This window comes from Bacillus rossius, chromosome 7 (genome assembly GCF_032445375.1).
Source record: "Bacillus rossius redtenbacheri isolate Brsri chromosome 7, Brsri_v3, whole genome shotgun sequence".
Lineage (NCBI taxonomy): Eukaryota > Metazoa > Arthropoda > Insecta > Phasmatodea > Bacillidae > Bacillus > Bacillus rossius.
Genome location: NC_086335.1, coordinates 67,027,035 through 67,077,992, shown reverse-complemented (window position 1 = coordinate 67,077,992; position 50,958 = coordinate 67,027,035). Strand labels below are relative to the sequence as shown.

Here is a 50,958-nt window from a genome sequence, read left to right as displayed (position 1 = left end):
TTAGCACACCAGAAACATTAAAATCACAAAGTATTACGATATCATCTCGAAAGCAGGTAAGTTTATCTTTAAGAACCTCAAAGTACAATTGATGTGTATTTGTAGTTGTATGTAGAAGTAAACATATATTTATGAGAAAAACAAATTTATTTGACATAGTTTTTATTTAACCCACACAGCTTCAATTCCGAGGTAATCAAAGGTATTAATGAGTTGAACTGAAGAAAAATTTAGTTTGTTGCACCGGTGCCATGTTATTTTGTCATCAGTAGAGTATCTCTATCATTAATAGTCTGCTAAAACTCCTTTCATTTGAGGTGACTGAGATTGGTATTGTGAGGAAAATTTTTCATGAGTGCAGTTTAAAAAATTTGAAATAGTACCACATTTGTTTACTCAACTATTTTCTACCAAAAATATGTAAAATTTTGAGATATCATAGATCTTGGTGTTGTAAGCCACTAAAAAGAACAAATGGTAGGCAAGTTTAAGATTAAAAGTGAAATTTACCCAAAAGTGAATGTAGTGTCTTGTGCTTCTGAGGTACAGATTAATTTTTCAGTGTGGCCTATGTGAGTGGTTTTGTTAAACGACTGTGGCCGAGTGGTTAGACCACTCACCTACACCTAAGACAGTCTGGGTCTGCTTCGTGGCAAGGTTACACCCCTTGGATTTGTTTCATGTGAGAAACGTGGTGAACTTCGTATTCCTGTTTCCCCCGCCCATTCATTATAATCTCATTACCACTCGTCTCGAATGACCTCAATGTCAGTGAGATTTGAAGCCCAATTCATTCATTCACTCATAATGGAACGATTTACTATTTAATCTTAGTATGTATATTGTGTCACTTATCCAATGTCTTTGTAGGACCGAAAATAAAATAAAACTTATATTTTATGTTAACTTTGTGCTAACAAGCCTTCTAAAATAATATTATTTTGCATGCTAAGTATGTGAGCAAGGCTGGCATACTATAAGAGAGTGTAGCTGGCTAAAAATGGGATAAACTGTGACTTTCAAGCCAACCTAAGGCGATTAGTGAAGATAGTTGCAATCAGGGCCGTTGAGAGGGACTGCAGTTAGGGAGGGGGGAGGGAGATCTAGGGGCATCAAGGGAGCCCGGTTGAGTTTAGTAATTGTTGTTTTGATAGGATGAAAATTACAAGTCTACTGATAAAAGAATTCACAATCCAAGTTATGTGATATATGTAGATCATGTATACAGTAATGACCATGGTAACCCTTGGGTTGTTTCGACTTTCCTGGTTACAATACGGGATGTTTAAAAGTCAAAGAAGTCATGAAAAAGTAATGATACTGAAGGGCTGGTCACAAAAAAAAATAGGAACAGTGCCAGAAGATAATGTACTTTTTCTTTGTCCCTCACTTTATAGTCTCACATTAAATATAAATGGCAACTGTCCAGTTATGTCTGAAAACATTTTAGCTTAAAATGATATTTGCTACATTCTTATGAATGGTACCTAGGTATATTTTGCATTATGATTAGTTTTGTTTATTATATATAAAAAAATACCTTGTGATATATTTAAAAGTTGAAATAAAATGTTATTTAAAGGTCCTAAATAATCCCTGCAATTTGTACTTAAGTTATTTGTAGTCACCCTTATGATCATATATTTAAATATTTATTTTACAACTTTGAATCAAAATAATTAATTCTAAATAAAAATTGTCAAAATACATTTGTATTCTAAGTCGCCACCACAGATTCAAACAATTTCTTGTAATCGCATTCCGACTATCTTCCTTCATGTTTCCGCATAGTTACCAGTGCTCTTCAAAGATTACGTATGGACATAGACCATACAGCTGCAGAGTGGAATTTTTCAAGCCCATAGTAGAGTGGCTTATTTTACTTGTCAATAGAACTACCAAAAATCAAAGTAGTGCCGGAAGTTTGATATGGAACGTTGGACTCCATACTGTGAAAGAAAAATTGCAAAAACAACCACCTCGGTAAGAGATTGTTTTATAAACGCTTTTTTTCAAGGTTAATTTTTTTTTTTTTAAGTGAAGACTATTCCCTTTGCTCAGAGTAAGGAGTAGTAGAAACTTGAGAAAGAAATTTTTAAAGTTATCAAGGCATTAGGATGGGTTTATAATATAGTAAAATATTTTTAAACGACTATCGTATAGTACAATTGACAACTTCTGATAGTTCTGACATTACTTTATTTTTCCTATCTTTGTCATGTAGAAGCTTTGGTGTACTGTCGATAATTAAAAAAAAAAATTATTTTGCCAATTATTTAGATTTTATGCCAAAACATGGATGTCCTGCTTTATTTCCTTGGTGCTTACGTTGGTTCTGAATTTTTTTTTCTCCCCACAAATACGATTGCTCTGTAAACGTGAGAATACATAGACGTAGCTGATGTGTATCTTAATATTAATCACTTTTTAGTGTTTTCTATGTACCATTTTTTTGTGGGTATTAGCGCGAGATGATGCTGTCTTCCTCTCTTATGCCACCCCCTTCCAGCAGTCATCCTCAGATCACGGCATAGGGTGCACATACCGTTCCATGGGGAGCCTACAACTTTACTTCACCTGATCTCGTTAATACTCTTAAGTATAAAGCTACATACTTAAACCTATTCTTTAGCTCCCCACAGATCCCCTGGTCATTTTACAGTTTGTTGGCTTTAAAATCAAATAAATATAAATTTCCTATACAGTGTATAGACCATTGGCAAAGTAAAACTTACCCATAAATTTTGGAGTACTGAATCATAATTAGTAATTTTTGAATGGTTGTCACTTTGGTTACAGAATGGCTTCAGCCCAAGCAAAATGAAAAATATGCTAAGGAAGATTATCTTCCTTCACAAGAGTGAAAGCACTGTTGTCCTCATCACCATACTTCTGTTTCGAAGGTTGTCGGCTGATTCACCCTTAAAATAAAGGGTGCTAAGGTGGAATAGCCATCTTAAGGTCGTCACCAAGTCGTACAGGGGCTGTAAATAATATATCTTATGATTGCCATAATTCAATACGTGATATTTGACTTGCACAAACAATTACTGTGGCTTTTCCTTAAAAACTAGAGACAATATTTCATGGTTTTGTATTTAGGGCTATTAAATTTTTAAGAAACTATAGTAAAACCCTGTAAAGATGTTTTTCAAGGGACTAGATGATAAAAACGTATTTACAGGGAAAACGTCTTAAAAACGAAATAGTACAGATCAGTTGCTACATAAAAAATTAAAATGACTTACCTAGGCTATGCGTTATTTGTAGGGATGTGCGAATCCTTGATTTTCAGTTCGGTTCGAATCCGATTTGAATCCCTGGCAATATTTGAGATATGAATCCGATTCCGAATATTAAGCACAGAATAATTAAAAATAACTTATTAATTTAAAAATAATTTGCGTTCTTTGTCTAACTGTAACTACTGGCAATTATTTATTACACTGAGATTGAAACATTTATAATTATGTAAACTTAATTAATAAACACTTTAAAATATGAGAACCAAAACATATTCGATTCTCCAACTCAATCGTAATGAATTGCACGCCACAGGGAAATCATAGTTTTATAAACGTTTCAGCAAACGAAACCATTTTTTCTCCAATATATAGCCAAGATGTTTTTTTCTTGTAGGTATGTAATTGTTTTTAGTTTATAGTTTGCTATACAAGAAAATTCGTAATTATAGTTTAAGCTCTCAAAATCTCGAAATTCTTTTAATGTCACTGTGTTAATTATTTAATTTACATGTCTTTCTTGGATACATTATATTATAAATACTTACATAATAGTAGCCTAATTTTATTTTTCACTGCTAGTATTTTTGAGCCGTATTAAATTAATTTATAACTTTTGTGAATATTCGTAATACTGTTCGAATCCATGTACGTACAACGATTCCGGGTTCAGGTAATTGTGTATACAAACCTTACCCGAAAATATCGGGTACTCGCACATCCCTAGTTATTTGTTCAGCTTTCTCTTATAAAAGTGAGCCATTTCTGGGGATTACATTACCACAAATATTTGTTGTTGGTTAATAGCCTCACATTAAACATTTAAATTTTTATTATGGAATAAATAATTATTTAAAATACTGAATCACCTCTTAAGTTATTATGAAAAACCAGACCTCAGAGGCACTGGTGCAATCTATAAGGTTTGCCTCTCCAATTTTATTTTTTATTGGTAGTAGACACCTGTAGAAAGGTCCTTAGGTCTATCAGCATCATTGCACATTTTGATGTAAAAATAATAATAAAAACAGTGATGGAATTTGACTTAGTTGTGTGGAATCGGTAGGCTGTTGTCCAAAGCTCTCTGTGCAATGACACACCCGGGCAGCCAAAGTGATCCAGCGGATAGAGCAAACTTCAGCACAGTTAGCAATTTTGGTACCGGTGTTAACCTCTGCAGATTTTTGCAGCATTCTTTTATTTTGCTTCAAGGGTATTACAAAATTTATTAATATCTTCACTAAAATTCTTTGTCGTTAATATATGTATCTTAATATAACAGGTAATAAATATTTTATTTATGGATTAACTCTGAATGATAACAATTTTACCATGATGGTTCAGAAAATAAAACATCATGAAAGTACTGGCTACAGATTTCAGCTGTTTTGTTTACAGCAGTGAAGCACCATAAACATCTCGTTCAGGAATGACCAAAATCAATGCCATGTTAGAAAGATTATACCTAAACAAAATACATTGGAATTTGCTGAGGAAGCCCACCACATGCTACAAATTCTCAACTTTTAAATAAGCTTTTTACTGCAATAACACCATCTCTCAAAACCAATTCCCCCTCCTCCCCACCCACCAAATTACATATACAATCTTCCATGACATTTTTTCTACCCATGGCACAAGTTTCATATTCTGAGCTTTTTAAAATCATTTTAGGTTTTTTTTTCCAGCAGGCGTAGATGATCGCTACCGCAAACCTTCGTCAATCATTGCAACGTCTTCTCGCAGAAAAACAAAATCACAAAGCACAATCCATTGATTTCCACTCAACTATCTAGGTGAAGGTAAGATAAATACATGTAATAACAGCCTAGGAAATATTAATAAATAACAATAGAAAAAACTTTATTATATAATATTTACACATTTTATAAAATATTTCCTTTACATAACTGCATAAAATTTTAGAAACATAACACAAAATTGTGTGGGCATGACACCCAGGTTTCTTCTATCTACACTAATTTTTCTTTGCATCACTTTTATCACACCTTATTACAAGTAGGGTTATTTTTTATTACCTTAATGTGTACTGTCTATACAAACCACACAATGTTGTAAAATTTGTGATATTATTTAACCAAAATAAGTTGTGGTCTTGTTGGTCAGACACTCAGGATTGGTTAATTTAGTGATTTAACAGATGTAGGATATGCTAATCATTGGAAAATGAAGAGATTAGCACAGGTCTAATGGATGTGTGAAATCAGTCAGAAAATAAAGATTTCATAATTAAAAATGGATTGCACTCAACAGTATACAGATAAAAATGTACACTTACTCACAACTAAGAAGTAATTAAATCTAAGACGCATCATTCTGAATCCTCAAGTTTCTATACAAGAAAACATATAGCTATGCAAATACAATTCAACTCAAGCAAATGATTTATTTGTAACATGTGAATGTTGACTTTGGTGCACTAGTTGTAAGTATCTGCTAACCTCCCGACAATGCCCAGCAAGTTTTGTGCACAGACTGTTTTAGTCAATCTTTTCATTTATGTAGCTTCTTCGAGTTTAATTAAGGTGACTCTGAGAGGTGGTTCTATAACGTGTAAAGTGTTCTCTGTGTCTTTCAGAAATAATAATAATAATAATAAAAGTGGGCAACATGAAAGGTCGCTCGGACCCAAACAGCTTTCTGACACGGTACCAGGTTGGTTAAAAATATACAATGGCCAAGCGAAGAAGTGTGCCGCCAGAGCGATGCCATCTTTATTTTTACAGCTTCAGAATATAGCACTCTAATAATTAAAATATCCAAGCACAAATAATCCAATAAAGGATAATCCGAGTACAGATAATTTAGAGTTGACTGTATGTAATTTCAGGTCCCAACAAGATGTTTTACGTTAAGTAACAATTCAATATAATGTACTTTCATTATTAAGAACTAAAAAGGTGGGTTTTTAAGGTATGTACGTTCACTGTACATACACTTGTGTAAACTGCCCAACTCTAGGAGCAGACCTGCCGTAGAGGTTCAGGGTTGCAGTCTGTGTCTGTCTGCCTGGCCCGGGGCATCTGCCAGTGCAGAGCTACAGGTATCTAAGTGTCATTTTCTAACTGCTCAAATTTTTTGAGTGGTGTCCGAACTTCTGATTAACAAACTTATAAATGTTGAAATGTTAAGTGTTCTCGTACAATGTTTATAAATACTATATTTCTGAGAGTAAAAGCAACCTATTTGAGTATGAAAACTGTGGTGCAGCAGACGAAAAGCCTTTTAACGTTTTAACCAATACTGTTATTACTAAGGAACACAATGAAGGATCACTGAAAGAATACTACAGAGGAAGAAAAAAAAAATACTAGTTCAGTGCCTCATACGTAGAGGCATGTCACATCTAATGTGTTAGTCATAATCGTCCTTGGTGCTCCCGCACTGAACAAGTGAACATGCAAAATAAAAAATAGCACCAGCTCAACACAACTCTTTACGTTCACAGGTGGAATAAACAGATTACATTACGACTCAAGAGTTGGCGTTTATAGACTGCGCTAGTTTCCTGAGTTGCAGCCTGTGAAAGTTCCGCCTGAAATCTAGCTCCTCCTGCCTGATTTCGAACTCGACCTGAAGTATCCGCTTCGTCATCTCGAGTTCTGCCTGCAGCACGTTTCTCCTCATCCTGTGTTCCATCTGCAGCGTCGCCATCATCTGCCTGTGCTGCTCCCTGCCGAACACAGTCTTCCTTGCAGCGAGGGGAGCGCTTTCTCGGGCAAGGCCGGCAATGCCCTCGCACGCTTCCGAGATCCTCGGCCTCTTCGCGGGGGTCGGAGGGAAAACCGAGCCTCTGAACTCCAGATGCGGGACCTTCCGCGTCGTCGCGGCGCAGGCGGGTTCTGTGATCTCGATTTCCACCGGCACCTGTGGACAGACGTACGAGGCCTAACTTCTTCAAAACCCTACTTACTTAAGATGATATCAAACTCTACCCAATACACCAGTTATACATGCAAAGAAAAAACTGTGTATTCTCAAGTTTGACAATTTTTTAATACCAAAATTTGAGCTCTGGTAATCATAACTTGTCTGATGTTAATCCCACCAACTATTTTGTTGTAGTATTACATACATATTAGTATGGACACGATGTGATGATGAAGTGTGATAACACCGAAATAACATTGAAAAGGAGTCAGTACACCATGTAACTACAAAATGCAGATGAGTACACCATATAGAACACCACAAAGCAACTAAAATCATGAAATTAATCAGTATGTTAACTTAACTTATGGAAATTTAATATTAAAGACATGAAAGTCAATGAATGTTAAATCATCAAAAGATGTTATCAAGCGAGATGAATGAATTTGACAGGAAAAGTTTAGTTTTAATTTGATCTTGTATTTCTTATTAACTCATTTTTACAATGCTGACATGGTATATTTTTTGAACATACAAATGCTTGCACTTATTTTTATTGTTTAGAGTAATCCTATATTGAATTTGCTTAGAACAAAATACAAGTTAAGTATTTGTAAGAATTACTCAATCTGGTACAAGTAAAAATAACACTATTTGGTAAAATAAGAATTAAGAAACAATATGGTATCATTTTTTTGAATAGTACGTACACTATTTTAATAAATATGAAATTTATAAAAATAAAAATAGTAACACATAAATCTCCAATATTTGTTTTTAAAAATTAAATAGATATAAAAATTAAAATCACAAAATACTGTCTACATATTAGGTATCTATCAGAGTGGACAAAATCTTTTGCAAACATTGTTTTTCAAGTTCCCATTCATAGATAAGATTTTATGGCTTTTTTTTTTTTTTTTTTTTTTCAATTTAATTTATTTTTATATATTTTCTTCAGACATTAAGATTATACTTAATGTTTTGTAGCAGTTATTCACCGAAATAGTGTCATTATACATTTTTACAACAAAATAACTAATTTTATGCATTTCTAAGATAAAAATACACTGAATGATAAAAATAAATTGGCAATAGTATCAGTAGCCTAATGTGAAAATGAGTTAATAAGCTGAAGTTAATTTTTGACTATCCATTTTGTCCCACATCAAATTACTCTTACTTTACTAACACATATTTTTTAGTTGATAAATAACACAATTTTTTTTGTGCTTTACTACTTTTTCAAAAGACTCTTAGCTGTCTGCAAAAAATTTAATGTTTATTAAAATTCTATTTCACATCAAGAATAAAACACATGTTAATGCACAGTATGTACCTGCTCAGCTTCTTGGATGTTGTGAGCACTGTCATCGTCCAGTTCAGAGTCGTAGTCAACCTCATCACATTCGAAGTTGGAGATATCATCTGCAATTGGAAGTTGAAACAACTCACTGTAATACTGTAATTACTGAATTTTCTTTTTATTAATGAACTGTAATCTTCCTCTGAGTTTTAAAAGAAATAGTTGCATACAATTTTTTTTTTTATATATTTTCGTGAAACTTACACACTTGTGCATTGACCAATATTAACATCCAATCATATATGCATTAGTGTATGTATGTGTGACAAGAATACCTACATCAGAAGGCAACTTGAGAAGCCATTAAATACAGCACTCTTTTTTAATTAATTATTTTAAGAGGATGTTCACCTTAAACCAGAAGTAACAAATTTTTGTATATTCAGTAACATATCCTCAATATGTCCCCAGTTCGATCTTAAAAAAGTTATCGAAAAATACAGCTAAAATACCCTTTACAGTTACGCATATATTTTTTAACATGTAGATAGTGCCTACAATATATGTAATTTTTTATGTAAACATTACATATGATAATAAGGGGGATTAGACATTGACATCTTGAGATTTCAAATATGATGATACTGCTTGCAAAATAGCTTCGTTATAAATTTTTTTTGGGTTTACATGGCATAGGACTTAACTTTGGCTACTTGTTGAAGTGAACACTTGTTAACTGGTGTGTTTACCATGATAGCTGTAGTCACCCCGGTGAAGTAATAAGTTATTTCCTCACAGTGTATACAGACTAGAGCCTGTTCGTAAATATGTGGTTGCAACAATGTATAGAAGGTCTGGATATATAATTTTTTTTTTATGCCTTGACATGCCAACAAATTGGGATAAAGACCACAAAATTAGAATAAAAGTAAAAAAGAGAGGAAAATCCAAGATGGCAGGACCTAATCCCCTTTAACATAAAATTTAAACAAACATTTTTTTTTCTCTCTCTCCTGAAAACATTTATAAGTGCACCTTAAATCATGATGTAACTTCAACAAAACTAGAATCAGATGATAGGATCATGTTGACATCATGTCAAAAAATGGGTAGGTATGTTCAAAACTGCTGCAGACATAAGAACTCAGTACCAACTGGTTATGGACTGGGAACTATAAAACGAGCCAAACCAGGAGTTAGGCTCGGAACAACCAACCCTCACCACATGAGTGTGCTGCCTGCTCATATCCTGCCTCATAAGACCTAACCACAGGGGGAAAAAAATAATTTTCGGCACAGCCTACAGATGCAGATAGACTTCAAAGTACCTATTTCTTCTGGAATGTTCTGGAAACTTCCGGAACATCTCGAGAACATAATTTACATAACATCCAATATGTTCTCCAACATTCCGAATTTTGATTAAATGTTCTCTCATATTCCATGCAGCAAAAATGTTGTGAATGTTTTTAATTCAATGCATCACACATTGAATAACTTATGATGAACTTCATACTATGCCTATTAAGGAAATTATGAATTTTTTTGACCTACTATATTTCATTACTAGCACCAATAGGTCTAAGTGGTTGAATAAAAATTTTTTTTGGACAAAGGTTAGGATAATGTTTATATGGTTTACAATAAGTTTGAACAAATTTGATAATAAGTGTAGTAAAGAAGTTTTATTTTATTTTTTCCCCCCCAATTTCAACCCTTGTTTCTTCAAACCCTTGCAGTAATAGTTTGTCTCATTAAAAAACTGTTCCAGCCAAAAGTTTTAGACAATGTTAAGGATTTTAAAAATAAATTATAACAGTTTTTATTGTTAACTTACTAAAAGGAGTTACAATTTTATTTTTTCCCTTAAACCCTTGCTATTCACATCCCTAGCAGTAATGGTTGGTTGTATTAAAATTTATTTCAGACAAAAGTTTTAAATAGTATTCATAAGGTTTACAAACAATCGTAATGAATTTGATGGTGTTCTTACTCAGGCAGTTGTGAATTTTTTTTTTTTTGTCTTCCAACCCCTGTTTTTTCCATCCCTTGCAGTTATGGTTAGCCATATCAAAACACTATTTACAAAAGTTTTTGTTATTACTCCAATGATATATAATAACTTCATAAGGTTGCGATAGTTGTCATACTAAGGAAGTTAAAGCAATTTTTCTGGTTTTAAAAAAACCTTCCCTATTTTTAACCCTTTAAGCAAATTTTGCCTATTAACTAACTCACCATAATTTTCATTACTACTTCACTGCAGAGCCCCTTTACATTTTCCCACAAGTTAACAATGAATATGTTTGTGTGAAAGTCGACACTGCTTTTATTGATACAAGTGGCTTCAAACTTAAAAATACTTCAAATAAAAATTAGATGATCAGGAATTGACTTTGTATGTACATTCCAAAAATTACAAATTAGATTTACATCATTTGACAGTCAATTCAGAAAAAAATGTTCAAATGGTACAATCATAATTATTTCGACAGATTATTTAAAAAAATGAAATGGCCTATCGGAACCACAAGAAAAACACTTAAAAAATTATAATCAAAACAAATCATGTATTCTAGTACTTACATTAATACCACAAGAAAATTTTTATCAATAACTGACTTCAATTAAATTTTTAACATAATTAATAATTAAATATTCAGAGAATATTTTTTTTATTTACAGTTTATTTTTAAATAGAAGAAAATTGTTGTCTCGTACTTGGCTCCAGCTTGCATCTGGTGGGCGCGGGGGTCGCGGGGCAGTTGGGCCCCAGCGGGTCTTCTTCCTCCGCGTCGAGCGGCAGAGGCACGCCTCGGAACAGCAGGCGGGGCGTGTGGGGCTTCCCCCCGGGGTGCTCCGACTTGCACGCCGGTGGCAGGTTGGCGTGCTGGTGCGTCCACAGGAACGGGTGCAGGTCCTCGAAGAACCGCCACCTGACGTCGTCCAGGGGCTCGTCCTTCGCCAGGGTCGCCACGACGTCGCGGTACTTCTGCAGCAGGTTCTCCCACTTCTTCTTGCACTGCTGGTACGTGGCGCCGTTGTCAAGGAGCTCCGCGATGCGCTGCCAGCCCGCCAGCGCGCTGCCCCGCTTGCCCGTGAACAAGTCGTGGCACTCTATCCGCCTCCGGATCATCGTCTTCACGTCGCCGTCCTTCCCTGCAATGGCAGCATCCCTACTGCCCGCCTCTCATCCTTCGCAACCAAAAACTCACTATAGAACCTTTAACACAACAACTGTTACCTAATATTTTACATTTTTTGGTCCAAATCTAAAAAATTACGATCTTTCAAGAAAACACCATAGTTTTTACTCCCTTTTTACAACACAGCCAGCAAAGACAATATAACCAAACAAAAGACGTGAATACACTATTATAAATGTGTTACATTAGCATGCTAAACCACCACAAAAATTAATTATTTATATAATACTCATTTCAAGTGAGAGAGCATAACTGGAAATTTGTAGGGCACTCTGTCCTCTACTAGTGCATAAAGCTGATGAGGTGAGTGCAGAGGAGGGCAGCTTGGGGGGTGAAAGGAAAGTGGAGTAGACTGTAAAACAATGAAAGCAGAGAGCATATAGTTAGACCGACAGAGCTAATGAAGGAACTGGGGTGGGACAGTCTTCAGGAAAGAAGGCTGACAGCGAGGTAGGTCACGATACTGTCTAGATACTGAGTAGGGTGGGATGGTGAGAAAATTGGGCACACAGGGTAGAAAAAGGTCAATGTATAAGCAGGAGGGAATACTCAAGAAGTCTTTAAAGGTAGGAGAACAGAAAAAATTGCTAGTAGACGAGGTGACAGCGAGGCATTTGGAACAGTTCAGGAGACGAGTAAATGGAAAGTAGGCAGGACTGCTTGCCAGAGGACTCGTGTCCAACTACAGTAGGATTTAATTTCAAAATCAGCCAAGAGAAAGTGTACTGCAATGGGTAATGTGAGATCATTCAGGGTTAAAGAGATACAAGAATGTAATTCGGTATATTCATGCCACCCAATTGGAGGCATAGAAAAAATATACATTCAAATTCGTCAAAATACAGATTTATTTCCCGCAAGAAACCACATTTTGGGTTAACTTCCATATATGTAAAAAAAAAAAATAATAACAGACGAGGGATACAAGAAAAGTAAAAAAATACTTACAGGAAAAATGATCTTCCATAGTTATTTAAGAAAATTTTTTTTCAATATAACTAATTTTTTTAAAATTATTCTTAAAAATGTACACTTGGAATAGTAAACTTAAGTATGTAAGTATGCAAGTATACACTTCCTACATCGCCATTTTGATTAGCCTAGTGATGGGTCGTTCGTTAACGATTCGTTCAAAAAGAACGAATCTTTGAGAGAACGAAATCTTGCGATTCGTTCGCGATGTAAAGAACCGGCTCTTTGAGAGCCGGTACCTTGAAAGATTCGGTAGAACGAAAATGCGGAGAGAACGAGAGAACCAACCGGCTCTTTGAGAGCCGGTACCTTGAAAGATTCGGAAGAACGAAAACGCGGAGAGAACGAGAGAACGAGATGAGAGAACCGGCCACGCGCCCGGTCTGATTCGTTCGTGAAATGATTCATGACGTCAGGAGTCTGAAGAATTAGTAATCACAGCGTGAGCATGTTCATAAGAGCAAACGATAACTGATCAAATAAAATAGGGTAACATGAAAAGTATCTATACCTGAAAATGTCAACTGTTAAGTAGTGGTTTAAAATTGCGTTTTCACATTCACATACACAAATTTGGGGGAAAAAAAAAAACATGAATTAAAAATAACAGGGAAAGTAACTACAAATGTTCACACTTACCATTTAGGTGTTAATTAATGTACCTACTTCATTTTTCTCTCTTCATACTGAATCGCAGTAGTAGTATTCAATTTTTGTCTTTTTTTCTCTAAATGTGTTGGTCTACATGTAAACACTTTACTCTCTCTAGAGTGTAAATAGCCTGTATATTAATATTTGTAACTTAAAAAGTAATACAATATAAATAATCTTGTTTCATATACGCAACTGTGATTCACTGGCTACGAAAAGCAATGTTCAAGTACTAGCTATAATAGTGCGATTACAAATTAAAGTTAAGAAAGATCACTTTCGTACCTAACATTCTTAGATTTAATGCTCCCGTATTATATAGAATCACTGCATGAAGCATTTGCAGCGATCAACAGTCAATAATTTTATAACAGTCAGTATACAACTAGACGTTTGAAATTTCATTTACCCATGCAGAGTAGATAAAGATAACCACCCACGCGATCCAGCCTCCTCTCGTTATCGGGTCACGCGATAACGAGGGGAGGCTGGAAGCAAACACGTAGCCAATACTCTAAAGGATGAACGAGTTACGTCACCTGATAAAAGAGCCAGATCCTATTCACAGAAAAGAACGAAATGACCGAGATGAACGAATCGTTCTGAACGAATCTTTCACGGAACTGATCCGAAAGTACCGGTTCGGTCAAAAGAACCGTTCTGCCCATCACTAGATTAGCCACGTACAGTGAAATTAGTGAAATATAAAAAATAAAAAAAACACTAAAGAAGGATACCTAAACTTAAAGGGAAAGACACACACTTTAAACTAGATAGGTACGATGATTTTTATTTGTTACCACCGTACATTACTATTTGCTGCCTAGATGGTGTAATCGCTTGAGTCCTGTTTAATATTAATTATTTAAATAATAATATCATTCTGTCAAAATAAGTACTTTGGTTTCTTATTCCATAACACTGCCTATACCTACTGGGGAAGCCTCAGATTCACACAATCTTAATTGGCACATTTGCCTTCATAAACATATTGTTAATTATTTGACAATGTGAGTCCTTTATAATTACTTAAGTTTGCATTTGTTAATTATTTCACATAATGGTCAATTTGGCGACTTTTGGAGGCCGTCGTTCAGTAGGTGCGTTCCACAAGCAGGGGCGACTACTGGTGGTGAGGTGGGAACCGGGCTTTAGGTCTCTCGAGAGGTACGACATCAGACTCAACACCAGAATTAAAGCTAAGATTCTATTGCACAGATTTAATAAGTGTATGTAAGACCTTTGCTCACACATCAGTTATATGGTCGTTGCATTTTCCTGTGGTCCTTCAGACCTTGGCTATTGCACTGTTACATCCACAGCATGAACGAAAAAATGTAATTAGTGTACTCAGAGTACTTTATTCTTACTGATCGAACGTTTTGTACAGTTTCTTCTGCATAGAACGAAATTGAGGATAAACGGTGAAAATAAACGGGCATAAGTGAACGAAATGAACACGAAGATGTTCAAGATATTAAAATTTTTGTAATTAATATTTTTACCTACAAAGCAAGTTTATCACTTTTGTTGGTTGATATAAATATATATAATAAATAACTCTCTTTTTCACACAGTGTTTAGTTCCAGTAGGGCGGAGGCCCATTTCAGTTCGTATATGAATGAAGGCCGTTTTTCGTAATCAGTGCGTAATCAGAAGTGTGTGTGATGGAGCTGTCAATCCAACTTTATAATCTAATACGTGTGGTAAGAATACACAGTTTATTTCCATGTAATTACACATCATATGTAGTTTACCTATGCTGAAGTGTTTAACAGTAATGTTCATGGAGTTTTTGGTATGCAGGTCGACCCCCGTAGCGTAGTCGGATGCACACAGGCTTACGGTGCGAGGGCCCTGGGTTCGAGTCCTGGGTAAGGCATGGGTGTTAATCTACGTACGGCAATTTGATCGATGATTTGGTAATTGAAGGCTTCAAATAAGAAAGTAATGACCCTATGGCCGTGGGCGCACAGCTGTAGGCCAAACAGCTTAATATATATATATATAAAAAATTCGTATGCGGGGTACCGACTCAGGATATGTAGAGTAGCGGTATATGCGAAAAAAAAAATGCTAAAAATCCGAAAATACTTTAATTCTATGCTCTTTCACTTCCTCTTTTCAAATCAACCGGTGGAGGTAAGAAATTCCAAATACTTTAGGAAATATTTAATTTTTTAATTTTGCAATACAACACCTGTACAACCATTCGACCGGTGCAATTTTTGTTATTTTGCCGTGTGTTCGTGAATGCGTAATAAATAAAATGGTCGATTAGGTCAGGTCAGTTACATTATTAATACTTTCAAACTAAGCGGACATTAAAAATAATGTGAATTAATTTTAATGGCTGTTTAGTTTTAAAATATTTATAATGTAACTGACCTGACCAAACAAACCGGGACAAAGGATGAACATTAACAACTCATGTAAAAATTATTTTTACTTATTACTCGCTCAACAATATCCAAATAAAAAATAAGACAAAATTAGAAACGTTAAAAACTCACCTAAGTTGGAGGCGGGTACATTTCCTTTGCCATTAGAAGGAAATGATGTAGTCGTTCACCTACGTCACGATACCTCAGACGGAACATGAATAAATAAATAAATAAATAATCACGTATTGTTTCATTTGAATACTGGCCAATCACGGAACTGTCACGTGACAAAATTGTCCAATAAGAAACATAATAGATACTCGTAAACAAGAAACAATTGTGATCGCCGCATGAATACACAGGTATTGTGATGAAAATTAAAAAAATTCGATATCTTCTAAAGTATTTGGAATTTCTTACCTCCGCCGGTTGATTTGAAAAGAGGAAGTGAAAGAGCATAGAATTAAAGTATTTTCGGATTTTTAGCATTTTTTTTCGCATATACCGCGACTCTACATATTTACCCTACTCAGTGCCTATCTTTTTTATTTAGCGTGTAAATCTGCAAAATTAAAGATATTATTTTTGTAAATGTTGGTAATTTTCTCGCGTCGCGGATTTTCTTTAAATAAATAATAAAATTCAGTAAATACCTTTTTCAAACACTAAAGACGTTTCTCTATTCACCCCGTAAACACAGTTTCTTAAATACTACTAGTTTCTGAGAAATTACTGTTTGTAGTTCACATTTGATAGCCTATGCAGTCAAGCGACCATCTTGTGATTTAATTGCGTTGCTGATCCTGTGGTTTTCCATTCATAAGAACATGTATATTTTTGATTTGAACACTGTAACGCAATGTCATGTGATTAATAAATAATTTAAACCCAAGTGTCAACACGTGACAGAGGTTTTTTTTATATGTATTATTATATAGCATTATGGATAGCGAGAAGTTCCGACTTGTTACGTGCTATAACACTTAACCAGACTTTTAAAAAGAAATTATTACTTTTGATACACGTAGTGACAACCTATAAACGGATATTTTATAAAAAAGTATGACTTGAGAATCACTGTTTTCAGGGTAAATAGAGGAATTTAGCCGACCTCCGTAGCGTAGTCGGATGCACACCGGCTGACGGTGCGAGGGGTCCTAGGTTCGAGTCCCGGGTAAGGCACGGGTGTGACATTTACATGCTGATATTTGATTACCTACGAATTGAAATTGATGATTGCCCTGAAACAAATTGAACCATTGGCCATTTGGCGTAGAGCTGTAGGCCACATAATTAAAAAAAAAAGAGGAATTTAAGTTTTCCTGGAAGTAAATAATTTGTTCACGGAAAAGCCGCAACGTAAGAAAATTACCTAAATATATACATTGAAATACCCTCGCTTCAGATAAGAGATGGCCCTTGAGGTAGAGTCAAATGTATGATTTCAAAGTAAATAGGTAAATAAATGATTTTTCTGAACTGTTTGGTTGCTTGCATTTACAAATCGAACGGAATCAAAATGGTCACTTGCAGCTGTCATGTACCTATCCGTTCATCATTACATGGTGGTATTTACACAGTAGTAGATATATCTGCCACACTCCTGTAAAACTATTCTGAAATTCAGTGCTATCACTAACCATGCAAACATTTTCATTATAGAAGGTGTTTTTTTTTTTAAATATTTCTTTGCAAAAATATCTTGTACATACTCGTGCCAGATAGAAATAACATTTTTTTTCCCTATAAGCCTACTACCAAGAAGTAAAATCAAATTCAAGGACATATCCATTGGTTAATATTGCTTCAAAGCCAGAATGAAATGAAATCAAAGGCCAGTGTGTTTTTAAACAGTTAAGTGACAATGCGTGTGAATTTTTTGAAGCGTTGCTTGCATCTTTATCTTGTTTGTTACAGATACCGTGGTACCACATAGTTATTGAATTACTTCTTCTGGTTTGGGTGCTTTGGTTCCTGTTCCACAGGAGCTACAATCCCAAGGAACTGCAGACTTTTAAAGAAAATGTAAGGGTTTTTTCCCTTTGTTTTGGGGGGTTTGAACATTTTAAAAGTCCTGCGTAGAGGTCTGTTACAAGTCCATTGTTTTTATGGGTGGAAGATAATTAGATGTATGAATTTGTTCCCAAGAATATTGATGTAGAATTGACGTTTAAAGTGTAGTGTCCCACCTAGCTTAGGCATTAGGATTTGAGCCTGGCTTGCAGCTTTGCATATGCGCAATTTGTGTTTATAAATGGTATTGCATTTCTATTTTGGGCAAATTTCAATGCTGTTTCATGTAAATTTCCAAACGTGTTAAAATGCATGCACCATAATCTAACTTTGAGCTGGAAGGGTGCATTCAAAAACATTGAAATTAAATAGTAAGTAATCATATTCATTAAAATGGGTGCATGTTCTTATGTATGGCAGTTATACTTGCTTGGCATAGTAAAAAACTGACTTAAAATTTGCAGGCAAATAATTAAGAATAGTAAAATAAGAAAAGGACTGAAGTGATATAATAACGGTTGGTAAAGTAGAAATTCAATCAAGTTAAAAAATTTAAATAAATACTCAGTATTCAATATTTATATAAACATGTAAACTATATAAAATTATTTATTTTATTTTATTAAATAATAAGATAAATCATAACCTCAATTATATAAATACACTTGATAAAGTTCATTAACACAACTTCTATTACTAATATTCACAATAAATGTTTTAAATTATATGGACCAGCATTCAATATCAGTCACTGAAGTAAAGATTTAAATCACGTATATAATTTTAATTTTTATGCAGCCTTTTTTTCAACCTGTCAATGTTTGTTTCATGCTGCACGTGCATCATAAAAATTCACTCATCCTTTTTTCGTAATGTGCCCAAAGAGTATAACTTAAAAAACGATTTATACTTTATTTAGGGAAGGGGTTTGGTAGCACAAACAGTACCTGTGTGTTGGTTCCCAGGAGGAAAACGAGCTCATTGGGAAGTGGACCCCAGAGCCGCTGGTTGCAGACGTGTCCAAGGATGATCCGGCCCTGCGACCGCGAATAGTAGAGTCCAAGGTCAGTAACGCTGGTGATCTCAAAGCATCTGGACTGGCCCGTACCAACTAGCACTAGAACCCAAGGCTTAAATGCAGTTTCAAACATTTTGATGTATCTCACTTCCATTACCTATGCTGCTGCACGTCGTGATGACAACATGTCGGAATTGTGTGCACACCTGTCTTGTGTTTGAACTAAGGCCAGTTCGACAATGGCATGGAAACTGAGACGGATCACATAAATGGACCTCGTGAAATAATTCACAATCACATCTTCTGCTTAAAAATGCACTGAAACTTAACAAATGGCAAGCAATGTGAGTGTATTTCACGGTCACAAAGTATTAATTTAATTGAGTAATATATTATGCTTCGAGATCATAGAATTTTAGTAAAAAATACTGTGCTTGAAACAATTTTTAACGTATTTAGAACATAAAAAAACATGGCTATCATTGTAGCCAAGCACTGGGCTTTTATTGATCGCACGGAGCAACGCAAACGAAGGGATCAGCATTGGATACGTGATACGGAACAATTACCAATACAGTTTAAAAACAAAATACGGAAAACCGATTTACTTATCTGCCCTTAAGGCATTCTGAAATGCTTTTCGTAAACAGATACCACCTTGTTAGCTGGAGCAGTTTTCAAATGTTGCGGTTTTTCCTGAAGCTCTGCACACTGTTGTCAACCACAGAGGAAGTTTTGGTAGATTCTGAAACACATTAAGCAGTGAAAGATTATACCAGTTCAAATTTCGAGGATAAACTACTTAAGATTTCCGAAAAGAATAGTTTCAATTTAACCTTGGAAAAAAAAAAGTCTGATGGGGGACTAGAAATACAATTAAGCACCCAACTTCCTATTTAAAAATTAATTAACTGGGACAAATTTGTAGTGTAATATATTCCATGCAGCTGGAAGCGAGTTGCTGATGATAAAGTGTAGTTATTATCATCAGCAGGTCTTATTGAGTTTCAGCAACCAAGCAAAATAGAGCTGTGTGTACGTCAACTGAAATACAGTGAGTATTTTGCAGAGCAAGTTGTTTTGTGCTCAGGCCACCAAGTATGTGACCGTGGACGGCAGACGGGGCCTGAACCTGGCCTCCCACAACTACCTGGGCCTGGTCGGAGACGAGCGTCTCGAGAGGCGAGCCGTCGACGCAGTCAGGCACTACGGGGTCGGCTCCTGCGGGCCCCGGGGCTTCTACGGCACCGTCGGTGAGTTGGTTCGAGTCTGTACACGAGGTAGCATAGCGCTTCTTTCTCTCTCTCTCGCTCTCTCTTCCCTCCCCCTCTACTTCCACGGAATGATTATTAGTTGGTTCACAATAGATGTATCATCCTTGAAGGGCTTGATAAGCAGGCAATGGCATCTGTATCGGAAATTCAAAATTGAGCATTGATGGCAGCAAAAATTGACATAAAATGACTTAAAAAAATGTGAAGAATAAGTCTTGAGTCTTGCTGGCAAGAGCTGTTAAAACGAAGAGGGAGTTTTGATAGATTTTTTGAAACATAAGAGTGCTAAAAGATTATACCATTTCAAATGTTTTTTTAATGAATTTTCAATTGTATTAATTATCCTGTTTTTTTTTTTTCATTACAGTGGTTAAAGCATGTGTTCACGATAGGCACACACAATGTTTAGTTAATTTGGCACGTCAGATTTAGCGTATTGGTGATGTTTTGAATTCATTAAAATTAAAGGATATCACACTTAAGGATAAACTATGTAAGATTGCCATAAAAAAAAAAAAAATTTAATTTAACTTTGAAAAATCAAAAATATCTGATGTAGCACCCAACCATATATTTAAAAAAAAAATTGCTGTGGTGAAACTGGAATGTAATAGTCCATGCAGTTGGAAGCGCGTTGTGGATGGTGATAATTATTATGCTTTGTTGTTTGATGCTGATTGTATGAACTTACGAACTTGTGCTACGTCCTACGAACTACATGACAGGACCTGCTGACGCGACGGAGGTTTCTGCTGTGCTTGCAGACATTCACCTGGACCTGGAAGAGAAGCTGGCGGAGTTCATGAGCATGGAGGAGGCAGTGGTTTACTCGTACGGCTTCTCGACCGTCGCGAGCGCGATCCCGGCCTACGCCAAGAGGAGCGACGTCATATATGTGTAAGCTCAGCAGTCGCGGCTGCGTCGAACCCCTTGGGCGCCCTTGCGGAACGTTAGGCAACCGTTCCAAAGGATGCGTTAAGGGTGACGCCGTCACGCTCATCGAGTGTCGTGTTGTCTCTGGGCTGGACACTGTGATTTTATACTTTACTCTGTGATTTTATAATTTCATTTAAATATAGAACCAACTAAGGTTTGCTCTATGTACCTACATATAATTATTTCATATCGTAGTTTTGAAACGTAAGTCTACAAAATTTAAAACTTAAAAAAATTCCAGAAAAAAATTTATTTTTTACCACTTTAAAGTAACAAAAATGCACCATAGTGAGCTTTTAAGTGACTGATAATCATCCAGAGTTACTGCAAACGGGTCTTGATAAGTGAGCCTTTTGGGGAAAAAGATCTGCTTTTAATTCCATACGACTTTAATTATAACTGGCTAGTTAATGCCACTCAAGTTGTCTTCGTGTTGGGGTCTATAAGATTTTTTTTTTATTTGATCACTTATAATTTGTATATTTATTATTTATTTATTAATTTTTAATGTTCATTTTACTGGGAATTGGAGTAATAGTAAAATATTATGCTTGGTCACTTATATACATTGCAAAATTGTTTCATACTAGAAGTAATGAGCAGGTTTTTATTTTGAAGGTTTTTAATTCTGCTCATAGTTCATTATCATTTTCAGAGATGAAAAAGCAAATTTTGCTATTCAGAAAGGAGTGGATGCGTCCCGTAGCACCGCCTTGTATTTTAAACATAATGATGTTGAGGACTTGGAGAGGATTCTGGAAGAAGAAGCAGAACGGGAATTAAGGGTGAGTAGTAAAAGAAATAGTAAAATATGTTAAGGAGGGACAGGTACTGTCACATTTCCTCAACTTCAGTCGAATCAAGGTAAAAAGAAAATACTTAGTTGCATGAGTTATTGTAGTAATAAACACATTTAACATTGACAAATTGATATTAGAGATGTGTCGAAGTTCAAAAACCTGAGCCTGGTTGGGCTTGTGTTTTTGGAATTGGCTGGAAAACCAAGCTATCTTTTATGATCTGTTGAGTGTTGGCTTTGTTGTCAAAATGGCTTGCTTTTTTTTTTTTTTTCCCAAGTCATCACAATGACAGTGTGTGTGTTGGTGTTAGCATCTATGTATGTTAACTTATTAATTAAGGCTCCATACAAAAAATAGTGTCTCTCCTAATCTGTTCTTGAACATTGAAAGTTTTCTCACACATGCAATTTCATAAGTTTGATGGCAAGTTTGTTGCATTACGATCATTTAAAATTAATTGGTCTCTTCCCTTGCATTGATAATAAAACGACAGGCCCACAGAACTAGACCAGAATCACAAACCAGGGAACCAACACATCCTAGTTGTCAAATGTCCTTCACATCATAAAAGTGCCAGTAATGCACATATAAGCACAAAGAGGAGGTTTATTCCCAGTAATTAAATATAAAGAAATATGTTAAAATCAATGTGGGTAAAGCAATGAGAAAAGACACATGGCAGTTCAAAAATTGAATAAATGAAGCACAGCAACAGTATCACAAAGCAAATCCAGACACACTGTTCACTACAAAAATAAATAAAGTGAAGTGCCAGAGAAGGAAACAAGACTTCACAATGTGTCAGGCCTGGAATTTGACACTGTCTTCAGATCTCCAGAAAGTCCACTGCAATCACATATTATTGTTATCTTTATGGCAGTTATGTCAGTGCATTTAAATGTTTTATAGGTTTAGTTACCGGTAGTTCTGTTTGTTTTGTTTTGCTGTAAGAGGATGAACTGCTTCGTCTACTTTAACTGTGAACTTGTAACATTTTTTTTTCTGTAACCAGGTTGCCTTTATTTTATTTTACAGAACTCAAAGAAGAAACAAAGAAACAGGCGAAAATTCCTTGTTGTGGAAGGCATCTACATGAACACAGGGCAAATTTGCCCGCTGCCAGAGTTGGTAGCACTGGCGAAGAAGTACAAGTTGAGAATCTTTGTTGACGAAAGCATTTCATTCGGCTCGTTGGGCAGCCACGGGAAGGGAGTCACGGAGTACTTTGGTGTTCCCGTGAGTACGCAGTATGTCACGTCTTCTGATGAGAGTGCGGTAGTAATCATGGTTGTAAATTATTCTCTTCGATATTTATTTTGCCAGGGCTTCAAAGCCTTCTATATTGAGACAAGCACTTTCGTGGTTCTGTAGGCCCTCTGATGTGTATGTCTGCAACAGTACCATCGCGATGCTGATGGTCACGACTGTACATGATTGGTTGTGTGGTCGGTTCAGAGGTTCAGGTCAGGGGTTTGAACCTTGTGGTTTTATGTGGATTTAATTTTGTAAAAATTTTATCCAAGTTCCTAGAAAAAAAATTTAATTTCTGCATAAGGTACTTTGGACTCTCTTTTTGTGTCAATGTCTTTGTGGACCAGTTTGCTTTAATCTGTTCACCAGCAATAAAAATTTTTTTTTAAAAAATCAAGGTAAATAGGCAAAACAGATTGCATTTCAAGGCAAGGTGTATAGCATTTATTTAAGAAACGACAAATACTTAGTTAAATTGATAATTTTTTTCAGGCATCACGCATGATAGATGCTTTAAATATTTAATGTTTGTATCTTGTGGTTCTGATGTATTGAAATTGGCACTGTGACATTGTCATGCTTATTTAAACATTGCAGTATAATCAAATAGTTAAGGGGTGCGTAGGGTGTATTGTTTGTTTTAGTTTTTATTTAGTTTTTATTTAGTTTTTAAGGAAAAAGACAAGCAGATAAAGAAATTTATATTATGTTATAATTTTTTTAGTATGAACATCAAAAGCCCTATTTTCCACCTTGCTCCTTTCCTGATTTTATTCCAAATTGGTTTGTGATAGAAGTAACAGCAACGAGCGTTATAACATTTACATCACAGCTCTCGTCTATAGCATTTAAACTTTTGAAGAGCTTGTTTTACTTCAATTGAACTAGCAGTGAAGTAGAGACTCCCTGTCGTGGGAGTGGCGACTACGCTCGCCTGGCGGGCCATGGGCCGACATGTCGAGGGTTGAGCTGCGTAAAACAATGGCATACATTGTGACTTGGGCAGGATTTGTCACCACAATAGCAGCCAGTCTCTCTTTGGAAGAAAATTAATTAAGGACGGAGAAAGTTTAAAGTTGATTTTACAGAGTTTCTGTTAGTTTTGCAATAGGTTTTTAACATGTTTTCAGTTAAAACCAAGGCCACAAATATAACTAAAATTTTAGAAAGAAAGGTATATTGTGGTGCATTGTTAATGATGTAAAATGTCATGTGCTACGTGTTTTGATCATATTGATAATAAAGGTTAGGACTCGAAGATATTTTTCTAGAAAAAATTGTAACTTTTTTAGAGGGAGGTATCCTCATAATAATGGAGGGGGGTTGGTTTGATAATCCAGTACATTAATCTGTATACCTTGTCTTTCCAAATTTAATTTTAAAAATTGTTTGAAATGCTTTGAATTGTACAAAGTTATTGTGAAGTACCTAACTTGACACATTATTTATATTCCTGCAGATTGATGACATCGATCTGATCATGGGAAGCATGGAATGGGCGATGGCTTCCATCGGAGGCTTCTGCATTGGGTCGTCGTTCGTCATCGAGCACCAGCGACTTTCTGGCCTGGGTGAGAGAGTCGTCGAACTAAGGAGGCATACGTGCGGGTGTAGTTCAGCAAGATGCTCGTATGTCTCTGCAAATTGTGCTAGTGGAACGGCCACACACAAAAATTACGCTGTTGGTATTAATTTTCAAATGAATAAAGATAGAAATTGTTTAAATCACCCAAATGATAATACGTAGGGACCGGAAAAATTCGCGGGTTCAATGACCTGTAGGATGAACTCCATAGTTATACGGACTCTCGGTCAAATGTCACCCACCCATTGGCTGCTGTCTTGTGAGACGTCCCAACGTAGCAGCCTGTGATTCGATAAAGTGTCGGTTGGGCGTTTCTCATCGGCCCAGAGTCGTCCAGGTGAGTTGTAAGCCAATAGCAGAGGCAGCACTGAGGTATAACTATTTGTATTTTAGCCTATCGCGAAATGAATTCGCGATTTTTTTCCGGTCTCTAGTAATACCCAAGATGAGTTTTGTTTTGCTTTAGCTGTTAGTACTTGGCAGAACGTGCAACCGGTTAGGTAAAGGTAGTTTTAAACTACGTTTACGAAATGGCGACATCTGAAGGAAGAACGAGGTCTCGTCGTGACTGTGCCGGTGAATGCGTGCAGGCTACTGCTTCTCGGCGTCGCTGCCCCCGCTCCTGGCCGCGGCCGCCATCTGCTCGCTGGACGTGATGGGCTCCACGCCCGCCCTGTTCGCGTCCCTCCGGGACTGCTGCCGGGCCGTGCACCGGGCCCTGGGCCGCCTGGAGGGCCTCCGGGTGGGCGGGGACCCAGACTCCCCCGTCAAGCACCTCTACCTGCGAGACCCGCCCGGCGGCGCGGAGCAGCAGCTCGCGATGCTCGGCAGAGTTGTTCATCACGTGAGTCAACTCTGTTTCATCAGTGTGCCAGATTTATGTTCTTACAATTTCTTTAAGCCCTTCGAATATTTCTCAAATCTTTCTCTTAAAAAGTACTCTGCTGTATCACGGGTCTTCTTTCAATCATTCGAAGTAGACAGTTTTGGTTTCCTTTGGAAGTAACGCGTTTTCACTGGGGATAAGATTTCGGGTAACTACATTTTTAGCTTATCTACCCGAATAATCTGCTCTCTTGAATAAGCCTCGCACCCCTAATGCCTATTTAGGTGGATCATAACCAAAAAAATATTTGTTGTTTAGAATAAGCCTCACAACGAATATCTTTAAAACAGAACTTAACAACCATATTTTTAAGTTTATATTAAATGTTTATTCTGGACATAATTATAGAAAACTATATACTGGCCCCTCAGAGTAAGTCTATGTGATTTGTGTGGTTTTGAATTAACAATGATAATAATGCCCTTTCCCTGGATGTGTTGTTAATAGCCTTTGACGGGTGTTTTTTTCCTTGCAGTGCTCTCTCAACGGAGTTGTGCTTACGGTCGCGGCATACTTGCACTCGGTAGAGAAGTTCCCTCCGAAGCCGAGCATCCGAGTGGCAGTTAACCGCACGCTGACGGAACATGAAATACAGACGGCCGCTGAAGTGATAAAACAAGCCTATATCCAGTCTGCTTAGTCAGCTGTGTGTTCTGTGGATGTGCAAAACAACTATTTACATGCTTGTGATTGTCTATGTTTAGTTCTCTGTGTAGTGCCAACTATGTGTTTGATGCACAATTACTTTAACCATAAGATAAAGTTTTTAAACATTATTGTTATTGCTACATTTAGGTTTTGAAGTATTTTTATTTACCTTGTGGCAAGTATTACTGGAATTTGTTGCTTTTAGTGATTATTGTTTCATTAAATGTGTAATTAAAAATTGTTATATTTATAAAGTTACGATCGCAGACAGGACAGCAATGCCTGGCCAGATTACAAGGGTCCTCGCTACCCCCCTCCCTCCTCCCTCCTTCCGCTCCCCTCGCACCGTCCCGCCTCAGGCTATTTTCAATGATCCTTTTAGCGGCCTGGGAATTCTGCAGGTTTCCCGAGGCTGCTGTCCGGAGTGGTGTGTATAAACACTGCCTTCCTGAACTTTTCGGCCAAAGGTCACGCGATACTTCCAAAAAACACCCCTTCCCCCTCCCCAAGTCTGCCAAGCGTACAAAAGCAGCGACGCCGGTCTCCGCGAGAGTTCCGAGCGAAGAGCGGAGCAGCGGAGAGAGTCTCCCCCTTGGGGAGTGGTGCCGGCGATACCCGTGCGATCAGCGGGAGGAGAAGATGGCAAGTGGCCCTTGCTGAGTGAACAAGACCTATTGGGAGGCGATATCTGCGATTAAGGCCTGGCGAGTGATAGTTGGGGACTGTGCTGCGGTGCGGTGTGGGTGAGTGTGCGAAGGAAGCGGACAGAAGAGCGAGCCACTGTCGAGCCAAGCTCCCGTGGAAAGTTTTAATGTTTCAATGACCAGTGTAAGACTAATTGTTGTGGACAGAGATCTTCAGTGCATTTATTAAATTTATGGTGAAGACATTAAAATTCAATGAAACTACTGAACCAATTAATTGGGCTATACCTTACAAAACCCAGTTTTCTCCCCACAGTATATTCATAACAGGATATTAAATATTAAAATATCTAAGAAGTGTTTGTATTCTATTTCTATTTTAATTACATTTATTTTAAATTAGTGTAACATTTTAAAATAAAATCTTAATAAAACTATTCTACGCTAGTGTCACAGCTACCTACGCACAGGCATTTGACACACAGGTTTTGACTGTCTGGAATTCCTGCCTATTCTATACCATTATGAATGTTACTTCTGTTAAAATAATGTTGTTATTGCACTAAAGATTTAGGAGAAACAAATTGTTTGCAGATTTGAAATAAAAAAAATGGACCTGCAAATAATTGTATGGTTTTCTTAAAAAAAATTGCTTTATTGTAATCAGTGCTGTAAAGAAATAACCATAGTGTTGGATTACATTCATGAGATTTACATTGAAATGAAGAAAGATGTTCTGATCTATAGCTTGGGTGATGTACCTAGCAGAAAGATTTAGTGTGTGTTTTTTTCACCCAAGGTATAAAAATATTTAAATAAAACATAAAATAATGTTCAGTAAAATTTCGGGTACCTTAAAACTAAATGAAGTACCTGGCATTGCTTAGCTTCAGGCAAAGTGAATAGGTTTAATTTATGAGATTTGTTTTTTTTTTTTTCCAAAAAATGAAGTGGAAGGTGATTTGACTAGGATTTTTGTCCAAGGTTAAGAGTGAATTTTTTTTTTTACTAAGCTTGAATTATATTTCTGATTTTATTTAGGTAGAAAACAAACTTTATTTTGTGTGTGTAAACATTTTAGCTCTCGGTACACGGAATTCGGTAGGAGTAAATTCGTGAAGTCTTCCCGGAGCCGCCCTTGTATCCGTGTATATGATGTGAAACGGTTAAAACAAAACTAGCCGCGCTGGGCGGCAGCGGCGTCACGTGACGGGAGAAAGGCCGGCGCCTGGGGCTGGGTGAGGGAGCGAGGGGGCGGGGAGGGAGACAAGGCCGCCTCGCGATTGGCCGAAGGCCGCCGGTAGCGGGCGGGAGACGCCGGGCGCGCCGTCAGTCCGGCCCCGACTGCTGCGCGCGCAGGCTGCGCACTGGTCTCTCCCCTCGCGCATGCGCGCTGCACGGCGTCATGACGCGCCGCCTGCTGCTGGCAGTCCTGTTGGCGGTTATAGCGGTCCCCGCAGGTGAGTGGCCGATACTCTCCTGGTTCACAGTTGCCAGTGATATGCAGCCAATAAGATTACCACAATAATGATACATAATTCAAAAGCTTTCCAACTTTTTAACGTTCGATAGGAGGGTTGAAATTACATCCTAACCTCCAAAATTTCAAATCTTATTGTCTTAAAACGTTTAGGTTTATTTGTATGACTGTTTTAATTATTTTTTTGAAACAAAAATTAGTCGAGACACTGAAGAGAATCTAATAATTAATTTTGTACGTTAACTCGGAAAAACAAAATATGGTCAAAATAATCTTCCTGTAAAATATGAGTTTTCTTAAGAAATTTAAGACTTTTAGTCAGTTGGCTGAATTGAAATGTAAGATGATTATGACGGACGTAGGGAAGGTTGTCAACCCGGCATTGGCAGTCTCTTCACTTTCGAGCTGGTTAACCATTCTGCGGGCCGATTTCATTGGAGCTTTCAGCATTTTTTTCTGGCTGTTGCAACAATATAATCAAACAGCAGTTTGTAAATATTGTTACCAAGATTTCGTAATGGTTATATATATTTTTAAACTAATGTTTTTTAACTCGTGGGGCCATTAAATTGGACCATGGGCGAACTACATACACCGTGCGACCGCAGACTGTTTGGTTATTATCAGGGGCACACGATCCATTTTGAAACTCGAGATACCTGTTTAGGAAAACGATGAGGCTGGAATGGTAGCTCTGTAGTAGCGTTTAAGAAGCAGTTGCTTTGTCTTGAAAAACCATACCAGGTGTGCAGTGGCGTAGCCAGGATTTGTGTTAAGAAGCATGCCCCCCCCCCCCCCCGTATTAAAGCGAGGGGTCCGGGGGTCCTCCCCCGGGAAATTTTGGATTTTAAGGTGTAAAATAGCGCTATTTTAGCAGTTTTCGGTACTTAAATTTAAATATTGTAATGGTAAAAATTTTATTAATTTTAATATGAAATTGGTTTGAGTGATGAATAAGAAATTAATTAAAGATTTGGTGCTAAGGGGGGGGGGGTTTGAACCCCTAACCCCCCCCCCCCCCCCGGCTACGCCCCTGAAGGTGTGCCGCGAACTGTCTTGTGGTCGGGCGGTCCGGACTCATGGGGGGGGGGGGGGCAGTCAGGAGGGATGCTGGGACGAGGCCGGCGCAGTGCGGGGGCTCCGAACCACCGGGAGCTCCTGGGTGCAGCATTCCAGTCGTTCCAGGGTTCCGGCCCCTGATTTCATTTCCTCTCGCGGCGGTCGCCGGTGTCTCGGGCCTGTGTGGTCTACGTGTTCTCCACCTCCACGGACCTCGCGCGCCATCTCCGTCATCACCTCTTCTTGGCGGCTTCCCTCACGTCTGTTCCTGGATTACAGATCTTCCTGTCGGATAGCGGTATTCAGTAGAAGTTATCTCAGAACAGTCTAAGATCGTGATCATGGAACAGCCGCGAGAGCCTGCTTGCCACCGCGGGGAAATGAGCATGTCGAGGAAGTGAAGGGGGAAACGCATCGTTTGCAAGTGGACAGGGGAACGGCAGAGAGCCTCGAGTGGACAGTCCCTCCGGCTCTGTCCTCGCCTCTGGAGTCCCGGGACCAGCCACTGGGGCATGGCGGCGGGCCCCCTTCCCCCGGAACCCTGATTTCCTCCCGATTCATCATCATAGTTTACCAAAATTACTAAAGTATTGTCTCACTGCAGTGCTATAGATGATAGGACTTTTTTTTTTGACGTGACAACGTCTAATAAATCGATGAACACCGGCTGCACGCACGAAAAAGTGTCCCGTTACGCACATAGTCCCGTTACGCTCATTTTATATTGCTCTTTGCTAACGTGAACCTCCTAGCATTGCGACCGAGTCCGGGGCGTAATTCTGTTTTCATGCATTTCAATGTAACATTTTCATTGCTCTTTGCTAACCCGTTCCTCCTAGCATTGCTGCAGAGTCCGTGGCGCAAATATATTATTTTTGACTGCATGTTGGTGTTGGGTAAGCCATTTTCCTTCACATCATCCTTGAAACACTCCCATTCGTTTCCTACTTTTCCTATCATCGTCCTATCCTTAACAGAATAACACAGATTGGAAGAAGTTAAATAGCAAACATGTATAAAAGTTATAGTTAAAATAATCTGTTCGTTAAAGTAATAAACATATTTGAATTAATGAGTGCAAATAAAAGTAAATTTATCAATTAAATTGTAGATTTCATTTCACTCCTTCTTTGTATCCATACAAAAGTGATAATTCAATAAAAATGATTCAATTTTATTCATAAAAGTTTTCATCAATGCATTTTTATGACGTCACGTTAAGCAAGCGTCGTACCCGCCTCGCAAACACACATACACCACACACACGCCTGACTGGGCGGGGGAAATACACGAAACGATAGATATAACAACAGCTATTTTTACTCACAATAGATTCCCATCATTTAATATTTTAAATTTGGCTTCGTTATAGCATACCATGTGATATATAATGTAATGGCTGAAGTTAACAGTAGCTATCTGCTACATTAAAGTTTCCCCTTGTGGAGTCACTGGCATTTAGAATAGAACTCGTCTTTGTGATTGACTATAACTGTAATAGGGTAATACTGTCAATAGACACACTATTATGGGGTATGCAATTATCTTAAAGCCTATTTTAACGAAGGCAAATCTCTATTAATCGATACAAATTGTTATGGCATAACAACTTATGAGACAAATATGTTTTATTTCACTTCCTGTCTCTCCCTCTTAAGAATCAACAGTAAGAATGATCTCTGTCCTTAGAAGAATGACTACGTATATTGATAATCTTTAAGTATTACACTCGTATAAACAGAGTCATACTTTATGGATAGAACTGATTTTCACTGTTATTTTTAAGCACACAATCGCAACATAGCATTTAATGCTCGTTTTCACCATCCTCCATGTTTACTTTTTTTTTTGTTGAGATTATTGCGAATTAAAAATTTTCAAGAAGAAATACTGTAAAAAGGGTGAGCTATGGCAACTCAGGAAACGAACTTCCAGTGAGTGACCATTACGCAATTAATCGAACAAAAAGTTTTGTGACGAATAATTGCCTGACTTAATTTAAAAATAGCTGCTAACCTGTTGCACACATCTGGAGACAAAATATAACGTGCTTACATGCGGTGAAACACCCAGAGGAATTAGTCTGAAACACAAATAATTACGTGAAAATGCAACAGTGGAACATGGACGAGACTGTGGCTGGCCGTAATCGTAAACGCCGTGTTTACAACCTACGCAAGGGACGTAACTTTGCAACAACGCGGAAAATCATGGAAGTTTATAAAGCTCGAAAGTTGCATGACATCATCAACCCTACAAATTGAATCTGTAAAACAATAGAAAAAAAATTTCGTCCCTGTGATTGTTCATGCTTATCGTCAGAACATATGAAACTGTCAATAATTTGATTTCAAAAGTGTTATTTTCTTTCACTGTGCGAAAGTTTAACAAGTGACCTAAAAAAAAATACGTTATGCACAAAACGTCTGCGGCGTTGAAAGTTTTTGGAACACTTCATTTCCGATACAGATGGTGGAAACGCAAGTTGTTGAAAGTTGGCCGATGTTTGCTTGGGTTTATGCGTATTTTATAAACGAGTATTTGAAAACCTCGTTATTAATTTTTTTTTGCGTCTTGCGTTCTCGCGTATATTTCGTAATTAATGAACCCGTTCTAGTCTTCAGGCGCCACCGAACAAGAAAACACACTACATAATCGTCGGGTCTTACGATCTGCCGTAAACATTTTAAACGCTCGAACCCGTAATGACGTCTGCCGAGAGTTAACAAACAAGCGAATGCAGCGCCATGTATGGAAACAGTTCTAACTTTCCGAACACGTTTAATGAAAAAAAAAAAACTCTGAATTGCCCCCAATTTAAATATTTAATTTCTAATGAAACGTTTATTTAGTCAAGGAACTATACTTTTTTTTACTACATCTTGACAAGGCGCATACCAACGCTCAAGTGATTTTATTGTCATCAAAGTTTGAACGGTAATAATATAAAAAAAATTCGGCTCAATTTCTTTATGAAAATAATGGACAGATAACCTAAAACAACTAAAAAAACTTGTAGCTCAGAAATACTTACCTATTCAACTGGGTAAACCTGTACATTGTACAGTAATACGATTCGTGATTTTCCTCACAAGAAAAATTGCAGGGTGATTATAAAACCAATATTACTTGTACATGTTCCCCTGGACTTAATTAGAACAATATTGTGCACGAATGTACAAGTATATGCCGGTATTTCCTTTTTAACCGGTGGAATTATTTGTCCAAAACTTGTTGAAACGCTAATTATAATTCAACGGGGCCTTGAGTAATGTTATGGCACATTCGCCCAACGTTTCACTGATTACAAACAACGGTTCGCATTTCGTGGTGCGGCGAGGCAATAATATTGAGCTGTAGGTAATGATAAGTCAAAAACCAGCAGTCGCAAGTTTATTAGCCAGTTTTCCTTGGGAAGTGAGACTTATGACGTGGCCTTCGTCCCTCCCTCCCCTCACCTCCCTCTCAGTGTGTTGTGTGAGTGCGTGCGCCCTTTCTCTCTAACAACAGATCTGCCATCACTGGGCGAAGAGTGGAGTCTGTTGCTGGCGAAGATGCTCCACTAAATGTAATGGAAGAAGAAAACAATAATTATTGTGGCCGGCACAAATGTTTTTTGTCGATACAGACCAAATATTCTGTGTTGACAACAAAACATATTTTTTGTTGTTGTTATTTTATCAATTTATTTAGTTACTAAGCGCCAGCAGAAAATACATATAAACAAATGATTCAGGGTTTTAAATGGATATTAACATTAACAATTATTTATTAGAAAATAAATATATTTACTAATATATATATATATATATATATATATATATATTACAGAAGTAATTTTATGTGGAGCGTAAACAAGCAAATTAATTTCGAAAAAAAAAAAAAATGTTTATGTATGTTCTACGAAATGACATACTCTATGATATGTCGTTTGTTTAAAAATCGTTTCACAAGAAGACCGTATCACTTGAAATATATATTTTAAATATGAGTGGATTGATAAAATGACTAATTGTTATGACTAGCTACATATAATGAAATTGAATTGAGTTCAGAACTCACACAGTGAAAACCATATATTCGTAAGACTTGTATTGAATATCTACATATTTAATTTATAATTTCTTGATTGTGTGTAGGTATATAACTGGTGGTAAAAACGAAAATGTTGATCTGAGAACTGTTCAGACTGGCTGAAGTACACTAGCCTGAGGAAATACTTCTCAGTGGCAAGACCGAGGAAGGAGATCATCGACCAGTGAAGAGCTCAAGCACGGCACGGGGGAATGCGAAGCCTGGTCTGCGGCCCGTGTGAACATGTGAACATGTGGACATGTGAACAGTGTTGCGGGCGTGTTGACCGAGCCAACAGCGCCGCGAGCTGAGAGCTGAGAGCTGAGGGCTATCTCCCGCTCTGTTTGCACGCCTGCGCAGGCGCGCCACTGTGTGCACAGCGCTGCTCGGCGGGTCTGCCTACCCCGCGGCCGGCAGGCGCTCCGCACCACCTCACATGGCCTGTGTACTTTTATTTGAAGTTAATCTTCTTTAGGCGCGCTACGAAAATAAATGACGAGATTTTATTTTTACGATGCAACATGCAACGAAATTTTCACAGGACGAAAAAAATAATGCTACATACAAATAAAAATTATGAAAAGTATTTAATGAATTATTGTTAAAATAAAATTTTGGAAAAGATATCAGTGTCTTGATAAAAAAAAATATAAATTTTAACGTACGTACGCAAGTCCACGTTGCATGTTAATAGAATTAAAAAAAATACTTCACTAAGAAGTGCAAGGATGATTTCTGAGCCAGAAAGTTATAGTTTTTATTTATTTCGGAAGGGCAAAGTCGTGTTAACTTAAATACTAACATTTATGTTTTAAACAATTCGTTCAGCAAAAGGCAGTGAGTTTGTAAATATTCAAAAGCCAACCGCATATTTCTTTGTACGATAGCCTCTCTCGAGAAGTCTTTTTCATTTGCTCTTACGGATCAACTATCCTCACACTTGGCAATTTACTAACCAACAGACCGCATCGTTTCCGCGAAAAATTCGCGCGTTGTTAAGTGAGCGCACCAACCACTGACGCTTCACTCCAAGTGCAGACGAGGCACGAATTTCAAGCGGAATTAGAACGAGGTAGCAACTACACTGATGCGTTCTTTGGCTGGTTGTTGGGGTCGGTTTGTGCCTGATTACGAAAACAGATGTCAGATCACAAAACTTTTCGTTAGTTTTTTTTTTTTCCCGTCGTCGTGTAGTCCAGAATATTTGTTTGGTTTTTTGTTTAGTTTCTTCGGTGGGTTTGCCTGACTGTCGCTGTGTTTACTGTTCTTGCTGCAAATGTCTCGTCGTTGCCAGAATTTTGTGTTCGTCTGTGCTGTAACGTTTGTCATTTTGTTGACCTGTTGTCCGTTCTCGTGATGTTTTTTTTTTGTTTGACAACCTGTGTGAAGGAGCAAGTTGTTTTGGATCCCCCCGCGTGGATGGCGTTGCTGGGAGTTACGGAACAGCCGACGGTGCGCACGATGCGCATTGTGTGCATGGTGCGCACGATGCGCATTGTGTGCATGGTGCGCACGATGCGCATTGTGTGCATAGTGTGCATGATGTGCACGGTGCGCATGGTGTGCACGGTGTGCACGGTGCGCACGGTGTGCACGGTGCGCACGAGTGCGGCAGCGGGAGCCGGCCAAGGTTAGCCGGGGGAGGGGAATGCCCGGAGGGACTGCTCGCTCCTCGAGGGCACCTTGTCCCCCCTCCACCCCCTCCACCCCCTCCACCCCCTCCACCCCCTCCACCCCCTCCACCCCCTCCACCCCCTCCTGCTGCTCCCGGGCAGTCGTGACCGGTGGGCGGGGCCTGAACCAGGGCTGCTCGCTCTGAACCTGTCGCCGCCGGGAAGCCTTCATTTCACAGACGAGAGAGCCACACCCCAAGTTACCCCAAGTTCATGCTCGCTTTTTTTTCCCCCGTTCTATCTCATTGTATAAACCGTCGTGGCATTAAATTTTGCGGTCGATTAGGATAGGTTAGCTGCATTATAAATACTTTAAAACATTGTGGATGGTTGGTTTTATTAGTTAAGTATAGCTACATTAAAATTACTGTAAAATCATTTTTTGGTTGCTCAGCAAATAACGTTTTAATATGTTGCTATCCAGCGCTAGGAAACCGTTTACATGATTTCACGGTATCTTTAATGTAGCTATCCTAACCAAATCAACGGTCCACAATGTTTTAAAGTATTTATAATTTAGCTAACCTAACCTAATTGACCATTAGTTATCATGAGTTGTCCAAAATAAACATTCACGGACACACGGCAAACGAAAAATATGGCGGCGGCCACACCAATGTACAGAAGTATGTTAATGAATAAACGGCGATTTCTCGTAAACCTGTTGGGATTTCGTATCTCCGCAAGGTGTATTAAATACAGGAATTTTTTGTTGTACAATTAGGTATTTTCCTCTAAAAACAATTACAAATAAATACCGTTGCCTTGTTTATGGTCTTTCCTTTTATCAACACCGCCATATTTATTTACAATGAACAAAAAAAAAAATCCCGAAGATGCACTATCCGGCGTTTGACTCTCTCGTCTGTGAAAAGAAGACTTGCCAACCCTGTCGCCGCCTGCTTCACCTCCGGGCTCGGCTAGTGTAAGTGAGGCACGCACTCTCAGACATTACACTACCTTCACGGCCTTTCCAACGAAGGATCAACCCAATATGAGCTTAGAGTTCCTCGTAATCTCAAATAACTGCATCTTCGTAGAAACTACGGCGTATTTCAACTTCCCTGTTGTATGTTTCGTTATAAACAAAGGAAAACCACACATATGGACCAAGAAAAAAGTTTTCATAACAAGTTTTTGAAGGGTGTGCTAATATGCCAAAGTATATTATTTTGGATTAATGTTTAAAGAAATACAACTCATTGTCCGTAAAGGCTACATACAAAAAAATATATAAATGTATATGTGTTTTTAATACTTAAACTTCAGTGATTGATATTGAATACTGATCCATATTATTTATTACATTTATTCATAGTAAATTCAGTGTTGGGAATTGTGTTTATAAACATTTTAAAGTGTATTATTAAATGTTCTTAAACACATTCTGTATGTTTATACGCGCCTAAATTTTTCATGACCTGCTGTTATATTGGTTTAATTGTGTATGTATGAAAGGAAACAAAAAATAGACCTACCCTGTAATATAAATCAATAAAAATTGAATGATAGTTGAAGGGAGGGGGGGGGGAGCTATCGTCCCTAGAATCCCTCTTTCGAGCAGCGTTTGAACAAACGAGAGGCAAGCTACGACATGATGTTGCGTGGCGGGGGTGTTCAGATATGAGCTTCGAGACGGCTGCAGGAGAGAGCCTTGAGACTATTTGCGCGCCGGCAGACTCTGAGCCGGACAGACTCCAGACGTGCTCACGCCGCCTGATCAGGGGTTGTTTATCACCGGCTGAGTGGACACGTATCCGCGAGTCCAGTTCAGCCAACACAAGCGGATCTGGAGAGCTCCGGCCCTGAACCAGCAACTGTCAGTTCCTGATCGCAGGGAAACTTCATGAGCCGACTTTTTTTTTTTGGTTCAATATTTTTGTGCTGTCATCATTTGTGTTTTTTTTGTTCTCTTAGCCCATTTTTCTTTGTTTATCTTTGTTTGTTGACCATATTCCTGTTATGGAATATTATGTGGTGTTCATATCCTGTTGACAACTGCAATTTTTTTGCTTAATTTGTGTTTTTTGTCTTTTGAGTATTTTTTTAGTTTTCTTCTACAGAAAAAGTGCTTAGCAATGGCGTATGTCCAAAAGCTTACATCAAGTCATGCACTCCCATTGCACAAATCTTTCAAAGATAATTTCATGAGCCGAGCCGTCGTTAGGGCAGGACTTAGAGCCGAATCACTGTCAGTATTATTATACAGCGTGTCCAAGAAACGATGTCCCAGTTTCAACGGTATATTAAAACAGTCTAATTTAGACTATTTACAAAAATTCATACATCAAATTTAAGGTAAACTAACCTTGTTTTATAATCACAAAAGTTCAATCTGTGCATCTTTAGTTATAATGCACACATCCAACATCAAGTTCAATTCTTCCCACACTTTGGTTAATAAGTCCGGAGTAATGAAAGCCTCCTCAGTTTCGTGTTCCAACTATGGCAAATCATTAAGGTAGCGGCGTAATATAAACACAAACTTTTATGCAGTCCCAAAGGAAAAAAAAAAATCGCATGGCGTTATGTCAGGTGTACGTGGTGGCCAGCGAAAAAGAGCTCTGTCGTCTCGACCATTACGACCAATCCCACAGTCAGGGACTTCGACGTTCAACCACTCTCGTGCAAAGAGAGTCCAATGGGGAAGGGCTCCATCCTGTTGCAAAATAAAATTTATAGCTAGGGACCGGAAAAATTCGCGGGTTCAATGACCTGCAAGATGAACTCCATAGTTCTACGTACACTCGGTCAAATGTCACCCACTCATTGGCTGCTGTATTGTGTCCCAATGTAGCAGCCTGTGATTCGATAAAGCTTTGGTTGGGCGTTCCTCATTGGCCCAGAGTCAACCAGGTGAGTTGTGAGCCAATAGCAGAGGCAGCACTGAGGTAAAACTATTTGTATATTAGCATATCGCGAAATGAATTCGCGAATTTTTTCCGGTCTCTATTTATAGGTTCACACTCTACTAATTGGGAAAATAGCCATTATTTCTCGATGCAAGCGTGAAAAAAACAAAGCAGTATTCGGGCATGCGCTTACCTAAAACTGTTTCAGCTACTCCTTTTTCGTGACCTTAAACCATCACTATACAACGCTTACAGTTGATATTATTAAATTTTATAATTGGAACATTCTTTTATGGACATACTGTATCATAAAAACCGTCGTAACCCTGATTCACGGATATATTTCAGTTTCAAAGCAGCTATCTTCGTTGGACTGGAGGTCAGTACCACACTTCTTACTTCAGGAATGTTTGGTTTTTTTTAGTTGTGATGGGTCAAATCCCGATTTTCTCGAATCCAAATCTCACATTTGAGTCCCAAAGAGTACCTCGAATACACCCCTCGAATCCGTATTTAGATGTCAAGGTTCAAAAATTAAATAATGTACAAGGAATGAGAAACATTCATCTTCTTAATTATTTCTCCCACTTACTAATATCCCAGAATCGATAAAAATTCTAAATTTATTAATAGAGTTACATATTAAATGTAAAATATCTTGGCGAACACTTATAGAATAACCTAGTATTCTTCAGACTTGTCAATATTGAATTTTTTTTATTTACTTCATTTAGTTACAATAATTTTCTTCGAATATTTACCTCTCTAATATTGAATAATTGGTATACTGAGGATCTGATAGTATTTGACGATTTTACTGGCCTATCCCTAGTTCTTAGAATTAGTTAGCTTGTAAGATGTTCTTAAACTAAGTATAAAGTCCTATGGTGGAGACGTTAAAACTCTCTACAGTGTTATAAATATACAATTACTTAGTACTATATTACTAAAATTACTTATTAATACGAAACACTTAATTACTTAAATTCTTAACGATGAAAATTGAATATTAGCAGATGATGCTCTTGATGAAATAAAACAAGAAAATGTATTTACAAAATTCTCATTCTATATTTTCTTTTACATAAATACGGTGACACAGCTGTGGTCACTTGCTGAGGCAAAAGTTCGAGGGAAAGTGTCGTTACCTCAATATTCTAGTCCCCAGCCTGTTTAACACGTATCGGACTGTGGCAACGTACCAAAGCTTCGGAATGTACTTATTGTTTTTGTCCGGACGAGCCAGTAAATGGGATGACTGAGTTAAAACTGAAATAATTATATTGAAAAAAATTCCAAGACGATGCTGTCTCATTCCCAGCAACATAAACTGCAAATAGCTTGCCTTATAATCAAACCCAGATGATACCCCGTTAATTGGATAAAAAAAAAAAAAGATGTGCCACAGCTTGAAAGAGAATATATTATTTAATTCTAGGGCTGGACAAATCATAGGACCTAGCTTTGCTCCTGCCCTTGTCGAAGTCAATGTTTTTGTCTCTGGTGTAACTATTACTCATCTACAACCGATCACATAAAATAATAAGTTGTTCCTCTCAGCGATTATATTATGGGTGAATGTTCATTTATACCAGACGCTAACAATATTAACTGGTTTATAAATATATTATTGTAGAGTTTTTGCCACTATTTGTGATAAATACGAGTATACATATCGAAGTAGGAACTATGGCAGAAATTTCCAAATTCAAGATGGCGGGGTATGATTAATCTTAGTTATAGTTTACTGGTTTAATTTATCACTAGAGACCTGCATAATTCGCGGATTCATTCGGTGATAGGCTAGAATTCAAACACATACACCTCTTAGATAATTTTGCTATTGGCTTACTGTTCATCTGGACGAACCTCAACCAGTTATAAACCCTCAACCGAAGAAGGATCGAATCACAGACAAACCAGCTGAGACTTGCAAGTCGGCAGCCAATGAACTTGCGTTTTTTGCCCGAGTGTGCAGTCTATCCTGAAGGCCATCGAAACCGCGAATTTTGCAGGTCTCTATCACAAATTGAATTGTTCTTGGATTTAGTCCAAAGAAACAATCACCGTTATTTTTTTTTAATTGTCTATATAGCGAAACGTCTCTATCGGAATGTTATCTTCTGATGTCCATCGTTACGGTGGGATGTTTGACGTGCTCTGACCCGCTAGCAGTTGGGTGATCTCGAAAAAATCTCTTAACAGCGACGAGTGAGGCTTACTCTGACATCGCAGCACACGCAACTGTCTTTTCTCTCTTCTTTTTCCCCCATGGAAAGAATACACGCAGTAAAAATAGTTGTGTACAAAAATGTGGTCGCCGTTGGTCGTAAAAGGCGTCAGCTCCCAGCGCAGGCCAATAAAGATAAGCATGTACCTACAGGCGTGCATAGCAGGCCCTTGTGTGGCCTGTCAACACCGAAAGGGAAGCAGTGCTGCGGGCACAGGAAGTGGAGTTACTATCAGCCCCCCCCCCCCCCCAACTAGTGGTTTCTTTGTGACGGGTAACTGTCTCAAGGTTTTTAGCTTGATAGCTGAATATTCTTACATAATTTTTGAGACAACTGAGTTATGATAATGCTGAACACGTTAAAAGGTTATAAATTCACAAACATGTTACAATGTGCTATAAAGATTTAAGTACGGGTTCCTGTTGTTTTGGATTTCCAAGGTCTATAAGTAACACAGCGAACTGCTTAGAACCTGATGACGCCTTCCGTAATAATGAACACTTTTGTGTACTATAAGAAACGCAGATGAAATTAACGTCAACAACTATAACTCAGTTATTATATATATAATGAACTTATTTGATTGGAATAACAGCTTTATATATCTCACATGAATCTGTCAGAACAGTATACTCCTTCGTCGGATAGACTATGTTGCAAACAAAAAGAAGGAGAAAAGAGAATGTCGTAAGATGCAAATTTCTGTATCAAGAACTTAATTTGTCGATTAATTTAAGAACATTTATCTGCAACACATATAACTGTTGTATAAACAATGGCTCAGAATATTATGCATACAGATAATTCCATTGCTGATGCTGATGCTGCCTTGGAAACCTTCAGCAGAACTGTTCTGTTGCCGATTCTTTGTTTATTTTTCATACTTGTCAATGAAAAAAACTTCAAAGAGGATTGACTCCTGTCAGGTTGGGATTTTTTTTTGGGATATAATTTATATTTTGTTTCTGAAATTATATGACCAAAATAATATCATCGCAAGCTTTTTGACGTCTTATAAATCAATGAACGCCGGTTGCATGCACGAAAAAGCATGACTCATTGTCACGTACCGCCTGAGCCGAGCGTGCAAGCGAGAGCGCGGAACAAGCGATAGAGAGGCACGATCGGCCTAAGCGTTCGGCTTGTGACGCGTCTATCTCTCTTCCACTCACGTTATCACGTAAAATTATTGTCCGTAAACCGACTTTACAGACAACACCCTTTTTTTTTAATGTTAACTGTCTGGAACCAATGGAAGGAAAAAATATGATGATTTCACTGGGGAAATACAACTGTATTAAATATCAAACAGTCCACAAATGTGTGTATGAACTATCGACTCAATAAGTGCCCCACGCAATGTCTAGACATGAAATATAATTTGGAAGCTGTAAACAAAAGATTTCAGCTTGATATTTGAGATGCGATTAATGAAGTTTCGTTAATGAATACCCCGTTGCTCTCCTCGGAGCGGATGTTCCTGATGCGACGAGTGAGCCATCGAGGCCAGCCGGCGGCCGGGCAGAAGACACGTGGTTAATGGCCGGCCATTATTACGAACCACATCTCATCTGCATTCATTATCCCCGCACACTCGTGTTTACATTGCACTGCGGTTCCCCCCTGCTGGCAAGCCTCGCGCGTAAATCATCTTCCGAAGGCGCGCTTCCAGTTCGTTGCCACGCCGAACAGGAGGTCCGAACCAGCGAACGGATCACAAGTTTGTTTTTTGACGTGACAACGTCTAATAAATCGATGAACGCCGGCTGGACACGCACGAAAAAGTGTCCCGTTAAGCACATTGTCCCGTTACGCTCATTGTACGTTGCGCCGCATCTATCGCTCTTCCACTCGATTGGAACAACCATCGATTTGACTTTTTCGAGGCACATTAAACTTGAAACACTCCCATTCGTTTCCTACTTTTCCTATCATCGTCCCATCCTTAACAGAATAACACAGATTGGAAGAAGTTAAATAGCAAACATGTATAAAAGTTATAGTTAAAATAATCTGTTCGTTAAAGTAATAAACATATTTGAATTAACGAGTGCAAATAAAAGTAAATTTATCAATTAAATTGTAGATTTCATTTTACTCCTTCTTTGTATCCATACAAAATAGTGATAAGTCAATAAAAATGATTAAATTTTATTCATAAAAGTATGCAATCATTTCATCAATGTTTTGTTATGACGTCTCGTTAAACTATCGTCCGTAAACCGACTTTACAGACAACCAATTTTTTTTGTTATGTTCCTGGAAGTGAATTGTTCCAGAGAGCGTCTTATTTTGGATGGTTCTTCATGAGGTAGAGCGTTTTTGTTGCTAAAATGCGTAATATGCTAACGGTAACATTTAAATGTACACGCTATACGAAAACAGACCGGGTTTATAATCTACTCAAAGGAACACTACGACTCAATAACACAACACGCAAACCAACGCAAGGAAACCATGGTCGTTTACGTAGCACGCAAGTCGCGAGACGTCATCAACACTACAACTTTAAAATCGTGAATCAGTAGAAAAAGAATTTCTTCCCGGGGTTTCATGAACGTATATGAAATTGTCAATAATTTGATTTAAAGGTGTTTACTCTCTTTCGCAGAGCGAAATTTTAAGGCGTGAAAACGTCATGTATTTAATAAAAAACAACAACGTGGCACTCTATGAACATAACGTCTGCGTCTTTGAAAGTTTTCGGAAATCTCCACTTGAAATATGGGAGGTGGAAAAGCAAGAAGTTGAAAGGTGGATGATTCTTGCATTGTATTTTTGCGCGCTGCGTAGTTTATAAACGAGTATTTAAAAACAAAGTTATTAAACTTTTTACGCGTGTTGCGTGGTTAATAAACCCGGCCTAAAACATGAACGGCAAAGCATGGGCGTAAGCATGGAAATGAAATCATCCATTTCACTTTTTAACACTCTTATATTAGCTTCACTTGTAATCAACTAAGGAACTATGTAAACAAATTTTGGAAGTCAGTTTTAACATACTTCTAATCGTCGTATCGATTTTAAACTTTGCATGTGTATATAAGCCGGATGACAATATAATAATTTGGTATCATCGTACTGATCTGAAGATGGATCCAGAAGGTGGATAGTGGATAATGGCTTCTAGTAAACTCCTTACCCTTTAGTCCGTCACTGACAAAAGCGTGTATTTTAAAACTATATTTATGAACTTTTTAGTTTGTAAGTGATAAAAGCGTGTTTTAGAAGTTATATTTCTTTATGTGCGTTAAGGAATTAAAAATAATGAGAATAAATTTTTACGATCCGCGCGCACCACGTAACGATATTTTCACTGGTTGAAAAAAAAAAAAAAAAAAAGCTAATTACAAGTAAAAGTTTTTGATGAGCTTTTAAATCCCTTACTTTAGTGATTGATGTTGAGTACTGGTCCATGTCATTAATAAACTTTAATATTATGAATATTTTTGGTATAAAACGTGTCTATAAATTATTTCAAGTGTAATTTTTATAAGTGAGGGTATGTTCCCGTATGTATAATTTGTTCACATTATAAATTATTACGTTATTGTTTAACGAATAATTAAAGTTAGTATATGAGAATAAACTTGCCGCATATTCATTGATTTTTCATTATTAATTAAAAATTATCTCGATATAATAATTAATTCTGTACACGTGTTTATATTAATATTGCACACTGAATTTGTTACCGTAAATTTGAAAGTTGTTCAGTTTCGTAGATCAGAAAAAGGAAGCAGGTACAACTGGCAGCGCGCGTGCACCTGATGTTCTCTGCTCGCGCCTGCACCGGGCAGACCTCAGGCAGAGCCGCGGACAGCAGCAGGCGGTAACGGCAAGTCATGCCCGCGGTGTTCTCTTTTTGCCCCCTCTCCCCCTCGCCCCCTCTCCCCCTCGCCCCCTCGCCCCCCTCTCCCCCTCTCACCCTCCCGCGGGCCGGCGGTGGTGACTGCTCCGCAGGGTGTCCACAGTCAGTACTTTCGTACTAGATCTAGTACTTTTGTAACTTTTTCAGTGGGCCAGTACATTTACGCTCAGATCTAGTGCAATTTTCTTGAATATAATAATATTACAGTAACTGCAATATGTTTTGTTATTAAGCGTAATTATTTTTAAAATCTATGGAATGCATGTGTGTGCGGTGTGATATTTAAGTTCGAGCATTGCAATGTCATAACAACTTCCATAATTGTTAAAAACCATAACAAATTATAGTTAAGTACTTTTTTCTTTCAAATCTAGTACTTTTTTCTCGCCTAAGTTGGTACGAAATATTTTTTTCCCTCGTGGACACCCTGCTGCTCCGTGAACGCCTCTAGGGTCCAACAGTAGCTCCCCATCGCAGCAGCGCCGCGTCGCAGTAGCTCCCCATCGCAGCAGCGCCGCGTCGCAGTAGCGCCGCGTCGCAGCAGCGCCGCGTCGCGGAACTACTCGCTCCTCCGCGAGGAGAGAACTTCAAATATTCAAAAACCCCAGAAGCTGTAGAACTCCCGGAAATGAATGCTTAATTTGAATACAATCTGACTTGATGTAAGCTTTTGGACATACGCCATTGCTAAGCACATGTATGTCTGTAGAAGAAAACTACAAAAAACCAAAAGACAAAAAAAAACAACACAAATCAAGCAAAAATTGCTGTTGTCAACAGTATATATACACCACATAATATTCCATAACAGGAATATGGTCAACAAACAAAGAAAAACAAAGAAGAATGGACTAAGAGAACGAAAAAAAACCCACAAATGATGAATTGAACCCCAAATATGGTTATGGAATATTATGTGGTGTATATATCCTGTTGACAACAGCAATTTTTGCTTAATTTGTGTTTTTTGTAGTTTTCTTATACAGAATAAGTGCTTAGCAATGGCGTATGCCCAAAAGCTTACATCGAGTCGTGTTACTCCCATTGCACAAATCTTTTAAAGATAAATGAATGTGCTGTTTGTATTTGATGGCACGTAGCGGTCGTGGGTGTCCGAGAAGCGAACTCCAAGAGCCGAGATGGTGGGGATGGACTCTGAGTGGCTCTGGACCCGGGGCTTGGTCGCTCGACAATGGGGCAAGCCCGGTAGCCTCGAGATGGCCCGCGACTTCGGACACCACCTCCTGCCCTCCTCCACAACTTCCTCCGTCACGCCACTGCTAGTGTTGCCTGCCGAAGTTGCGGCTACCTTCGCTCGCCATCAACCGAGCTTCTTCTTCGCCTTCTTCGCTAGGTTTGTTACGTAACCCACCGCCGCATCCCACGGGATTGGTGAACAAAATATGCGTTTTCTTTTTCAGATGACTTGTAGAAAAGACGCGTAACCCACATTAGATGCTATAGTACGCTTTAAGAATAATACATTTCAATACAATCAAACACAAAAAAATCTAACATACATTGCAGACATACCACCCTCTCTTTCTCTTACCATTACAAATAAAACTCTTTTTTTTACTGAGTTTACGCTGTATAAATAATACATACCCATTTAATATTTTGAAAAATACAGAAACAAATTCCCACAAAAAACTTGACTTAATTTTTTTCATACCCAAAGGTACAAATAATTTATATCAGTCTTCTTACCTTCTTTGCTCTTTATAGAACTATGGTTGTGGTTTAAAACAATATCTTAGACATAAGCCCATTGCTGGTTTACGCTAGCTGTCTTAGAAAGAAACATCAGAAATGGAAAGCAGAGATGAACACACAAACACTCTGAGAACAAACTTACTGTGTTGTTCGTCCGTGCTGTCGTTATGTCGTCCATATTATCTGTTTACTGGGTTCGCGTGTGTTGTCCGAAGTTTTCGTGGTCACCCTATTGTGCTTGTTTATGCTGTGAATTTTTATGACCAATTTTCCTCTGAGAAGCCTAAGATGTACATCAAGTTCTGTCCCTGACTGAACACGCCCGAACATTCACCTTCGGCCAACCTCGGGATTTGTTTTATTTTTGCGCAGGAAAAATGAATTCAAATATTAAAAGTAGTCGGTTAGGTTAGCTACATTAAAACACTTTAAAACACTATGGACGGTTAGTTAGGTCAGTATAGCTACATTAAAATAAACAGAGAAATATAAATATATATAAATAAACCCGAGGTTGGCCGAAGGTGAATATTCGGGCGTGTTCGGGCAGGGACAGAACTTGATGTACATCTTAGGCTTCCCTTTTCCTCCACGGACTTCTCCGTGCAGACCAAGCATGTGACACGTGACATCAGCTGATAATGGCTTGATCTCTGTGTGTTTGTCCGTGCGTTCATATTTGTTGTTCGTGCTTGGGTTTTTTGAAAAACCTTTTTTTACAGTCGATAGAGTAATATCGGAATCACAGTGTTAACGGAAGAGAGAAGGTGACGAATATCTCTCGATGGCGCGGGGTTTTAAAAATAAAAGGTTTTGATTTGAAACATCTTTACAGCCGGTTAAAAACATGGTTTCCTATATACTTTCTAATACTTTTGTAAAAGATTACATACTTTCTCATACTTTTGTATACTTTCGTATCTCTCAACTCTGAGGTTGTATCAGGCGTTAGCAGGAGAATAATAATTGTGACAGTTTGTATAGACATTTCCACTAAGGTTATGTATCATATTTTAAGCCATCATAAACTTATTAATTCAAACTTGTATTCCACTGAAGACACGAACAAACACTATTAAATAAAGGTATATTTTTCATTGCATGATTTCGAGCGTTTTATTATACTGGAGTATCCTAAAAACTTCATATCCCTCCCAACTGTGAAGTTTCACTTGTAACGCGCGCGCCAACCATGCACTCATGTTGGTTCTATGTCAGCCAGCGTGAACCAGCAATGGCATGTGTACAGCATACGGTATGTCCACAAAATAATGTCCCAGGTATAAATTGTAATATAATCAACTGTAAGTGTTTTAGAGTTTTTGGTTCAAGGTCACGATTAAAGAGTAACTCAAACAGTTTTAGATAAGCGCATGTGCGAGTACTGCTTTGTTGTTTTCTCGCTCGCAGCGCCACCTGCGCAAAATGGCGATTAGTGGAGGGTGAACCTGTAAACTTTATCAGGCAACAGGATGGAGCCCCTCCCCATTGGAATATCTTTGTACGAGAGTGGTTGAACCTCTTAGTCCCTGACTGTTGGATTGGTCGTAATGGTCGAGACGACAGAGCTCTTTATTCGCTGGCCTCCACGTTCACTTGACGTAACGCCATGCGAATTTTTTTTTAGTTTGGGGCTTTATAAAAGACGGTTTCTACGTTCCGCCGCTACCTAGTGATTGGCCAGAGTTGAGACACAGAACTGAAGAGGCTATTGCTTCCATTACTCCGGATCCGGACGTGTTAACCAAAGTGTGGGGAGAATTGGACTTTAGGTTGGATGTGTGCCGTGTAACTAAAAGTGCACAGATCGAACTTATGTAAAATAAAACTAGTTTAGTTTACCTTCAATTAAATGTGTGATTTGTAGGGACCGGAAAAATTCGCGGGTTCAATGACCTGCAGGATGAACTCCATAGTTCTATGTACACTCGGTCAAATGCCACCCACTCATTGGCTTCTGTCGTGTGAGACGTCCCAACGTAGCAGCATGTGATTCGATACAGCTTTGGTTGGGTGTTTCTCATTGGCCCAGAGTCATCTGGGTGAGTTGTGAGCCAATAGCAGAGGCTGCATTGAGGTACAACTATTTGTATTTTAACCTATCGTGAAATGAACTCGCGAATTTTTCCGGTCTCTAGTGATTTGTTGTAAATAGTCTAAAACAAACTGTTGTTAATACACCATTGAAGGTTGTGGCCAGCCTCGTGTTCGAGCGCGCCCTGACGCAGAGTCCCCCGCCCATGCGAGCCTGGCTCCGCGGCTCGAGCCTGGCTCGTGAAGCTCGCGTATCGCCCAAACCGCAGCGCGCAGTTTGTGACCAAATATGTTACAAACGGCTGGAAAGTCGTCCGAGGGAACGGGTTGGGCGAGATTCTGGTCGGCGGCGGTCGTTTGAACAAGCATTGTCGGGTGCGAGGGCGCCTGGCCTAACCGGCGGGTATTACACGTCTGGACGGCGCCGTGCAAAAACGAGTTAACCAACGTACCGTGTCATTTCGCGATGACGGAGATAAAGTGGTCTTGAGCTCAAATAATAACTAGAGACCGGAAAAATTCGCGAATTCATTTCGCGATAGGCTAAAATACAAATAGTTATACCTCAGCGCTGTCTCTGCTATTGGCTCACAACTCACCTGGATGACGCTGGGCCAATGAGAAACGCCCAACCAAAGCTTTATCGAATCACAGGCTGCTACGTTGGGACGTCTCACAATACAGCAGCCAATGAGTGGGTGACATTTGACCGAGTGTACGTAGAACTATAGAGTTCATCCTGCAGGTCATTGAACCCGCGAATTTTTCCGGTCCCTAGTGATAACGTACATAGGAAGTACGGGTGCTTCGTCCAGAGAAATCATTAAAAAGGATACACAAGGACTCGGCTTTCAAGAATATGAAGGAAGAATTATTATTATTTTTTTTTTGGCGGACTTAAAGGTTTTCTGGGACCTTTTTGAAGGAAAAAAAAAACATTCGAGACATTTTTGAAACTCTCGTCGTGGTCATAACTAATGCATTTCACACACCACACTCGGTACAGCTGAGTCGTTGCCAGACACTGCCGCCGACACGTGTTTAAAAAAATGGCTAGTCAATATTTATAACATTGGATATCTACGACAACTAATTTCAGACTTTTAGAGTGGTTGTTGCTTACATATCGAAATTATTTCAACCATGCTGTTTAATTATCACAAACTTATAGAAAATTAAATGTCTTCTGATAGCGTTTGTGTTTCGGGTATGGTTTCCCACGGTGCTTGAGGGATTGATTTTTTTTTTATCGAACATTCGATACTGCATAAAAAAAAACTGAGGTTAGACACATCTACGTGAAGCCCAAAATGCCGAACGACAAATCCACGCGAAGGCATTTGACTGGTTGAAAGGGGAGACCTAAGATGCACATCAAGTTCTGCCATTCCCGATTACACCCGAACAATTCACCTTCGGCCAACTTCAAGATTGGTTTTATTTTTGCGCAGGAAAAATGAATTCAAATATTAAAAGTGGTCGGTTAGGTTAGCTACATTAAAACACTTTAAAACACTATGGACGGTTAGTTAGGTTAGTATAGCTACATTAAAATAAACAGAGAAATATAAATATATATATAAATAAACCCGAGGTTGGCCGAAGGTGAATTGTTCGGGTGTAATCGGGCAGGGACAGAACTTGATGGACATCTTAGGCTTCCCGGTTGAAAGCGCATGTTGGACCAGTGTGTGGCAGTCATGCGGCCGACCGTCCATGTGTTATCGGCAGTTTGGCAACACTGCTGCTCGTGGCAACACTGCTGCTCGCCGAGTATAAATCCCGGAGAACTCAGCGGGTAGCACCCGACCAGGAAGACCACGCGAGAAACCCCAATTTATTTTTCCAGGCCTTGTAAACACCTGCCGACTCGTAAACTAGTTTCGCTGAAGACTCTTTGGTGGTGGAAAATAAAATAAATAAAATACAGCGCTGTTGCACTGGAAAGAGGGAAAATGTTGTAAGCCTCAGAGTAGTTTGTGGCCTGGAACCATCCAAACATCTGGCTGGTTACTCTACCGGGGTGAAAAAAAAGGAGGCCATAAATATAAAGATTAAAAGTAGTAACTTTTGGGAGCTCCTGGTGTAGGAATAGAGTGAAAATTAGATTGTCGTTATGCCATTTTGCATTGACTAACAGCCACCATTATGGATTTACGACGTCAATGCCGCCTTCTTGGATTACTATACCTTTACAAATTTTCCACCATCTTGAATTACATTACAAATTCAATATGGCGATCATTAGATCATCCAAGATGGCGTACCAACAATCCATTTCTCACTCCCACTCCTGAGTCAGGAGCCCGTAAAATTAACTACTTTCAAATTTTCTGTTTTATGTGACATAATAAAATATTTTTCTACCCCTTGATGATGACGTAAAATATTACAATGTGAGTAGAGAAGACATGGATAGTTAATGTACACTGGCAGATTGGGAATTAATATTATTTTAGGCATGTCCTTTTAATATTAAATCAAAAATGAATTATATATCAGTGATAGCCCCAACTCAGCTGCTACGAGCGTTTGCTTGGAGTGATATGATAGTCGTATTACCAGGAAATACACCCCGGCGTTTTTAAGCACGATGTTTTCAAGCGTTACTCCAGAACTAACGCAGAAATAGGTTCGTTTCTTATGACACGCAATGGACTTACACAACGTCGGCCAAAGCGAGCGCAGTTCGTCAAGAAGAATAAACTTGTGAAGGAAACACATTCTTTCACATAATGCCCCGGTAGTTCTAACATAGGAACAACAGTAACCTAAATTGGAGGTGCCACTTTATTATTATCGCTCATGAAACACGTCAAACCGTTATAAACAATGAATCGCGTATCATTTTGTATCTGGTACTGAAATTTGGTTACCACTGGGTATTTAACCAGTGATCAGGGACGATCCCAGAGTTCCGCATCTAAAGGGTCACGCGCTTAAACGGCCACCTGCATCTAAAAGGGCCGTGCGCCTTAAGGGTCCCGCGACTTACGGCCCCCGCCTAAAGGGCCCTCCCGCATCCAAAAGTTTGCGCACCTTAAGAAATCCGCACCTAAAGGTTTCCGAACCTAAAGGCACCTAAAGGGTTCCACATCTAAAGTTCCGTACCTAAAAGGGTCCCGCATTTAAAGAGTCTCACATCTAAAGGATTCCGCGCCTATTGTGCCTTACGCGAGCCCTTATAATTTTTATTTTCCTTTTTTCTTTGGATTTCTGTTTAAATTTTGTAGATTAAATTCAAAGCGAAAGAATTAAAA

General features: G+C 38.3%; 2 protein-coding genes across 3 annotated transcripts; one reads left to right on the top strand and one right to left on the bottom strand.

Moving 5' to 3' along the window:
* Window positions 1-5,088: 5,088 nt before the first annotated feature.
* On the bottom strand, window positions 5,089-13,378 carry LOC134534264 (uncharacterized). Of its 2 annotated transcripts, none has more exons than XM_063372559.1 (4): window positions 13,257-13,378; window positions 11,161-11,598; window positions 8,473-8,561; window positions 5,089-7,130 (listed from the first exon to the last, which is right to left on the bottom strand). In XM_063372559.1, exons 2-4 carry the CDS (start codon window positions 11,573-11,575, stop codon window positions 6,738-6,740), a joined length of 897 nt encoding a protein of 298 aa, XP_063228629.1. In that variant the 5' UTR covers window positions 11,576-11,598; window positions 13,257-13,378; the 3' UTR covers window positions 5,089-6,737. The 2 variants fall into 2 exon arrangements, with proteins under 2 accessions (XP_063228629.1, XP_063228627.1); XM_063372557.1 differs by lacking the exon at window positions 13,257-13,378 and adding an exon at window positions 12,594-12,745.
* A 1,227-nt stretch (window positions 13,379-14,605) lies between these two features.
* Window positions 14,606-27,334, top strand: LOC134534263 (serine palmitoyltransferase 1). The gene is made up of 10 exons (XM_063372556.1): window positions 14,606-14,975; window positions 17,571-17,678; window positions 18,632-18,730; window positions 19,775-19,937; window positions 20,723-20,855; window positions 21,550-21,679; window positions 22,730-22,930; window positions 24,405-24,516; window positions 25,121-25,374; window positions 25,892-27,334. Exons 1-10 carry the CDS (start codon window positions 14,937-14,939, stop codon window positions 26,054-26,056), a joined length of 1,404 nt encoding a protein of 467 aa, XP_063228626.1. The 5' UTR covers window positions 14,606-14,936; the 3' UTR covers window positions 26,057-27,334.
* Window positions 27,335-50,958: the final 23,624 nt, after the last annotated feature.

Coding starts and splice junctions, on each gene's coding strand:
- LOC134534264 (XM_063372557.1), bottom strand. Junction 8,562..11,160: donor CAGATGCAAGCTGGAGCCAA/GTACGAGACAAC, acceptor TTCCAATTGCAG/ATGATATCTCCAACTTCGAA. Junction 7,131..8,472: donor ACATCCAAGAAGCTGAGCAG/GTACATACTGTG, acceptor GTCTGTCCACAG/GTGCCGGTGGAAATCGAGAT.
- LOC134534263 (XM_063372556.1), top strand. CDS start 14,937: ATGGAGCTGTCAATCCAACTTTATAATCTAATACGTGTG. Junction 20,856..21,549: donor AGGAGCGACGTCATATATGT/GTAAGCTCAGCA, acceptor TATCATTTTCAG/AGATGAAAAAGCAAATTTTG. Junction 24,517..25,120: donor CCAGCGACTTTCTGGCCTGG/GTGAGAGAGTCG, acceptor GAATGCGTGCAG/GCTACTGCTTCTCGGCGTCG.